This window comes from Ranitomeya imitator, chromosome 1 (assembly GCF_032444005.1).
Source record: "Ranitomeya imitator isolate aRanImi1 chromosome 1, aRanImi1.pri, whole genome shotgun sequence".
NCBI classification, from domain to species: Eukaryota; Metazoa; Chordata; class Amphibia; order Anura; family Dendrobatidae; genus Ranitomeya; species Ranitomeya imitator.
Window position 1 is genome coordinate 627,306,732 of NC_091282.1, and position 72,089 is coordinate 627,378,820.

General features: G+C 46.7%; 1 protein-coding gene across 1 annotated transcript; it reads right to left on the minus strand.

The window, feature by feature from the left end:
- Positions 1-2,169: 2,169 nt before the first annotated feature.
- On the minus strand, positions 2,170-42,466 carry LOC138637660 (olfactory receptor 10AG1-like). Its single transcript, XM_069726528.1, has 3 exons — positions 42,430-42,466; positions 39,830-39,933; positions 2,170-3,173 (listed from the first exon to the last, which is right to left on the minus strand). The coding sequence occupies exons 1-3, from the start codon at positions 42,464-42,466 to the stop codon at positions 2,184-2,186; spliced, it is 1,131 nt and encodes a 376-aa protein (XP_069582629.1). The 3' UTR covers positions 2,170-2,183.
- Between the last annotated feature and the right edge of the window lie 29,623 nt (positions 42,467-72,089).

Below are 72,089 nucleotides of genomic sequence, written 5' to 3' on the forward strand. Positions count from 1 at the left end.
TTACAGCCATTTTAAAGCACTGAAGTTCAGGTCCCCATTGACTTTTATTGGGTTTGGATCCAGGATTAAGTTCAAGATCAAGGTTGGACCAAAACCAAACTTTATAGTGTATGTTCGTTGAACCCGAACATTCATGTGTTCACTCACCTCTAGTCTTCAATATAATGTTTCTTTACTTTTTTAGCCATTCCGATATAATTTATTGTTGCGCTTGAGATAATTGTCTAATTATATTACCTAGTTTCAGTGAAGGTTTATCTTTTGAAGAAACAAAGTCATATTTGAGTCATTAATACTTTGGTATACCAAAAGTTCATGGTTGACCCATTGACTGCAAACTGTTCAGGTTCTGTTGCTGCAATACAAGCCCAAATCGTCACCTCTTCTCCATCATACTTGACAGTTAATTTGAGATGTATGTGCTGACATGCTATGTTCATTTTATCCTAAACATGGCACACAACATTTTAACCAAACATCTTCACTTTGTTCTCATTAATCCAAAGCAATTTTTCCAGAAGTCTTGTGATATATGCAAACTTTTACTGTTAGGCCATTTTCTTTCTTACATGAGAAGATATTTTTTTCCTGCAAGCCTTACAAGTAAGCCATACTTATTCTAATTATGCTTATAATTGTATTTTCATGAACTTGAATATTTAACATGCTAAATTATGCCTTTAGAGTCTGAGCAATAGTTCTTGAATTTTCCTATGCTTCTTTTAGTTTAGCCATATTGTCTCTTTCAGCATCTTTTCAGATACTAATGTCATCTCCTCCATTCATAGCTCCCAAATTGCCCTTTAGGGCTCATACTCACTTGCGTGAAATACGGCCGAGTCTCGCATGTTAAAACCCGGCTCTGCAGCCGGCATTCAGAGTGGAGCATGCAGCCGCATAGCAATATATGGGGCTGCACACTCTGCTCCCAAGTGCCGGTGGCAGAGCCGGATGTTACCATGTGAGACTCGGCTGTATTTCGTGCAAGTGAGTATGAGCCCTTAATGAAATTCTCTTTGTACGCCAAGTACCCTGGTAGCATAAGCGCTGCTAAGAGTAATTTGACCAAACCACTGTTCTCCTCCTTCCATCTATGTTTCTTGTCCATCTATTAATCCTTTCCTAAATTATTTTGCAACACTGGCATTATTGTCTAAGCTGAATAGGAAAAAATTATGGATACTGATCAACTGACATTGTCGGAAGGACCATTTATCAATGGATAAAAATCATAACATAATAATGCTTCACAGCGCATTTTATGCTCTACTTCACAGGATCTATGTTCCCCCATAATCTTTCTAACTTTGAAAGCAAAATGTACTTTCAAAAGATTCTTAAACTATGAAGTGATTTTCAAAAAGTAAAAAAAAAATAAGCTGATTTCTTCCAGGAACAGAACCACATTCATACATAGTCCATGTCTACATTAAAGTGAAAAGGTTTGCTCTTCTATACTATACAAAAACTGTGGATAGGTTTGACACTGTTTTTGGTAGAAAACAATGGCAGCTGTTGACCTTTGCTCTGTGTTCAGGCTTGCCACACTCACCATCAACTTTTTTCTTGCCTCACTCTGGCCACCAGCTCATTCGACATTTAGTTCCTATTCTGCCTCTTAGGATGCACATGATTTTAATCTTGGCCTCCTAACTATACAACATACAGTCAAGTTATTATGGTTTCAAGAAGTTTAACGACTCTTTCCCAATGAGGATCTTCACATACTAACAAAAAAGTTAAAGTAGTACTACAGCTTGCTAAGAATTGCGTCTTGAATTCTTGATCCTGATTGTTGTTTGCCTCATGCTCTGACCTTCTGTTATACTCACCATATTGAGTAATCTCTGCCTTCCTAAAATGAGTGGCTCAGGGTCAAGATTTGTGTAACTCTCTTTATACATAAAAAGGGTTTCATTATTCTATTTTTTATACAAGTTTTTTGAGAACCAGTAGCTGTTTTTTCAATTTGCAAACTATTAAAACTGGATTTTTGTTAAAAATACAATATATACAGAAATATGACATTTTACTTGAGCCTCTAATTATTTATTTACGGTACTTTTTCTAAATGTAATTGCTTTTGTGTTGGTTGACTGACTAACCCAGTGGCAAGAGTCAAAATTCAACTTTTGTACTATTTTATAATTTATTCGACATTTCCTCTTTGTTCATGCTTCCATTTATGAATATCTACAATGGTCTTGGTGATGGTCCCTATTCCTAATCTGACCAAGGACCCTTACTAGTCTTGTATTTTTTAGAGCTGTTTTGACATCCTTGTTCTTTAAGGTATAAATAAATGGATTTAAGAAAGGTATAATGACTGTGTATAAGAGGGCAAGGAATTTGTCATGTTGACTGCCCTTGGGCTTAACATATACTATACTGGTCGAGCCATAGAACAAGCAGGCTACAGTGAAGTGAGATGAGCAAGTGGAGAAGGCTTTCTTCTTGCCTCTAGTGCTTTTAATTTTTGAGATAAGGACAATGATGTGGATGTAAAATCCTAAAATACTCATGAATGGAACAGTGCTTCCAATTGCAGCTACTAAACTTGTGACAAGATTGCTGATCATAGGATTAGAACATGCTAGATTTTGCAATGGAGCAAAATCACATAAGAAATGGTTGATTTCATTTGGTCCACAAAAATCCAATTCAACAGTCATTATTGTAGGTATAGAGATGATGATGCATCCAATAATCCAAGGGACAATTGCAAGTTCAATACATAAAGCATTGTTCATTATCCTGCAATAATGCAAAGGTTTGTTAATGGCTAAATCCCGATCAAAAGCCATAACCACCAGAAGATAACATTCTGCTACTCCCAGAGAACCAAATGCATACAACTGGGTAAAGCATCCAATAAATGATATCTTCCGGTTTGCTTCTATTAAAGTAGCTAGAAGTTTAGGAATGATGACAGATACAAACATTATTTCCAAAAGAGCAAAGGTGCCAATAAAAAAATACATTGGAGTATGAAGTGAGCGCTCATATCTTACTAAGACAAGTATGACACTGTTCCCCACAACACAAGATAAAAATGTCAAAAGAACAAATACAAAAAGTAAAATCTGTAGATTGTGTAAATCGGCAAAGGCCAGAAGAATGAATTCTGTTACTTTCGTCGTATTGAAGTCATGGAGTTTGTAAAGTACAGAAAACTAGGAAAAAACAAGAAGTAAAAATAGTAAAACAAGGCAAAATATCGACAATATCTTTTAAATATGTCTCTAAATTAATGCTGAAACAATTACTGGCCAGGTGAATCAGAGCCTGGCTATGTATGCTCCAAAATGCCACAATGGCGGCTGCAATCACACAGTCAGTGTCTGATTTGTGCTGCCCGTGATTTAGGAAGCATGAATCTGGTGACAGATTCCCTTTAAAAAAACAGTTTAAACTAGAAAATTCATTGGAAAAGCAATGTAGATCCATTGATCCTCTGATGTCAATGAAGTTTTGGACGTTTATATTGTACTACTGAAAATGTGGAAGGTGTCACTGTTTTTTTCTACAGGAGTCATACATCTTGATAAAATTAGAATCATATAACAATTACCTCAAAAATTATATTAACCCCTTCATGACCCAGCCTATTTTAACCTTAATGACCTGGCTGTTTTTTGCAATTCTGACCAGTGTCCATTTATGAGGTAATAACTCGGGAACGCTTCAACGGATCTTAACGGTTCTGAGACAGTTTTTTCGTGACATATTGGGATTCATCTAAGTGGTAAATAAAGGTCAATAATTTTTGTGTTTTGTTTGTGAAAAAAATGGAAATTTGGCTAAAATTTTGAAAATTTTGCAATTTTCAAATTTTGAATTTTTATTCTGTTAAACCAGAGAGTTATGTGACACAAAATAGTTAATAAATCACATTTCCCACATGTCTACTTTACATCAGCACAATTTTTTAAACAAAATTTTTTTTTGCTAGGAATTTATAAGGGTTAAAATTTGACCAGCGATTTCTCATTTTTACCTCAAAATTTACAAAACCATTTTTTTTAGGGACCACCTCACATTTGAAGTCAGTTTGAAGGGGGTCTGTATGGCTGAAAATACCCCAAAGTGACACCATTCTAAAAACTGCACCTCTCAAGGTACTCAAAACCACATTCAAGAAGTTTATTAACCCTTCAGGTACTTCACAGCAGCAGAAGCAACATGAAAGGAAAAAATAAACATTTAACATTTTAGTCACAAAAATTATGTTTTAGCAACAATTTTTTTATTTTCCCAAGGGTAAAAAGAGAAACTAGACCCCAAACATTATTGTACAATTTGTCCTGAGTACGCAAATACCTCATATATGGGGGGGAACCACTGTCTGGGCGCACGACAGGGCTCTGAAGGGAAGGAGCGCCATTTGACTTTTTCAATGAAAAATTGGCTCCAATCTTTAGCGGACTCCATGTCGCGTTTGGAGAGCTCCTGTGTGCCTAAACATTGGAGCTTCCCCACAATTGACCCCATTTTGGAAACTAGACCCCCGAAGGAGCTTATCTAGATGCATAGTGAGCACCTTGAACCCCCAGGTGCTTCACAAATTGATCCGTAAAAATTAAAAAGTACTTTTTTTCACAAAAACTTTAATTTAGCCTCAATTTTTTCATTTTCACATGGGCAATAGGATAAAATGGATCCTAAAATTTATTGGGCAATTTCTCCTGAGTACACGGATACCTCACTTGTGGGGGTAAACCACTGTTTGGGCACGTGTCAGGGCTCGGAAGGGAAGAAGTGCCATTTGACTTTTTGAATGAAAAATTAGCTCTAATCGTTAGCAGACACCATGTCGCATTTGGAGAGCCCCTGAGTGCCTAAACATTAGAGCTCCCCCACATGTGACCCCATTTTGGAAACTAGACCTCCCATGGAACTAATCTAGATGTGTGGTGACCAATTTAAACCCCCAAGTGCTTCATAGAAGTTTATAACGCAGAGCCATGAAAATAAAAAAAAACATTTTTCTTTCCTCAAAAATTATTTTTTAGCCTGCAATTTTTTATTTTCACAAGAGTAACAGGAGAAATTGGACCCCAAAAGTCGTTGTCCAGTTTGTCCTGAGTACGCTGATGCCCCATATGTGGGGGTAAACCACTGTTTGGGCACACGTCGGGGCTCGGAAGGGAAGTAGTGACTTTGGAAATGCAGACTTTGATGGAATGGTCTGCGGGCATCACGTTGTGTTTGCAGAGCCCCTGATGTGCCTAAACAGTGGAAACTCCCCACATGTGACCCCGTTTTAGAAACTAGACCCCCCAAGGAACTTATCTAGATGTGTGGTGAGCACTTTCAACCCCCAAGTGCTTCACAGAAGTGTATAACGCAGAGCCATAAAAATAAAAAATATTTTTTCTTTCCTCAGAAATTATGTTTTAGCAAGCAATTTTTTATTTTTGTAAGGATAACAGGTGAAATTGGACCCCAATAGTTGTTGCCCAGTTTGTCCTGAGTACGCTGGTACCCCATATGTGGGGGTAAACCACTGTTTGGGTGCACATCGGGGCTCGGAAGGGAAGGAGCACCATTTGACTTTTTGAACTCAAGATTGGCTGGAATCAATGGTGGTGCCATGTTGCGTTTGGAGACCCCTGATGTGCCTAAACAGTGGAAACCTCTCAATTCTAACTTCAACACTAACCCCAACACATCCCTAATCCTTACCCCAACTGTAGCCATAACCCTAATCACAACCCTAACCGAAACACACCCCTAACCACAACCCTAACCCCAACACACCCGTAACTGTTGTGAATTCTGCTCTTGGGCTCCCTCCGGTGGTTGTAAGTGGCACTTTTGTGAGTTCTGCTCTTGGGCTCCCTCTTGTGATTTCTAGTGGTATGGCTGCTCCTTGGAGTTAGCTGTCATCAGCTGCCTCCACTTATCATCTCTTCTGCTCGGCTATTTATGTCTGGCTCTTTCTTCAGCCAGTGCCACTTGTAAATGGTTCCTGGTTGGATTCACATCTCTTTGGAGTTCCCTGTTATCCTGACCAGTTCAGCTAAGCTAAGTTTTTGCTTGCTCTTTTCTGTCCATAGATTGTGGACTTATCCATTCTGTGCTTTCTATGTTTGTCCAGCTTATCAGTGTGAATTTATTCTGTCTTGCTGGAAGCTCTGGGAGGCAGATTTGCAACTTTAGTCAGGTGTGGAGATTTTTTTGTAAACTCTGCGTGGATTTTTGTAGTGTTTTATACTGACCGCACAGTATTCCATCCTGTCCTATCTATTTAGCTAGACTGGCCTCCTGTGCACATCCTGGTTTCATTCTGTGTATGTCTTTTCCCTTTCCACTCACAGTCATTATTTGTGGGGGGCTAATCTATCCTTTGGGGATTTTCTCTGGGGCAAGATAGTTTTCCTGCTTCTTTCTTTAGGGGTAGTTAGCTCTTAGGCTGTAACGAGATGCCTAGGGAGAGTTAGGAGCATTCCACGGCTACTTCTAGTGTTGTGTTAAGCTTAGGGACTGCGGTCATTACAGTTACCACGTCCTTCAGAGCTCATTCCATGTTGCTCCTAGACCACCATATCATAACAGTACAAGTGGCCAAAAATGAATTAAATGCATCTCAAAAGAAGGAAAAGAAAGTTCTGAACCATTTTTTTTTCTGTGCTTTGGTTTGTCTTTTTTTTTCCCTCTTGATATCTGGGTGGTTCAGGATATATGCTTTGGCATGGATGTTCAGGGTTTGTTTTCTCGTGTGGATCAACTTGCTGCAAGAGTACAGAGTATGCAGGACTATGTTGTCCAGACTCCGGCTTTAGAGCCCAGAATTCCTACTCCTGATTTGTTTTTTGGGGACAGATCCAAGTTTTTGAACTTTAAAAATAACTGCAAATTGTTTTTTGCTTTGAAACCCCGTTCTTCTGGTGATCCCATTCAGCAAGGAAAAATCATCATATCCATGCTGCATGGTGACCCTCAAGACTGGGCTTTTTCTCTTGAAACAGGGGATCCGGCATTATTGAATGTAGATGCATTTTTTCAAGCGCTCGGATTATTGTATGACAAACCTAATTCTGTGGATCATGCAGAAAAAACCCTGTTGGCCTTGTGTCAAGGTCAGGAAGCAGCAGAGTTATACTGCCAGAAATTTAGAAAATGGTCTGTGCTCACTAAATGGAATGAAGTGGCTCTGGCTGCTATTTTCAGAAAAGGTCTTTCTGAAGCCCTTAAAGATGTTATGGTGGGCTTTCCTACGCCTGCCGGTTTGAGCAAATCTATGTCTCTAGCCATTCAGATTGATCGGCGTCTGCGCGAGCGCAAAGCTGTGCACCATATGGCAGTATCCTCTGAGCCAAGTCCTGAACCTATGCAATGTGATAGGATTTTGACTAGAATAGAACGGCAGGAATTCAGACGTCAGAATAGGCTGTGCTTTTACTGTGGTGATTCGGCTCATGTTATCTCTGATTGCCCTAAGTGTACTAAGAGAGTCGCTAGGTCTGTTACCATTAGTACTATACAGCCTAAATTTCTCTTATCTGTGACCTTGATTTGCTCATTGTCGTCCTTTTCTGTCATGGCATTTGTGGATTCAGGCGCTGCCCTGAACTTAATGGACTTAGAATTCGCCAGGCGCTGTGTTTTTCCCTTGCAGCCTTTGCAGAGCCCTATTCCTTTGAGGGGCATTGATGCTACACCCTTGGCCAAGGATAAACCTCAGTACTGGACACAGATGACTATGTACATGGCTCCTGCACATCAGGAAGATTGCCGTTTTCTGGTGTTGCATAACCTGCATGATGTTGTTGTGCTGGGATTTCCATGGTTGCAGGGACATAATCCGGTGCTGGATTGGAAAACTATGTCGGTGACTAGTTGGGGTTGTTGAGGAGTACATGGTGACGTTCCTTTGATGTCAATTTCCTCTTCCCCCTCTTCTGAGGTCCCTGAGTTTTTGTCGGATTTCCAGGATGTATTTGATGAGCCCAAGTCCAGTTCCCTTCCTCCACATAGGGACTGTGATTGTGCTATTGACTTGATTCCTGGTTGTAAGTTCCCTAAGGGCCGACTTTTCAATCTGTCTGTGCCAGAGCATGCCGCCATGCGGAGCTATGTTAAGGAATCTTTGGAGAAAGGGCATATTCGGTCTTCTTCGTCACCATTGGAAGCGGGGTTCTTTTTTGTTGCTAAGAAGGATGGCTCCTTGAGACCCTGTATTGATTATCGTCTTCTTAATAAGATCACGGTCAAATTCCAATACCCCTTGCCTTTGCTTACTGATTTGTTTGCTCAGATTAAGGGGGCTAGTTGGTTTACTAAGATTGACCTCCGAGGGGCATATAATCTTGTTCGTATTAAACAGGGTGACGAATGGAAAACTGCATTTAATACGCCCGAAGGCCATTTTGAATACCTTGTGATGCCATTTGGGCTCTCTAATGCTCCATCTGTGTTCCAGTCTTTCATGCATGATATTTTCCGCAATTATCTTGATAAATTCATGGTCGTATATTTGGATGATATTTTGATTTTTTCCGATGATTGGGAGTCTCATGTGAAGCAGGTCAGGATGGTGTTCCAGATCCTTCGTGATAATGCTTTATTTGTGAAGGGGTCTAAGTGCCTATTCGGAGTTCAGAAGGTCTCTTTTTTGGGTTTTATTTTTTCTCCCTAATCTATAGAAATGGATCCTGTTAAGGTCCAAGCTATTCATGACTGGATCCAACCCACATCTGTGAAGTGTCTTCAAAAATTTTTGGGCTTTGCTAATTTCTATCGCCGTTTCATTGCCAACTTTTCCAGTGTGGTTAAGCCCCTTACTGATTTGACAAAGAAAGGCGCTGATGTGACGAATTGGTCCTCTGCGGCTGTTGAGGCCTTTCAGGAGCTTAAACGCCGATTTACTTCTGCCCCTGTGTTGCGTCAACCGGATGTTTCTCTTCCTTTTCAGGTTGAGGTCGACGCTTCTGAGATTGGGGCAGGGGCCATTTTGTCTCAGAGGGAGTCTGATGGTTCTTTGATGAAACCGTGTGCTTTTTTTTCCAGAAAGTTTTTACCTGCAGAACGCAATTATGATGTCGGCAATCGGGAGTTGTTGGCTATGAAGTGGGCGTTTGAGGAGTGGCGACATTGGCTTGAGGGAGCTAAACACCGTGTTGTGGTCCTGACCGATCATAAGAATCTGATTTACCTCGAGTCGGCCAAGCGGCTGAATCCTAGACAGGCTCGATGGTCCCTGTTTTTCTCCCGTTTTGATTTTGTGGTCTCGTATCTTCCGGGATCTAAGAATGTTAAGGCTGACGCCCTCTCTAGGAGTTTTTCGCCTGATTCTCCTGGAGTCCTTGAGCCGGTTGGCATTCTTAAGGAGGGGGTGATTCTTTCTGCTATCTCCCCTGATTTGCGGCGGGTGCTTCAGGAATTTCAGGCTGATAGGCCTGACCGCTGTCCAGTGGGGAAGCTGTTTGTTCCTGATAGATGGACAAGTAAGGTGATTTCTGAGTTCATTGTTCAGTGTTGGCTGGTCATCCTGGGATTTTTGGTACCAGAGATTTGGTTGCTAGGTCCTTTTGGTGGCCTTCCTTGTCACGCGATGTCCGTGCTTTTGTGCAGTCCTGTGGGACTTGCGCCCGGGCCAAGCCTTGCTGTTCCCACGCTAGTGGGTTGCTTTTGCCTTTGCTGGTCCCTGAGAGGCCGTGGACGCATATTTCTATGGATTTTATTTCGGATCTTCCTATTTCCCAGAAGATGTCTGTTATCTGGGTTGTTTGTGACCGGTTCTCTAAAATGGTCCATCTGGTACCTTTGCCTAAGTTGCCTTCCTCCTCAGATCTGGTTCCATTATTTTTTCAGCATGTGGTTCGTTTGCATGGTATTCCGAAGAATATTGTGTCTAACAGAGGTTCTCAGTTTGTCTCTAGATTTTTTTGGGCCTTTTGTGCATCCTCAGACTAATGGCCAAACTGAGCGAACTAATCAGACCTTGGAGACCTATTTGAGATGCTTTGTGTCTGCTGATCAGGATGATTGGGTGTCTTTCTTGCCTTTGGCCGAGTTTGCCCTTAATAATTGGGCTAGTTCAGCTACTTTGGTTTCACCTTTCTTTTGTAATTTTGGTTTTCATCCTCGTTTTTCTTCTGGGCAGGTTGAGCCTTCTGATTGTCCTGGTGTTAATTCTGTGGTGGACAGGCTGCAGCAGATTTGGACTCATGTGGTGGACAATTTGACATTGTCTCAGGAAAGGGCTCAACGTTTTGCTAACCGCCGTCGGTGTGTTGGTCCCCGGCTTCGTGTGGGGGATTTAGTTTGGTTGTCTTCTCGTCATGTTCCTATGAAGGTTTCTTCTCCTAAGTTTAAGCCTTGGTTTATTGGTCCTTATAAAATTTCTGAAATTATTAATCCGGTGTCTTTTCGTTTGGCTCTTCCTGCCTCTTTTGCCATTCATAATGTTTTCCATAGATCTTTGTTGCAGAGATAAGTGGTGCCCGTTGTTCCCTCGGTTGACCCTCCTGCCCCGGTGTTGGTTGAGGGAGAGTTGGAATATGAGGTTGAGAAGATTTTGGATTCTCGTTTTTCGAGGCGGAGGCTTCAGTATCTTGTCAAGTGGAAGGGTTATGGCCAGGAGGATAATTCTTGGGTTGTTGCCTCCGATGTCCATGCCACCGATTTGGTTCGTGCTTTTCACTTGGCTCATCCTTATCGGCCTGGGGGCTCTGGTGAGGGTTCGGTGACCCCTCCTCAAGGGGGGGGGGTACTGTTGTGAATTCCGCTCTTGGGCTCCCTCCGGTGGTTGTAAGTGGCACTTTTGTGAGTTCTGCTCTTGGGCTCCCTCTTGTGGTTTCTAGTGGTATGGCTGCTCCTTGGAGTTAGCTGTCATCAGCTGCCTCCACTTATCGTCTCTTCTGCTTGGCTATTTAAGTCTGGCTCTTTCTTCAGCCAGTGCCACTTGTAAATGGTTCCTGGTTGGATTAACATCTCTTTGGAGTTCCCTGTTATCCTGACCAGTCCAGCTAAGCTAAGTTTTTGCTTGCTCTTTTCTGTCCATAGATTGTGGACTTATCCATTCTGTGCTTTCTATGTTTGTCCAGCTTATCAGTGTGAATTTATTCTGTCTTGTTGGAAGCTCTGGGAGGCAGATTTGCCCTCCACACCTTTAGTCAGGTGTGGAGATTTTTTTGTAAACTCTGCGTGGATTTTTGTAGTGTTTTATACTGACCGCACAGTATTCCATCCTGTCCTATCTATTTAGCTAGGCTGGCCTCCTGTGCTCATCCTGGTTTCATTCTGTGCATGTCTTTTCCCTCTCCACTCACAGTCATTATTTGTGGAGGGCTAATCTATCCTTTGGGGATTTTCTCTGGGGCAAGATAGTTTTCCTGCTTCTTTCTTTAGGGGTAGTTAGCTCTTAGGCTGTGATGAGATGCCTAGGGAGAGTTAGGAGCATTCCACGGCTACTTCTAGTGTTGTGTTAAGCTTAGGGACTGCGGTCAGTACAGTTACCATATCCTTCAGAGCTCGTTCCATGTTGCTCCTAGACCACCGCATCATAACACGTAACCCTAATCCCAACCCTAACCCTAATCCCAACCCTAACCCTAATCCCAACCCTAACCACAACTTTAACCCCAACACACCCCTAACCCTATCCATAACCCTAACCACAAGCCTTATCTTAACCCTATTTCCAACCCTAGCCCTAATTCCAACCCTAACTCTAAGGCTATGTGCCCACGTTGCGGATTCGTGTGAGATTTTTCCACACGATTTTTGAAAAATCCGCAGGTAAAAGGCACTGCGTTTTACCTGTGGATTTACAGCGAATTTCCATTGTTTTTTTGTGCAGATTTCACCTGCGGATTCCTATTGAGGAACAGGTGTAAAACTCTGCAGAATCCACACAAAATTGACATGCTGCGGAAAATACAACGCAGCATTTCCACATGGTATTTTCCGCACCATGGGCACAGCGGATTTTGTTTTCCATAGGTTTACATGGTGCTGTAAACCTGATGGAAAACTGCTACGAATTCGCAGCGGCCAATCCGCTGCGGATCTGCGGCCAATCCGCTGCAGATCCGCAGCCAAATCCGCACCGTGTGTACATACCCTAACCTTAGCCCTAACCCTAGTCTTAACCCTAACCCTAGACCTAACCCTAACCATAGTTCTAACCCTAACCCTAGTGGAAAAAGAAAAAAAAATATTTTCTTTATTTTATTATTGTAGCTACCTATGGGGGTGATAAAGGGGGGGGGGGTGTCATTTACTATTTTTCTTTTATTTTGATCAATAAAATCCCGCCATTTTGGAAGATGGCGGCGCCCATGAAGAAGACAGATGGACACCGGGAGGCCTGGTAAGTATAAGGGGGGAGATCTGAGCATGGGGGGGTGGATCGGAGGATTGCGGGTGGCCTCGGAGCATGGGGGGAGCGGGCAGGAGGACGGGGGAGCAGACAGGAGGACGGAGGGGAGCGGAGCACTGGACGGAGGACCAGGGAGGAGATCGGTAGCGGTGGGGGGTGGCACATCAGTGTTTCCAGCCATGGCCGATGATATTGCAGTATCGGCCATGGCTGGATTGTAATATTTCACCAGTTTTTTAGGTGAAATATTACAAATCGCTCTGATTGGCTGTTGAAAGTGAAACTACCAATCAGAGCGATCGTAGCCATGGGGGGGTGAAGCCACCCCTCCTGGGCTGAAGTACCACTCCCCCTGTCCCGGCAGATCAGGTGAAATTGGAGTTAACCCTTTCACCCGATCAGCAGGGACGCCACATAGGCGTCACAGGTTGGATTGGCACCGACTTTCATGACGCCTAAGTGGCATCAAAGGTCGGGAAGGGGTTTTAACAGTTGACCTTATTATAGAAACGCAGTTCACTGAAAAAAAAAGGAATAACTAAATGTTCAGAAGGTTTAAAGGATAACGAGAATGAAAAAATCAAGTTCATTGTTAAACTTGTAACTGTTTTGGTATTATATAATTTTGAGCAAAACATTATGGATCATTATGGAGATCTTGACTTAATTATAAAACTATAGGATCCTCCTACATGAAGAAAGATATACTGTTTAAGATATTCAGCTCACCAATGGACAAGGACATATGTAGGTGGTCAACGAGAGGCTTTTCCCATGGACAGCCGGCAGGTAGACTTTGTCCGGCCACCTTATGTGGCAGTCTAATATGTCTCCTTGGCTGCTACATTTCTCTGCCTCCGATAGTGTAGGCTGTTTTCAGGGCTGACTGTCAAGCAGACAGTGAGCGCAGAGATGGTGCAGTGCGCCGGTTCCCAATGATCAGTTGTACTTGTGTCTTTCAGGCGGTAGTTCTATTGAAGCCCAGCTCGCCGGCAGTTCTGAGTTAGGTTAGCAGCTTGATCAAGTCATGTGATCACACTGCTGTTGTCAATAGTCAGCAGATGTTTGGTGTGGTAAGTGCTCCCATGGAACAAAGAATATTTATTGTAGTTAGGAGAAGTAGGGAATAAACTTGAGTACACAGTATGGTGAGAGAGGGTGGGGGAATAGATACCAACGCAGTATGGGGAGTGAGGGGAGATGGGTGCAGGCACAGTATGGGGAGCCAGGGGGAAGTGTATGTGGATACATTATAGGGAGTCAACGGAGAGAGAAATTTGAAGACACTATGGGTAGTGAGGAGGATGGATGGGTGTAGACAATATGGGAAGCGAGGTTATTAAATTTGAGTACATAGTAGTGAAAGGGAATGGGTAAAGACACCATATGGGGAGAGAGGGGGAAGGTGTGGACACAGTATGGGGAGCAAGGGGTTGAGAAATTTGACGATAGTATGGGGAGCGAGGGGGTAAAATTTGAGGACACAGAATGAAGGGGCAGGACTGATATGGAAACAATATGATAAATGGGGAATGTATGCGGGCACAGCATGAGGAGTGAGGGGGATGAGAGAGGATACAGTATTGGGCAGCTAGGGGATGTGTCAGGAGACAATTGAGGGAAATAGTGTGAGGAGACAGTATGGAATGAGAAAAATGTTTGGGGGCATAAAATAGAGACTGGGTAGTGTTGAGGGGGCACAATGGAAAGGGAGCAGCATGTGAGGACAGTGTGAGGCAACAAGAAGGAGCAGTATGTTGAGGAGGTAAAGTATGATGAGGATGCACCGCATAGAGATTGGGCATAATATCAGGACATAGAGTGAGAGGACAGTGTGAAGAAGACACCAAATGTGGAAAGGAAAGGTCAGTGTGGAGGTCATGTACCATAAGAGGGACAGTATGTGGGATATATTTGGTGCAGGGAACACAGTGAGGATCAGTCTTTTATTCAGAAGCATAGAATAGGGCAGATATTTTTATTCAGGAACAATAATAAATGACACTGCTATTATTAGAGTTATCGTGTGGGGATGTGCTGCACAATACCGGAGACGTTTACAGAGATGGGCTGTGAAATATCAACATTGCATTTGAACAAGAAAAGAAAGAGAACGACTCTAATCAGAGACAACATTATCTATAATGTGCCTTGATGTAAATGTTTATTTGTGACACTGAATAATTCTCAAAAGTACTGTGATTCCTGTATGGTCTGCATTCCTTTGATGATTCTTAGCAACAACTCCCATTATCTCCTTATCATTGTAAAGGAAGTGTTAGGTGACTTTATTCTCCTGCAGGTCGGGATAGAAACCAAGCCTTATCTGCCTCTGCGGTCTCCCATTCTGGCTCAGCCGCTGCGCTTGAGGGCAGAGGATAGTACTGCAGTGCGCAGGCGCCGGAAAAGTCAGAGGCCCGGCGCCTGCGCACTGCAGTACTTTGTCTGCCCTCAACAGGGCAGAGCAAAGTACGCCTGCGCCGGAGCCGTGGCTGAAGATCAGAAGAGGACGTCTTGTAATGAAGATAGGAGGCGCCGCAGCGGACCGGAGACACCCATCTGACCTGACCAGCAGCGGGACCGCCCCTGGGTGAGTATAATATAACGTCTTTTTCTCCTTTTTCAGGTAACATCGGGGGCTTATCTACAGCATTACAGAATGCTGCAGATAAGCCCCTGATGCCGGTGGGCTTACCTCACCTGCGATTTTCGGGGTGACAGGTTCCCTTTAACATCTCTGCACAGTGGGCCCTTGGTTGCGATTGCACTTTATTTTTTTTTATTTTTTTTTGTGCAAACCGCCAACTTAACAGGACGTACTAAAAGTTACAGGTTCATGCAATGCAAATGTATTTGGGTCTGATCTGACATTACAATAGAAGTTCCATTTGCTGATGGTGGTTCTGGTGATATGTTCCTGTACTAATGTGGTCCTGGTAATGATTTCCTGTAGTGCTATTACTTTTTTGATATATTCCTGTATTGATGAGGGTTTTGGTGCTGTATTTCTGTACTGATGGGGGTTATATGGATGTATTTCTCTACTGCTGATTGCTCTGATGATGAACTTCTCTCCTACTGCTGGTTCTGATTATGTATTTCTGTACTTATGAGTAGTTTTGAATGATAGCTTCCGATATTTGAAAGTATCGGTATCGGATTGTATCGGCCGATATCCGAAAAATACCGATATCCAATACCAATACAAGTCAATGGGACACAAATATCGGAATGTATCCTGTATGGTTCCCATGGTCTGAAGGAGAGGAAACTCTCCTTCAGGCCCTGGGATACATATTCATGTGTAAAATAAAGAATAAAAATAAAAAATATGGCTATACTCACCCTCGGTCGCGCCCTGGTTGTAACCGCTTCAACCGCCATGCTTCCCTTCCTAAGAATGAGCGGGTTTAGGACCTTCGATGACGTCGCGGCTTGTGATTGGTCGCGTGACCGCTCATGTGACCGCTCACATGACCAATCACATGCCGCGACGTCATCGCAGGTCCTTCACACGCTCATTCTTAGGAAGGGAAGCATGGCGGTTGCAGCGGTTACAATCAGGGCGCGTCCGAGGGTGAGTATATCAATATTTTTTATTTTTATTCTTTATTTTATATGTGAATCTTCATCCCATTGCCAATTCCCGATATTGCAAAAAACTCGGTATCGGAATTCCGATACCGCAAATATCGGCCGATACCCGATACTTGCAGTATCGGAATGCTCAACACTACTTATGAGGGTTCTAGTTATGTATTTCTGGTGATTGATGCTTCTGCTTTCACAGATGAGTGAACTTTTCAAGGTTCAGTTCAGTTTGGAGAAAGTCCCGATGTTCGCCAACATTTCATCGAACATACCCGAATCCCAAAAAGGGGGACCAAACAACCTCCCAAACAGCTTAAATTAGGGGCAGACACTAGGAAAAGTGGCATCAATTGACCCAGAATACAAATTGTATAATAGTGCAGCATGGATGCATGTAACAGGGCCTGGACAGGGCTTTTCCTCCTCCTCATAAATATCAGCTTCGTAGACTACTACTGTTTAAAAAATATAAGTATGGTAACACAGGTCACTGACTGAAAGTAAGTGCAGACCTGCTGGTCTGTGAGTCCTACTGCTACAGGTAAAACACATGAAGGAAACCCAACTTAGAGTCCAAACATTTCCCAACATTAAGGGTGGATACCACTAAAGTGGCATCAATATCTCCAGAGTAGAGTTGAGCGACTTTTACTTTTTTCAGATTGAGTCAGATTTTGCGAAACCCGACTTGGTCAAAAGTCGGGTCGGGTGAAATCGGCCGATTATTGCGAAAAGTCGGGGGCCGAATGAAACTCAAAACCCAATGCAAGTCAATGGGGAATCAAAGTCGGCAGTGAGTGGAGGACAGGAAAACACCTACAGTGCCCATTTTAATGCCAAAAACATCAATTCTTATTACTTAAGCTTGTCAATCTTAATTTACTTTATAATAATAGTTAGGCATTGAAAACTGGGGCTCATTTGGCTAAAGTTGTGGGGGGTAGGGCTGGTTCAAGATTTTCATGGGCCCAGGAAACGCAGAATACGTCATGGCGGTGGAGCAGGGAGAGGTAAGTATTTCAACTTTGCAAGAGCTGTAATCCTGAGCAAGCAGGGGGGCCACTCGTTGGCACTGGCACAGGGCCCCTCATATTACGGCGGTGTGTTTGACGGCGGGTGGCGCCTCCCACTGGCAGAGACACTTTTGCGTACTATGAGGGGCCCTGTGCCAGTGATGTCGCCAACGAGTATTCCTCCCCCCACCTGATGAAGGAACCTGCACCTTCATCTGCACCTTCCTCTTTGTCCCTGTGTAATGTGGTATAGTATGCGGGAAGGGGAACCTGACTATCAGCAGGGTCAGATTCTGGCTGTGTAGAGTGCAAGGGGAATGTAGTGGTCTGGGTCAATGTACCAGCAGACTCATCTAGCAGTGGCTGGGCAATGGGCAAGATGAAGAGGAAACACAGATATAGGCCAAAATAATAAAGTAGGATAAATGCAGTTCAAAATTGGTAACAGGACTAAACAGGCGGCATTGCTTTGTTCAGTGGAGGAAAACTGTAGTGATTGGTGCAGACACAGTTAGTAGGCCCAAATAATAAAGTAGGCTAAATGCAGTTCAAAATTGGTAACAGGACTAAACAGGCGGCATTGCTTTGTTCAGTGGAGGAAAACTGTAGTGATTGGTGCAGACACAGTTAGTAGGCCCAAATAATAAAGTAGGCTAAATGCAGTTCAAAATTGGTAACAGGACTAAACAGGCGGCATTGCTTTGTTCAGTGGAGGAAAACTGTAATGAGTGGCAGACATAGTTAGTATGCCCAAATAATAAAGTGGGCTAAATATCTGCCAAAAAATTGTTCATAAATAGGGTTGAGCGACTTTTACTTTTTCAGGTTTGAGTCGAGTTTCGCTTTTGACTTTGTCAAAAGTCGGGTCGGGTGAAATCGGACGATTATTGCGAAAAGTCAGGGGCCGACTGAAACAGGAAACACAATGCAAGTCAATGGGGAATCAAAGTCGGCAGTGAGTGGAGGACAGGAAAACCCCTACACTGCCCATTTTAATGCCAAAAACATCAATTCTTATTTCTTAAGCTTGTCAATCTTAATTTACTTTACAATAATAGTTAGGCATTGAAAACAGGGGGTCATTTGTCTAAAGTTGTGTGGGGGTAGGGCTGGCTCAAGATTTTCGTGGGCCCAGGAAACGCGGAATACGTCATGGCGGTGAGGCAGGGAGAGGTAAGTATTTCAACTTTGCAAGTGCTGTGATCCTGAGCAAGCATGGGGGGCCCACTCGTTGGCACTTGGCACTGGCACAGGGCCCCTCATATTACGGTAGTGTGTTTGATGGCGGGTGGCGCCTCCCACTGGCAGAGACATTTTTTTGCGCACTATGAGGGGCCCTGTGCCAGTGACTTCGCCAATGAGTATGCCCCCTAACTGATGAAGGAACCTGCACTTTCATCTGCTCCTTCCTCTTTGTCCCGGTGTAAGGTCGTATAGTATGCGGGAAGAGGAACCTGACTTTCAGCAGGGTCAGATTCAGGCTGTGTAGAGTGCAAGGGGAATGTAGTGGTCTGGGTCAATGTACCAGCAAACTCATCTAGCAGTGGCTGGGCAATGGGCAGGATGAGGAGGAAACACAGATATAGGTCCAAATAATTAAGTAGGCTAAATGCAGTTCAAAATTGGTAACAGGACTAAACAGGCGGCATTGCTTTGTTCAGTGGAGGACAACTATAATGAGTGGTGCAGACAGGGTTAGTAGACCCAAATACAAATGTAGGAAGCAGTTCAAAATTGGTAACAGGACTAAACAGGCAACCTAGCTTTGTTCAGTGGAGGACAACTGTAATGAGTGGCGCAGACACGGTTAGCAGGCCCAAATACAAAAGTAGGCTAAAGGCATAGGTAGGTACAGGGGTGGGCTCCTCTGCTGAGTAGCAGACAGTGGTAGTAGGTGCAAAGTATTAACAGTTAAAATATACAGGGGCCCTGGCCTCCATTTTGATCAATCATTTATCATTTCAACAAATTTGTATTGGCAGTGCCATTGTAGGATTTAACAGCACAGATCACACAGTGGTGGAGCAGGAAGAGGTAAGTATTGCAAGTGGTAGAGCACTGTTCGAGCTGGGGGGAACACACTCTCGTGGGCGGCGGTACTGGCACAGGACCCCTCATATTACGACGGTGTGTCTGACATTGGTTGTGCACCACCACCATCAGAGACACTTCATTGTACTATGAGGGACCCTGTGCCAGTGCCGTCGCCCAAGAATGGGCGCACCCACTGTCCAGGCAAACGGCACTCGCATGGGTGCTTGCGCCAGGTGGTGACCATGGCCCTGTGGGGGGAGTCAGCCCATTTAGGGAGGTATAAAAATGGCCTATGGTGGACATTCAGCAGCTGCAAATGGAGGAATTGGAGAAGTCAGTATGAGGAGGCCAAAAGCAAGACAATTTTCAGGCAAGCTACGTGTCAGCAGGAAAAGGTAGGGCAAAATAATTTGAAATCCATGATTGGTTCATTTTAATGAAGGTTAGATCATCAACATTCTGGGTAGCTAGACGAGTCCTTTTTTCGGTCAGTATTGAACCAGCAGCACTGAAGACTCTTTCTGATAGCACACTAGAAGCAGGGCAAGCGAGCTCCTGTAATGCATATTCTGCCAATTCAGGCCAGGTGTCTATTTTAGATGCCCAGTAATCAAAGGGGAATGACCTGTGAGGGAGAACATCAATAAGGGAGAAGCAGTTCATAGCCATACTGGACAAATGCTGTCTCCTGTCACTTTGAATCGATGCAGCACTACCTGTTGTGTCAGCGGTCATTGCAAAATCACTCCACAACCTGGTCTTAAAACCCCTCTGTCCAATGCCACTTCGGATTTGTGCACCTCTAACACCTCTGCCATTTTGCCCCCTACGGCTCGTGTGAGAACCATCACCGCCGCTGTGTGCTGGGAATGCCTGAACCAAAACGGTCTACAAGAGTTGCTTGTTTGGTAGCCAATATTTGCTTAAGTTTCTCATGTGGCATGATATTTTGTAATTTTCCTTTATATTGTCGATCCAGGAGGCAGGCCAACCAGTAATCGTCATCGGTAGTGTTGAGCGATACCTTCCGATATTTGAAAGTATCGGTATCGGATGGTATCGGCCGATACCGGCAAAATATCGGATCTCGCCGATACCGATACCCGATACCAATACAAGTCAATGGGACACAAATATCGGAATGTATCCTGTATGGTTCCAAGGGTCTGGAGGAGAGGAAACTCTCCTTCAGGCCCTGGGATCCATATTAATGTAAAAAATAAAGAATAAAAATAAAAAACATGGCTATACTCACCCCTCCGACGAACCCTGGCTGTCAGGGCTGCAAGCGTCCGCCTCCGTTCCTGAGAATTGCAGAGAGTGAAGGACCTTAGATGACCGCTCACATGACCGCTCACCTGACCGCGACGTCATCGAAGGTCCTTCACTCACTACTTTCTCAGGAACGGAGGCGGACGCTTGCAGACCCATGGAACCATACGCACCGCACACTCCGATTCCAATTTCCGATATCACAAAAATATCAGGACTCGGTATCGGAATTCCGATACTGCAAGTATCGGGTATCGGCTGATATTTGCTGTATCGGAATGCTCAACACTAGTCATTGGTCATCATTTTGATAATGCGGGGTCCCTTTCTAGGATACGCAAGGCATACTCAGCCATGTGGGCCAATGTTCCAGGTGTCAATTCACTGCTTGTTCTGGGTTGAGGAGCACTTTCTTGCAAATCAACATCACTTGTGTCCCGCAAAAACCCTGTACCTGACCTTGCAACACCACCAGTTTCTATTGCCCCTTGAGAAGCATCCTCCTCCCATAAATATTCATCCCCATCATCCTCCTCCTCCTCGTCATCCGCCACCTCGTCCAGGAGAGTTCCCTGAGCAGACAATGACTGACTGTCATCAAGGCTTCCCTCTTTCTCGGCTGCAGACGCCAGCTCCTTAATCTGCGTCAAACTTTGCATCAGCAGATGCATTAGTGGGATGCTCATGCTTATGATGGCGTCATCTGCACTTAACAGCCGTGTGCATTCCTCAAAACACTGAAGAACTTGACAGAGGTCTTGTAGCTTCGACCACTGCACACCAGACAACTCCATGTCTGCCATCCAACTGCCTGCCCGTGTATATGTTTCCTCCCACAAATACATTACAGCATGTCTCTGTTCACACAGCCTCTAAACCATGTGCAGTGTGGAGTTCCACCTTGTTGCAACGTCGATCATTAGGCGGTGCTGGGGAAGATTCAGCGATCGCTGATGGTTCAGCATACCGCTGGAGTTTACGGGCGACCGGCGGATGTGCGAGCAAAGTCTTCGCACCTTCAGGAGCAGGGCTGGTAACTCTGAATAATTTTTGAGGAAGCTCTGCACCACCAGGTTCAAGGTGTGAGCCAGGCAAGGTATGTGTTTAAGTTCTGAAAGGCAGCGATAAAATTCCTTCCGTTATCACTGACTACTAGTGTTGAGCGATACCTTCCGATATCGGAAAGTATCGGTATCGGTTGGGATCGGCCGATATTCAAAAAATATCGGATATCGCCGATACCGATACCCGATCCCAATGCAAGTCAATGGGACCAAAATATCGGAATTAAAATAAACCCTTTCTTGCCTTGTAGGTTCATTCTACATGAAGGAAAACAACTAAGAATAATGTAGGATGTATTGTGGGAGGTGGCGGAGACATTAAAGGCAATGAGGTTTAGCCCAATCAAATAGAATAGCATGTTTTTTTTTTTTTTAAAGACGTTCGGAGTGAAAAAGATATTGAGTATGTAAATTTTTTTTTATTTTGTCAGATATTGATGTTTCACTATTCCACGCCCTTCCCCTTCTTTTTTTTCTTTTTTTTTTTTACTTTTCCCACACTTTCATCTTCATCATCATCAGCATCTTTGACATCAACCTCTTCTTCACCTTATTCATCTTCTTCTTCATCTTCTACCTATTTTTTTTTTATTACATTCTTCATATTCATTTTATTCAACTATTATTATTCTTCCTATTCTACATATTCTTTTTATTCCACTGTTATTATTCTTCCTATTCTACTTCTTCATCATATTCTCATTTGTGACAGGCATTCCCGTAGTTGTTATCTATAAAAGTTGGAAGATTACACCTTCCGTTCTGCCAGTCACAAAAGTTACATTTGTCCGCGTTCAGTTTGGCCTGCAGCATCAGGCTTTATCCAGGGGCACCACGAGGAGGAACGGACTCACCCCCATACACTGCTTAGTCTTCTTCTGCATATAATTTAGATAATATCTTTTGCTCTGATATTAAGTCTTATGCTTAATGTTCTTCTGCTCTTTGTTCTGCAGCCTCTTGTTCTTCTGCTTCTCGGTCTTCCATGTCGTCGTCTCCAGGGTCGTCGTCTCCAGTGTCGTCATCTCCGCCGTCGTCGTCTCAGCCGTCGTCGTCTCCGCCATCGTCGTCTCTGCCGTCGTCATCGGGGTGGTCTTCCGGGTCGTCGTCGTCGTCGTCATCGGGGTGGTCTTCCGGGTCGTCGTCATCGGGGTGGTCTTCCGGGTCGTCGACTTTAGGGTCTTAAACTTGGAAATGTAGCAGAAGGTACAAGAAGGCTGAGAAAATGCCAAGAACCAGCTGATGGAACTGGAACTCGGATGGCTACCCGAAGGTTCAAGAGCCTATGGAACTACCGAGGACCAGCTGACGTTACTGGAACCCGGTTACTAAGCAGGAGGTACCCGTGCCTGAAAGCACTACCAAGGACCACCTGACGTTGGTGGAACTTGGATACCCAGAAGGAGGCACCTAAGCCAAAGGCTCTGCCCGGAACCAGCTGACGGTACTGGAACCAGGATGGGGAGCAGAAGGTACAAGAGCAAAAGACACTGCCGAGAACCAACTGACGGTGCTGGAACCAGGTGGTGGACCCGAAGGCCCACAGGAGAGGAGAGAACAGCTAGGCCGCGAGGCAGCCGCAGTTACCGAACCCCAACAGTCCTACAGGGGGAGCTGGGCCTACTGGCACTACAGAACCAGCCTTGACTACCAGTTCACGCAGCCCACATAGGAAGCTCCTAAACTGGAGGCACCCTGGAGTTGGCTAACCCGACCGCACCACGACGGGGCAAGCATAGGCGTCTCAGTGAGCTTGACACAACCCGGAAACAGCTGACGGTGCTGAAACCAGGCTTGGCACGAGGGAGTACCTGTGACAAGAACACTGCCGAGAACCAGCTGGCGGTGCTGGAACCCAGATGCGTTGCCCCAGTGTGCAAGAGCCAATGGCACGACCGAGGACCAGCTGGCGGTGCTGGAACCCGGTTACTAAGCTGTAGGTGCCCGCGCTTAAAAGCACTACCAAGGACCGCCTGACGTTGGCGGAACTCGGATACCCAGGAGGAGGCATCTAAGCCAAAGGCTCGGCCCGGAACCAGCTGACGGTGCTGGAACCAGGTGGTGGACCCCAAGGCCCACAGGAGAGGAGAGAACAGCTAGGCCACGAGGCAGCCGCAGTTACCGAACCCCAACAGTCCTACAGGGGGAGCTGGGCCTACTGGCACTACAGAACCAGCCTTGACTACCAGTTCACGCAGCCCACATAGGAAGCTCCTAAACTGGAGGCACCCTGGAGTTGGCTAACCCGACCGCACCACGACGGGGCAAGCATAGGCGTCTCAGTGAGCTTGACACAACCCGGAAACAGCTGACGGTGCTGAAACCAGGCTTGGCACGAGGGAGTACCTGTGACAAGAACACTGCCGAGAACCAGCTGGCGGTGCTGGAACCCAGATGCGTTGCCCCAGTGTGCAAGAGCCAATGGCACGACCGAGGACCAGCTGGCGGTGCTGGAACCCGGTTACTAAGCTGTAGGTGCCCGCGCTTAAAAGCACTACCAAGGACCGCCTGACGTTGGCGGAACTCGGATACCCAGGAGGAGGCATCTAAGCCAAAGGCTCGGCCCGGAACCAGCTGACGGTGCTGGAACCAGGTGGTGGACCCCAAGGCCCACAGGAGAGGAGAGAACAGCTAGGCCGCGAGGCAGCCGCAGTTACCGAACCCCAACAGTCCTACAGGGGGAGCTGGGCCTACTGGCACTACAGAACCAGCCTTGACTACCAGTTCACGCAGCCCACATAGGAAGCTCCTAAACTGGAGGCACCCTGGAGTTGGCTAACCCGACCGCACCACGACGGGGCAAGCATAGGCGTCTCAGTGAGCTTGACACAACCCGGAAACAGCTGACGGTGCTGAAACCAGGCTTGGCACGAGGGAGTACCTGTGTCAAAAACACTGCCGAGAACCAGCTGGCGTTGCTGGAACCCAGATGCGTTGCCCCAGTGTGCAAGAGCCAATGGCACGACCGAGGACCAGCTGGCGGTGCTGGAACCCGGTTACTAAGCTGTAGGTGCCCGCGCTTAAAAGCACTACCAAGGACCGCCTGACGTTGGTGGAACTCGGATACCCAGGAGGAGGCACCTAAGCCAAAGGCTCGGCCTGGAACCAGCTGACGGTGCTGGAACCAGGTGGTGGACCCCAAGGCCCACAGGAGAGGAGAGAACAGCTAGGCCGCGAGGCAGCCGCAGTTACCGAACCCCAACAGTCCTACAGGGGGAGCTGGGCCTACTGGCACTACAGAACCAGCCTTGACTACCAGTTCACGCAGCCCACATAGGAAGCTCCTAAACTGGAGGCACCCTGGAGTTGGCTAACCCGACCGCACCACGACGGGGCAAGCATAGGCGTCTCAGTGAGCTTGACACAACCCGGAAACAGCTGACGGTGCTGAAACCAGGCTTGGCACGAGGGAGTACCTGTGACAAGAACACTGCCGAGAACCAGCTGGCGGTGCTGGAACCCAGATGCGTTGCCCCAGTGTGCAAGAGCCAATGGCACGACCGAGGACCAGCTGGCGGTGCTGGAACCCGGTTACTAAGCTGTAGGTGCCCGCGCTTAAAAGCACTACCAAGGACTACCTGACGTTGGCGGAACTCGGATACCCAGGAGGAGGCACCTAAGCCAAAGGCTCGGCCCGGAACCAGCTGACGGTGCTGGAACCAGGTGGTGGACCCCAAGGCCCACAGGAGAGGAGAGAACAGCTAGGCCGCGAGGCAGCCGCAGTTACCGAACCCCAACAGTCCTACAGGGGGAGCTGGGCCTACTGGCACTACAGAACCAGCCTTGACTACCAGTTCACGCAGCCCACATAGGAAGCTCCTAAACTGGAGGCACCCTGGAGTTGGCTAACCCGACCGCACCACAACGGGGCAAGTATAGGCGTCTCAGTGAGCTTGACACAACCCGGAAACAGCTGACGGTGCTGAAACCAGGCTTGGCACGAGGGAGTACCTGTGTCAAAAACACTGCCGAGAACCAGCTGGCGTTGCTGGAACCCAGATGCGTTGCCCCAGTGTGCAAGAGCCAATGGCACGACCGAGGACCAGCTGGCGGTGCTGGAACCCGGTTACTAAGCTGTAGGTGCCCGCGCTTAAAAGCACTACCAAGGACCGCCTGACGTTGGCGGAACTCGGATACCCAGGAGGAGGCACCTAAGCCAAAGGCTCGGCCCGGAACCAGCTGACGGTGCTGGAACCAGGTGGTGGACCCCAAGGCCCACAGGAGAGGAGAGAACAGCTAGGCCGCGAGGCAGCCGCAGTTACCGAACCCCAACAGTCCTACAGGGGGAGCTGGGCCTACTGGCACTACAGAACCAGCCTTGACTACCAGTTCACGCAGCCCACATAGGAAGCTCCTAAACTGGAGGCACCCTGGAGTTGGCTAACCCGACCGCACCACGACGGGGCAAGCATAGGCGTCTCAGTGAGCTTGACACAACCCGGAAACAGCTGACGGTGCTGAAACCAGGCTTGGCACGAGGGAGTACCTGTGACAAGAACACTGCCGAGAACCAGCTTGCGGTGCTGGAACCCAGATGCGTTGCCTATTAAAGATTGTCTTCCTAGAGCCCCAACTAGCGGTGTTGGAGCTAAGGGTAAGCAGGGGGAGCAGAGTGTAGGCCGAAGCCTGCACTGGAGGCAGCTTTGTGTCTGCGTTGCGTTTGCAGGACACTTTGCCGGCTACACAGTGGGGGAACAGCTGGCGTTGCTGAACCCCACTAACACAATGGCGTGTGTTTTTCTCTGTGCAGCTAGCACTTGCGGTCAAAAACTAGCGATGTTAGAGCCCGTGTTGAAGCAGGAGGAGGAGGAGAGGAGCAGAGTGTAGGCCGAAGCCTATTTGAACCAATTTCAAAGGAAACCTTTAACCCCCCCTCAGGTGTTACAAAGTACAAGAGACACACCTTGTGCAGTATTAATGCTGCACAAGTGAAAGGTTGCTCTATTAATTTGTCTACTTGCACACGCTGAATGAAAGACGTACACAATTTAGCCCATTCTCCAGTCAAACTGTAGTGGATGCGTGACTTGGCTTTTTAAGGAGACGCAGCACAGGTGTCCCAAATAACGCCTTGGTGCTTGGCGCAGCTTCCTGAGCGTTGTTATTTGCTGTACATGAGTCTGCGCTCTTGTGTTATCCCTTGGCAATGCCCTGTTAGAGCTGCCCGTCTTATGACCTCATTTCATGTTGGCCGGTGCGGTTAACGATGGCCATAAATCCCAGACCCACAGTGCCTTTTCATAAAGTCACACTGCGGTGCTGTGATTCGTGGCCTTGAGCAGTAAATATTTTGGCCGCTCACACACGTCCTTACACCTGCTTCAGACTGGGCGGCCTCTGCTGATCCCTTCTCGCATGCCGCGGCCATGAGGCTGCACAGTCTGAAGAAGGCGGAAGGAGATGAGTTAAGACAGGTGAAGATATGCACTGCTCGTGCCCATCAATCACACCCTCGCAGTCAAAATAAGACAACGAGGAGCATTGTTTCAGGCAGGGCGGACACACAGGCGCAACAAGCCAACCAATGATGTCAGAAGACGGGAAGCGCTACCAAGGGGGGTGCTGCGTATCATTAGAAAGGAAAGTCACACCTCAGGGACAGTGGAATGGTCTCAATGAGACACATTTTGTACGTTTTGAGTTCCACGTGGGCAAGGACAAAAAGTCAGCCACCTTGTACAAATGCAGCAGTACTGCTGTACAAGGTGGCTGTTATACATAGAAACACCTGGGGGTGGGGGGCAGGCTCTCTTCAATTTCAGTTCATGTGCCTGTGTGGCGTTTGCAGGACACGTTGCCAGCTACACAGCAGGGGAACAGCTGGCGGTGCTGAACCCCACTAACACATTGGCTGGTGTTTTTCTCTGTGCAGCTAGCATGTCCGGGCAGAAACTGGCGTTGTTTGAGCCCAGGGTCAGCAGGAGGAGGAGAGGAGCAAAGTGTAGGCCGAAGCCTGCACTGGTGGCAGCTTTTGGTCGGTTGTGCCAGCGTGGCTTGTGCTGGACACGTTGCCGACTACACAGCAGGGGAACAGCTGGCGTTGCTGAACCCCACTAACACATTGACTGGTGTTTTTCTCTGTGCAGCTAGCAGTTCCGGGCAAAAACTAGCGGTGTTTGAGCCCAGGGTCAGCAGGAGGAGGAGAGGAGCAGAGTGTAGGCCGAAGCCTAGTTGAACCAATTTCAAAGGTTACCTTTAACCCCTCCCCTCAGGTGTTGCAAGGTACAAGAGCCACACCTTGAACAGCATTAATGATGCACAAGTCAAAGGTTGCTCTATTTAATTTTGCTCCTTGCACACGCTGAATTAAACACGTACACTATTTAGCCCATTATACTGTCAAACAGTAGTGGAGGCGTGACTACTAGTCTTTTTAAGGAGACGCAGCACAGGTGTACAAATTTACACCTAGGTGCTGGGCGCAGATTCCTTACCGTTATTATTTGCAGTACAGGAAACTGCGCTCTTGTGTTATCACTTGGCAATACCCTGTTAGTGCAGGCCGTCTCATGACCTCATTTCATGTTGGCCGGTGCGGTTAACGATGGCCATAAATCCCAGACCCACAGTGGCTTTTCCTAAAGTCACACTGCGGTGCTGGGATTCGTGGCCTTGTGCAGTAAATATGTTCGCCGCTCACACATGTCCTTACACCTGCTTCAGACTGGGCGGCCTCAGCTGATCCCTATCGCATGCCGCAGCCATGAGGCCGCACAGTCAGAAGAAGGCGGAAGGAGGGGAGTGAAGACAGGGGAACATATGCACTGCTCGTGCCCATCAATCACACCCTCGCAGTCAAAATATATGAGACAACGGGGGGCGTTGTGTCGGGCAGGGGGGACGCACAGGCACAGCCAGCCAACCAATGATGTCAGGAGACCGGCAGCGCTAACAATGGGGGTGCTGCGTGTCATTAAAAAGGAAAGTCACACCTCAGGGACATTGTAATGGTCTGTAATGAGACACATTTTGTACTTGTTGAGTTCCACGTGTGCAAGGAGAAAAAGTCAGCCACCTTGTACAAATGCAGCAGTACTGCTGTACAAGGTGGCTGTTATACATAGAAACACCTGGGGGGTGGGGGGCAGGCTCCCTTCAATTTCAGTTCATGTGCCTGCGTGGCGTTTGCAGGACACGTTGCCAGCTACACAGCAGGGGAACAGCTGGCGGTGCTGAACCCCACTAACACATTGGCTGGTGTTTTTCTCTGTGCAGCTAGCATGTCCGGGCAGAAACTGGCGTTGTTTGAGCCCAGGGTCAGCAGGAGGAGGAGAGGAGCAAAGTGTAGGCCGAAGCCTGCACTGGTGGCAGCTTTTGTTCTGTTGTGCCAGCGTGGCTTGTGCTGGACACGTTGCCGACTACACAGCAGGGGAACAGCTGGCGTTGCTGAACCCCACTAACACATTGGCTGGTGTTTTTCTCTGTGCAGCTAGCATGTCCGGGCAGAAACTGGCGTTGTTTGAGCCCAGGGTCAGCAGGAGGAGGAGAGGAGCAAAGTGTAGGCCGAAGCCTGCACTGGTGGCAGCTTTTGTTCTGTTGTGCCAGCGTGGCTTGTGCTGGACACGTTGCCGACTACACAGCAGGGGAACAGCTGGCGTTGCTGAACCCCACTAACACATTGACTGGTGTTTTTCTCTGTGCAGCTAGCAGTTCCGGGCAAAAACTAGCGGTGTTTGAGCCCAGGGTCAGCAGGAGGAGGAGAGGAGCAGAGTGTAGGCCGAAGCCTAGTTGAACCAATTTCAAAGGTTACCTTTAACCCCCCCCTCAGGTGTTGCAAGGTACAAGAGCCACACCTTGAACAGCATTAATGATGCACAAGTCAAAGGTTGCTCTATTTAATTTTGCTCCTTGCACACGCTGAATAAAACACGTACACTATTTAGCCCATTATACTGTCAAACAGTAGTGGAGGCGTGACTTGTCTTTTTAAGGAGATGCAGCACAGGTGTCAAAATTTACACCTAGCTGCTGTGCGCAGATTCCTGAGCGTTGTTATTTGCTGTACAGGAGTCTGCGCTATTGTGATCCCTTGGCCATGCGCTGTGAGCGCTTCCTGTCTTCTGACCTCATTTAATGTCGGCCGTAACGGTTAGCGATGGACATGAATCCCAGACCCACAGTGTGTTTTCAAAAAATCACACTGCGTGGCTGGGATTCGTGGCCTTGTTCAGTAAATATGTTTGACGCTCACACATGTCCTTACACCTGCTTCAGACTGGGCGGCCTCATCTGATCCCTTATCGCCTGCCGCGGCCATGAGGACACCCAGTCTGAAGAAGGCGGAAGGAGATGAGTGAACACAGGCAAACATATGCACTGCACATGCCCATCAATCACACCCTCGCTGTTCAAAAAAATAAGACACCGAGGGGCGTTGTTTCGAGCAGGGCAGACGCACAGGCGCAGCCAGCTAACCAATGATGTCAAAAGACGGGCAGCGCTAACAAGGGTGGTGCTGCGTATCATTAGAAAGGAAAGTCACACCTCAGGGACAGTGGAATGGTCTCAATGAGACACATTTTGTACGTGTTGAGTTCCACGTGGGCAAGGAGAAAAAGTCAGCCACCTTGTACAAATGCAGCAGTACTGCTGTACAAGGTGGCTGTTTTACATAGAAACACCTGGGGGTGGGGGGCAGGCTCCCTTCAATTTCAGTTCATGTGCCTGCGTGGCGTTTGCAGGTCACGTTGCAAGCTACACAGCAGGGGAACAGCTGACGTTGCTGAACCCCACTGACACATTGACTGGTGTTTTTCTCTGTGCTGCTCGCATGTCCGGGCAAAAACTGGCGGTGTTAGAGCCCAGGGTCAGCAGGAGGAGGAGAGGAACAATGTGTAGGCTGAAGCCTGCACTGGTGGCAGCTTTTGGTCAGTTGTGCCAGCGTGGCTTGTGCTGGACACGATGCCGGCTACACAGCGGGGGAACAGCTGGCGGTGCTGAACCCCACTAACACATTGGCTGGTGTTTTTCTCTGTGCAGCTAGCACTTCCGGGCAGAAACTGGCGGTGTTTGAGCCCAGGGTCAGCAGGAGGAGGAGAGGAGCAGAGTGTAGGCCGAAGCCTAGTTGAACCAATTTCAAAGGTTACCTTTAACCCCCCTCAGGTGTTGCAAGGTACAAGAGCCACACCTTGTGCAGCATTAATGCTGCACAAGTAAAAGGTTGCTCTATTTGGTTTGCTCCTTGCACACGCTGAATAAAACACGTACACTATTTAGCCCATTATACTGTCAAACAGTTGTGGAGGCGTGACTTGTCTTTTTAAGGAGACGCAGCACAGGTGTCAAAATTTGCACCTAGGTACTGGGCGCAGATTCCTGAGCGTTGTTATTTGCTGTACAGGAGTCTGCGCTATTGTGATCCCTTGGCCATGCGCTGTGAGCGCTTCCTGTCTTCTGACCTCATTTCATGTCGGCCGTTGCGGTTAGCGATGGACATGAATCCCAGACCCACAGTGTGTCTTCAAAAAATCACACTGCGTGGCTGGGATTCGTGGCCTTGTGCAGTAAATAGGTTTGCCGCTTACACATGTCCTTACACCTGCTCCAGACTGGGCGGCCTCAGCTGATCCCTTATCGCCTACCACGGCCAGGAGGCCGCACAGTCTGAAGAAGGCGGAAGGAGATGAGTTAAGACAGGCGAACATATGCACTGCTCGTGCCCATAAACCACACCCTCGCTGACAAAATAAATATGACAACGAGGGGCGTTGTTTCTAGCAGGGCGGATGCACAGGCGCAGCCAGCTAACCATGATGACAAAAGACGGGAAACGCTACCAAGGGGGGTGCTGCGTATCATTAGAAAGTAAAGTCACACCTCAGGGACAGTGGAATGGTCTCAATGAGACACATTTTGTACGTGTTGAGTTCCACGTGGGCAAGGAGAAAAAGTCAGCCACCTTGTACAAATGCAGCAGTACTGCTGTACTAGGTGGCTGTTATACATAGAAACACCTGGGGGGGTGGGGCCAGGTTCCCTTTAATTTCAGTTCATGTGCCTGCGTGGCGTTTGCAGGTCACGTTGCCGGCTACACAGCAGGGGAACAGCTGGCGTTGCTGATCCCCACTATCACATTGGCTGGTGTTTTTCTCTGTGCAGCTAGCACTTCCGGGCAAAAACTAGCGGTGTTTGAGCCCAGGGTCAGCAGGAGGAGGAGAGGAGCAGAGTGTAGGCCGAAGCCTGCACTGGTGGCAGCTTTTGTTCTGTTGTGCCAGCGTGGCTTGTGCTGGACACGTTGCCGACTACACAGCAGGGGAACAGCTGGCGGTGCTGAACCCCACTGACACATCACCTAGTGTTTTTTCTGTGTAGACAACACTTCCAGGTGGCAACTGACAGTGTTGAAACCCAGGGAATCAAAGAGGAGCAGAGTGTAGGCCGAAGCCTGCAGTGGAGCAAGTTGAAAGGGAACCTTTAACCCCCCCCCCCAGGCATTTTTTGCTGAAAGAGCCATCTTGTACAGCAGTAATACTGCACATGGAAAATGGTGGCTCCGAAAATTATGCTCCTTGCAAACGCTGAAGTACACACTCATATAATGTGTCCCCTCACACCGTCAAACCATCCCGGAAGTGGGACTTTCCTTTGTAATGTGACACAGCACAGCCGTCATTCCAACCCCCTTGGTGCCGGGCGCCACCTCCTCAACGTTGTTTGGTTCTGTCACGGAGCCCGCGCTGTAATGTTATCCCTTGGCCATGCACAGTTAGCGGTGCCCGTCTTCTGACATCATGTAGGTGTCAGGCTGGCAGTGCCTGTGCGTCCAAGCTGCCCGAGATCCAACCTTGCAGTGTCATCTAATGTAGTCCCACTGCGGGCCAGGGATCCATGGGCATGCGCAGTGCATATCATCGCCTCTCACTCACCTCCTTCCTGCTTCTTCAGACTGTGCGGCGTCACGGCCGTGGCATGCTATTAGGGATCAGCTGACGCCGCCTAGTCTGAAGAAGCGTGAAGAAGGGGAGTGAGAGGCTAGTATATGCACTGCGCATGGCCATGGATACCAGGCCCACTGTGGGATCACATTAGACGACACTGCGAGGTGTGATTTCGGGCAGCGTGGACGCACAGGCGCAGCCAGGATGACAACAAATGATGTCAGAGGACGGGCAGCGCAAACTGTGCATGGCCAAGGGATAACATAACAGCGCAGGGTCCATGACGGAATCAAACAACGCTAAGGAGGCAGCGCACGGTGCCAAGGGGGTAGCAATGACGGCTGTGCTGCGTCACATTACAAAGGAAAGTCCCACCTCCGGGACGGTTGGACGGTGTGAGGGGACACATTACATGAGTGTGTAGTTCAGCGTTTGCAAGGAGCAAAATTTCAAGAGCGACCTTTCCCTTGTGCAGTATTAGTGCTGCACATGGTGGCTCTTTCAGTAACAAACGCCTAGGGGGGGGGGGACAGGTCCCCTTACATTTTAGTTGTGCCAGCGTGGCGGTCGCATGACACGTTGCCGGATACACAGCTGGGGATCAGCTGACGTTACTGAACCCCAATAACAGAGGAGCGACTGTTGACTGTGCACACAGCACTTCCAGGCACCAACTGGCGGTGTTAGAGCCCAGGGACAGCAGGAGGAGCAGATTGGAGGTATTGCCGCACACACAGCTGGGGATCAGCTGACGTTACTGAACCCCAATAACAGAGGAGCGACTGTTGACTGTGCACACAGCACTTCCAGGCACCAACTGGCGGTGTTAGAGCCCAGGGACAGCAGGAGGAGCAGAGGAACAGAGTGTAGGCCGAAGCCTGATTGGAGCAAGTTGAAAGGGAACCTTTAACCCCTCCCCCCCCCAAGACGTTTGTAGCTGAAAGAGCCATCTTGTGCAGCACTAACGATGCAAAAGAAAAAGGTGGTTCTTTTAATTATGCTCCTTGCAAACACCGAAGTAAACACTAAAAATGTGTCCCCTTATACCGTTAAACCGTCCCGGAGGTGCGAATTTCCTTCGTAAAGGGACACAGCACAGCTGTCATTCCTATCCCCTTGGTGCCGTGCGCTGCCTCCTCAGCGTTGTTTTAAGCTGTCACGGAGCCTGCGCTGTTCTGTTAGCCTTTGGCCATGCCCAATTAGCGCTGCCTGTCTTCTGACATAATTTGGTGTCAGGCTGTCACTGCCTGTGCGTCCACGCTGCTCCAGATCCCACCTCGCAGTCTCGTCCAACGTAATCCCACTGCGGGCCTTGGAACCATGGACATGCACAGTGCATATCCTCGACTCTCACTCCCCTCCTTCCCTCTTCTTCAGACTGTGCGGTGTCACGGCCGTGGCATGCTATTAGGGATCAGCTGACGGCGCACAGTCTAAAGAAGGTGGAGGGAAATGAGCGAGAGCCCGAGGGGAAGATATGCACTGCGCATGCCCATGGATCCCAGGCCCGCAGTGTGACTCAATCAGAAGACACAGCGAGGCGGGATCTCGGGCAGCGCGGCCGCACAGGCGCAGCCAGCCTGACACCAAATTATGTCAGAAGACAGGCAGCGCAAATAGGGCATGCCCAAGGGATAACAGAACAGCGCAGGCTCCGTGACAGCTTAAAACAACGCTGAGGAGGCAGCGCATGGCACCAAGGGGGTAGGAATGACGGCTGTGCTGCGTCACATTGCGAAGGAAAGTCCCAGCTCCGGGACAGTATAACGGTATCAGTGAACACATTTTATAAGTGTTAAGTTCTGCGTGTGCAAGGAGCTAAAAAAAAAGAGCTACCTTTTCCTTGTGCAGCATTACTGCTGCACAAGATGGCTCTTTCAGTAACAAACGACGGGGGGGGGGGGGACAGGTTCCCTTACATTTAGGTTGTTGTGCCAGCGTGGCGGTCGCAGGACACATTGCCGGATACACAGCTGTGGATCAGCTGACGTTACTGAAACCCAATAACACTGGGTCGTATGTTTTTACTGTGCAGCCTGCACTTCTGAGCCGCAACTGGCGGTGTTGGAGCCCAGGAATAGCAGTTCAGGTGGTAGAAAGATGAACACAGCAGGAGACCTGGATGACACCCAATTACTTAATCAGGCAGAGGAGTGGCAAATTCCCGCGAGATCCAGGCCTGGTTCATTTTCAGGAAAGTAAGCCGGTCAACGTTATCGGAGGACAGTCGCATGCGACGGTCTGTTAGTACACCACCTGCGGCACTAAAGACACGTTCCGATAAGACACTAGCCGCAGGGCAAGCCAGCACCTCCAATGCATAATGGCTTAGCTCTGGCCATGTATCCAGCTTAGAGACCCAAAACTTGAACGGGGAAGAGCCGTCTGGGAGTACAGTAAGAGGGCAAGCCATGTAGTCTGTCACCATCTGACGGAACCGTTGCCTCCTGCTGACTGGAGCCGCCGGTGATGGTGTAGACATTTGGGGCGGGCACACAAAAGTGTGCCAGAGTTGTGCCATACTGGGCTTGCCTTGGGCAGAGGCACTGCTTCTGCTCCCTCTTTGGGCAGAGCCTCCCCCACTGCCTCGACGCACTGAGCTGCTTTGTAAAGCACTAGCAGCACTCCTCTGTTGGACAGGAGAAGATGATGGAATTCACCAGTGTGTCGTGGTACTCCCGCAATTTACTCTCCCGGGTCAACGCAGGGATAAGGTTTTGGACGTTGTCCCGGTAGCGAGGATCGAGGAGGGTGAACACCCAATAATCAGGCATGTTGAGAATGTGGTCGATGCGGCGGTCGTTTCTCAGGCACTGCAGCATGAAATCCACCATGTGCTGCAGAGTGCCAACTGGCCCAGAAACGCTGTCCCCTGCTTGAGGCATGATCTCTGCCCGCTCGTCATCACCCCACTCTCGCTGTACACACTGACCACTGGACAATTGTGTCGCTCCCTCCTCTGGACGGAGTTCTTCCTCCTCCATTGACTCCTCCTCATCCTCCTCACAAATTGGCCCCTGAGTACCCCTTTGTGAGGAACCACGTGGCGCTGACTCTCCAGAAGCTGATGGAAAAGGTGACTCCTCATCCTCCACCTCTTCCACCACATCATCCCTTAACCCTTGCAAAGTTTGCTGAAGCAGGCAGATAAGGGGGACAGTCATGCTGACTAGTGCATCATCTGCACTTGCCATCCGCGTGGAATAATCAAAAGGACGCAAAACCTGGCAGACGTCCTTCATAGTGGCCCACTCTGTGGTTGTGAAGTCTGATCGGCGCTGACTGCGACTTCTTTGCGCCTGATGCAGCTGGTACTCCATAACTGCTTGCTGCTGCTCACACAACCGCTCCAACATATGTAACGTGGAATTCCACCGGGTAGGTAGGTCACATATGATGCGGTGTTCCGGAAGGCGGAATCGGCGCTGCAGAGCAGCAATGCGGGATCTGGCCAAGCTGGAACGCCGCAAGTGAGCACACTCTAGGCGGACCTTGTGCAGCAGGGCATCAAGATCCGGATAGTCCCTCAGAAAATTCTGCACAACCAAATTGAGCACATGTGCCAGACATGGGATGTGAGTGAGGTTGCCAAGGGCCAAAGCTGCCACCAGATTTCGGCCATTGTCACACACTACCATGCCTGGCTGGAGATTCGCTGGCAGTAACCACACATCGCTCTCCTGCTTGATGGCATTCCAGAGCTCCTGCGCTGTGTGGCTTCGATGCCCCAATGAAACTAGTTTCAAGACGGCCTGCTGACGTTTGGCCACGGCTGTGCTCATGTCGGTCATAGGTAAACGTTCACGGGTCCATGTGGAGGTGGACTGTGACGGATCCTGCAGAGAGGAATCAGAGGAACTGGTGTAAGAGGAGGAGTCGATGCGTACAGACTGGATTCCTGCAATCCTTGGAGTGGGCAGGACACGTCCTGCGCCACTCGCACGATCTGTACCTGGCTCAACAACATTAACCCAATGGGCAGTGAGGGAAACATATCGCCCCTGTCCATGCTGACTGGTCCACGCATCGGTGGTGAGGTGGACCTTGCTACTGACGGCGTTCAGTAGCGCATGTTTTATGTTTGCCTCAACATGCCTGTGCAGGGCAGGGACAGCCTGCCTGCTGAAGTAAAAGCGGCTGGGCACCTTGTACTGTGGGACTGCCAATGCCATCAAGTCACGGAAGCTGTCAGTCTCCACCAGCCTGAACGAGAGCATTTCCAGGGACAACAGTTTGGCAATGCCTGCATTCAGAGCCTGTGCTCGGGGGTGGTTGGCCGAGAATGCCCGCCTTTTCTCCCATGCCTGGACTACCGATGGCTGTAGAGTAGACTGGGAGTGTGAGGATGACTGGGAAGGTGGTGCTGTGGGTGGAATTACACTAGGTCTCTGGACAACAGTGGAGGAAGAGGCAACACGAGATGAAGAGGTGGTAGCTGCCGCTGTTGGTTGGCCTACGTCTTCACTGTGTTTCTGTAACTCCACCGCGTGCCTGTTCCGCACATGTTTCCACATATTTGTGGTATTGAGGTTGCTGACACTTTTACCTCTTTTAACTTTGATGACACAGCTTGCATTTTACAAAACAAATGTCATCTGCAACTGTGTCAAAAAAGGACCAGGCACTGCAAGTCTTGGGAGCGCCCTTTTTGGCTTTGGAAAGAGACAGGCTCCTAACGGGTGCCAAAGTGGAGGCTACAGGCTCCGCAGTCTTCCCCCTCCCTCTCCCTCTTTGGCCCGTAAGGGGAAGCTCTTCCTCAGAGCTGCTCCCACCACCTTCCTGTTCCTCACGCCACGATGGGTCAAGGACCTCATCATCTCCACTACCCTCTGCCACCAACTGCTCCTCCTGGGTAGTCTCGGCAGCACAGTACGCATCAGAAAGCGGCACCTGAGTTTCATCATCAGATGCGTACTGCGCTGTGGTCACCGGAGGCACTGGCCCACCTGCCTCTTCAGAGTCAGAGAGATAAAGCTTTTGGGCATCACTGGACACTGCCTCTTCTTCCATTTCTCCAATGCTGCTTGGCTGGCCCCCTGTTTCCAAGCCAAGAGATTCAGAGAAAAGAAGTAGAGACGGCTCCTGTCCTGGGCTCTCTGACTGCCTGGCCAATTTGGCAGGTGGTGAAGAGACAGATGGCTGCTCTCCAGTGCTCTGTGCCTGAGAGGATGTGGCACTAACTGAAGTCGATGCCGAGGCGTTAGCTGCCATCCACCCGACAACGGCTTCAATTTGGTCTTCACGTAGCAGCGGTGCACGGCGCTCTCCGACAAAGCTGCGCATGAAGGACTGTTCCCTGCTGAAACTGAGTGACGACGAGTCACCGGCGCCCGCAGCAGGCACAGAATCACCACGTCCTCTCCCTGCTCCTCTCCCTGCTCCGCGCCCACGCCCACGTGCCTTACTCCCTGCCCTCTTCATCTTGGTTGACAGATAAAGATAAGCAGAAAAGTACTAAGGCCTTAGTGTGCTTATTCCTGAAATGCTCCTCCTAACAGGTGTAAGAAACACTAATGTTGTAAATTGTGGACTAAACTTTATTATTTTTCAAATGTGGCCTACACAAGTGTTAACTTGTGTTTGGTGAACTTAACTTTTTTTTTGGTGCAGATCGGGCTACAGAGCTAGTTTAAATCACACGGAGACCGTGCAGACAGCCGTAAACGGCGCTGCAAGGCCAAAAAACCCTCCTCTCGGTTATCCTATATAGTGTTTTTCCACTATTTAGCTGGATACGAGTGGAAAGACACTAATAGGAATTTTTTTTTTCAAATTTTAAACTGGCTGCACTATTTGAAAAAAAGGAAATTGTTTTTCAAGGTATGAGGCAGTAACGCACCCTGAGCTGAATCCAACCGGCTATGGCTGCACACAGACTACAGGGCGAGCTGCGCTCACACAGAGACCGTGCAGACAGCCGTAAACGGCGCTGCAAGGCCAAAAAACCCTCCTCTAGGTTATCCTATATAGTGTTTTTCCACTATTTAGCTGGATACGAGTGGAAAGACACTAATAGGAATTTTTGTTTTTCAAATTTTAAACAGGCTGCACTATTTGAAAAAAAGTAAAATTTTTCTCTAGGTATGAGCCAGTAACGCACCCTGAGCTGAATCCAACCGGCTATGGCTGCACACAGACTACAGGGCGAGCTGGGCTCACACGGAGACCGTGCAGACAGCCGTAAACGGTGCTGCAAGGCCAAAAAACCCTCCTCTAGGTTATCCTATATAGTGTTTTTCCACTATTTAGCTGGATACGAGTGGAAAGACACTAATAGGAATTTTTTTTTTTCAAATTTTAAACAGGCTGCACTATTTGAAAAAAAGTAAAATTTTTCTCAAGGTATGAGGCAGTAACGAACCCTGAGCTGAATCCAACCGGCTATGGCTGCACACAGACTACAGGGCGAGCTTGGCTCACACGGAGACCGTGCAGACAGCCGTAAACGGCGCTGCAAGGCCCAAAAACCCCCCTCTAGGTTATCCTATGTAGTGTTTTTCCACAATAGAGCTGGAGATTGGTGGAAAAACACTAATAGGAAATTTGAGAAAAAATGTGCAGCAGGCTGCACTAAGAGCAAAAAAGGACAACTATGTGAGGCAGTGTGAACCCCCCCTGAGCTGAATACAACCGGGTATATGGCTGCACACAGACTACAGAGTGAGCTGCACACACACACACACACAGAGACCTTGCAGAACGCTGTTAAAACAGCGCTGCAAGGCAAGAGCAAGGTGAACAGTGAAGAACACACAGCGTTTTGCTAAATTAGCCTTTGGAAAGGAAAATAAAGCAATTAGCTAGCTCGACTGGCCCTCAGTTAGAACACAGCGTCCTGTCCCTAACTGAAATCACAGCAGAGTGAGCGCAAAATGGCGGCAGCGTTTTTTATAGTGCAGAGTGACATCATTTCAGCAGCCAATCCAAGCCTTGCCAGTACTTACATGCCCACCATGCTAAACAGGATGTGCCCACACTTCCAATCATTCCTCATTGGCTGCTGCGTTCAGTTTGAATTCTGGGAACTTCCGATTCCGGTATCCGATACGCGGGAAGTATCGGAATTCGGTATCGGAATTCCGATACCGCAAATATCGGCCGATACCCGATACTTGCGGTATCGGAATGCTCAACACTACTGACTACCTTGCCTGCCTCAAGATGTAAAAAAACCAAATTGCAATAGCTGAGATCTAATATTCCAAAGAGCAAAACCAAAAAGCAAACAAGAGACGTAAAAAAAATATATATATTTTTTTGAATGTAATAATTAAAATAGAATAATAATAATATAAAAAAAGACCAGCAGTAGGGAGCCTGCGGAAAAGAAGGGTCTCTGGTATATGTAAAAATGCCAGACAAAAATATATGAATACAAATATACAGGAAAGGGCTAGGGAAGATGCCTATCCCTAAAGGATTCCCTTCCTGGCAGCAGAGGTTGGCACCCTGGGATACGATATGGCGCCCCCGCTCAACGTGGACTGACCCTTAAATCCCTAACAGGAATCCCTACAAAAAAGCCACCACCAAAAATAAACACCACACAAAAGCAAAAAGACAGAAAAAGTGTAAAATATAAAATAACAGTACTGCTAGATACTGGCTTATGGTGCAAAGATAGCACTATTCAACTAATATGCAATTTACTCTGGCGTACATCGTGTGAGCTAAAGATGAACAAACAGTAATAAGAAAGATGTTGTTTAGGATATTTTGCACACAGTACTCTCTTACAGTCTGTAGTGATAATGCTACGAAGAAAAGAGGCGTCAAAAAATACCAAAAAAGGACTCAAATGTAGGGTTGAGCGAAACGGGTCGTTCATTTTCAAAAGTCGCCGACTTTTGGCAAAGTCGGGTTTCATGAAACCCGATCCGACCCCTGTGTGGGGTCGGCCATGCGGTACGCGACTTTCGCTCCAAAGTCGCGTTTCGTATGATGCGCTTGGCGCCATTTTTTCAGCCAATGAAGGAGTGTGGGCAGAGTGATGACATAGGTCTTAGTGGCGTGGACGCTTATCGTCATCTTGAGAGAGAGAGAGAGAGAGAGAGAGAGAGAGAGAGAGAGAGAGAGAAAAATATATATATATATAATACCCATTGACTTTGCATTGGGTTTCGTGTTTCGGTCGATCCCCGACTTAACGACATAATCGGCCGATTTCACTCGACTCGACTTTAGAGATAGTCGGGTTTCGCAAAACCTGGCTCGACCCTAAAAAAGTAAAAGTCGCTCAACCCTACTCAAATGTATTAGCTATAATATTCAAGTCCCAGTTCCTACTAAATGGTATTACCCTTGAAAAGTTATATACTCAGATGTATAACCTAATGGCATCACCGCCAGAAAAAAATATATAAAAAGAAGGGCATCCTCGCCAGAAAAAATAAAGCATACTTAAAGGCATCAACGCCAGATATCTATGAGTGAAATATCAGTCACCTGCTCATGTGAGTTATAGGTACACATATGAGGGCATCCCCGCCAGAAAAAAATAAAACTGTTTTATCATATCAATACTTGCATGGCATCACCACCAGAAAAAAAGGGAGGGAACGGGAATGTCAAAATAATGACTTAGTCACAGACCCAATGGCATCTCGCCAGAAAAAACAGTGTTTCCTGCAAATAGAGGCACCCTTATAGGAAATATCATTGATCAGGGCACATAACCTCCCAACCAGGCCAATATAGACTCCACAGAATGATAGATTGATACTCAGTCACCTGGTCATGTGAGTTATAGATACGAATATGAGGGCATCCCTGCCAGATAAGAAAATAAAGCTGTTTATCATATCAATACTTGTATGGCATCACCGCCTGAAAAAAAGAAAAGGGAATGTCCAGATAGTGTCTTAGTCACAGACCCAACGGCATCTCGCTAGAAAAAACATTGTTTCCTGCAAATAGAGGCGCCCTTATAGGAAATGTCATTGATCAGGGCACATAACCTCCCAGCCAGGACCAATATATACTCCACAGAATGACTGATTGATACTCAGGTGCTGTTTGAGTTGTGCCTAATAGCCCGCATCATGTTCATATAACATAAAAGGCAGGCGCCAGTCCAGCAGCACAGATGTGTCCATATAATGCACTTATCTCAAAGAGACAGATGTCTCATCCAAACGCGTTTCGCCCCATCAGGAAGTCGAGAGGGGCTCATCAGGGGATTGCCAGTGATGGGCAAAAAGCAGCGGGCGATGTGAGCACTGCACGCGGTCCGGAGAAAGCTTCTTTTCTGCAGGCTCCCTACTGCTGGTCTTTTTTGATATTATTATTATTCCTGCCTCAAGATGTACACTGCCCAGCCATTAATGAGTTTGTTGCTGCAAATACTCAGCCAGTACTTCCACTGTGTGTCTGTTGTCGCCCAAACGCTATTTCTAACACAGCCTGCTGACGCTTACCACTAGCTGTTCGATAATGGGACACCTCGTGTGCAACAATTGGCAGCTGCGGATGGAGTGGTCGTGTGACTGTAGCCTGTGGATGAGCTTTCTCTTCTAGAGGAGAAGGAGGAGGGGTGGCAAACGCCTGCAGCCAACAGTTTCCTAGACTGTGGGCTAGGCAGAACTGTCCCACTATGGCTGTCCCCTGTGGACCCTGCATCCACCACATTAACCCAGTGTGCCGTGATGGATGCGTAACGTCCCTGGCCATGCCTACTGGTCCATGCATCTGTTGTGAGGTGCACCTTTCTACTGACTGATTGCCTCAGTGCATGGACAATGCGGTCTTTGACATGCTGGTGGAGGGCTGGGATGGCTTTTCTCGCAAAGAAGTGTTGACTGGGTAGGTCATAGCGTGGTACTTCGTAGGCCATCAGGGCTTTGAAAGCTTCGCTTTCAACCAACCGGTAGGGCATCATCTCTAACGAGATTAGTCTAGCAATGTGGGCATTCAAACCCTGTGTACGCAGATGAGAGGATGAGTACTTTCTTTTCCTAACGAGAGTCTCTTGTAGGGTGAGCTGGACTGGAGAGCTGCATATGGTGGAACTAGCAGGGGTCGTGGTGGACATGCAGATTGAGAGAGGGTTGGTGATGGTATTCTTAATGTTGGCCTACATACAGTGTTTCCTACCAATAAACCTGTGATTCCCTGACTGCTTTGGCCTTGCGATGATACCTCCACATTTGCTGCTGGTGGTGTCCTAACCAGTGGGCTTACAGTGAGGGAATCAATGTAGCGTTGCTGACTACCTTGATTCTGAGCAGGTGCACCAACGGTACCCGACGTACCGGCTTGCAAGTGCATGCTGGTTAAATGTCTAAGCATGCACGTTGTATTTAAATTTTGAAGATTATTCCCTCTGCTAAAGGTCTTTGAGCATTTCTTACAGATAACTTTAGACTGACCATTGGGATCTTGGTTAAAAATTTGTCACACTGCACTCTTCCTTCTATGGGCAGCGGCACCCTCTTCCCCCAATGGCTGAAAATCTGGGTCAACAACTGGGTCATTCACACAATTAAAATGCCTGATTGATACGGGGGCGAGTCGTACTGTTATAAGAAAATGAATATGCCACAACGATTCATGACAGGGAAAACCGTCCAGGGTGTAGGGACAGATGGGGCAGTCTATCCCTTGCATGAAACAGAACCAAAGAATGTGTGAATAGCACGGACCACAGACTTGTGTGCCCAATTGCTAATCTCAGATAAATGTCCTAAGCTTGATAGGTGCTGATAACCTGAGTGCAATGAATGCAGTTATTAATTGTTTGGAAGAAAAGTATTACTGTTACAGGCCCATTGTCGGGAGCAACCCTCTCCACTATGATGTCGCTAATTCAGCTAGATGATGAAAAACTGCTAATTGACAAATATGAGGACATTCAGCAAATTATCGAGCAAATATCAGCTGCAGTATGGGTAAAGGATAAGAGAGATGTTGGTTTGTTTAAGATAACACAAGTATCCATCAAATTGAAGCCAGGTACTGTACCGGTGTGTAATTTGCTAATCTTTTTGTACCATGAAGGATGTAAGGTTTCAAGAGATAAACAGCGAAATAAAATAAAATAAAAAAGAGGAAAAAGTTGTTTTCTTAGGTCGCTTCATTTCACTTCAGCTGAAGCATAACACCAGAAATGGTAAAAGGCCATAAGCTATGCAATTGTGCCCACTTCCATAAGTACACTGAGAACATCCCTAGGGTTGATCAGCTACTGTAGAGAATGGATTCCCTCTGCATCACAAATCATGCACCCTCTATTTGATGTGTTGTCAATGTGAAACAAGGGTTAGCCATACCAACTGACCACAGAAGCCAAAGTGGGGTTTAGGGACCGGAAGGAAGCCATTCTCTCAGCCCCAGCACTAGGAATCCCAAGTTATGACCTCCCTTTCCGTTTGTACTGTCATAAATCCGGAGGAACATGTTAAGGGTGCACTGTTTTAACACAAATACTAGCCAATATGCAAGAGACACCAATCTCTAATGAAAATCTAGAGCTTTATGTAAATGGGTCAAAGTTTTTACAACCTCATAGAGGTTGTGCAATAGTTAATCAACATGAGGTGGTAAAAAGTGAAGCTTTACCTTCTAGAATGTCTGCTTGGAAAGCTGAATTGAAAGCACTCGCTAAGGCATGTATAATGGCTGAGCCATTACCGATAGTGCCACGCATTCGGAATTTTCCATGATTGCGGTCTCATGTGGAAGAGTAGAAAGTTTATTGGTTCTTCTGGTAAACCCGTTAAAAATGTAGACTTGGTGGCTAAACTTCAAGTTGCTATAGTCAAGGTGCAAGCTCACAATAAAGAGCGCACTAGAGAAGCTGAAGGTAATAACCAATCTGACATTGCAGCAAAAGCTGCTGCTTTGCTTCCTCTACCCGCAGAGATATACACGGTGCAGGTGTCCAGGGGGATGGACCTACAGCTACTCCAGAGCCTGCAAGACCAGGCCTCTGCAGCGGAAAAAGAAGGATGGCAAAGGCACTCATGTGCGAAGGAAGAAGATGGACTGAGGAGAGCGGACAGTAAGTACTGCCTTCCTAGGGCAATGTTCCTCATGATGTGCGCTTTCTCTCATGGTCTATCCCATCAGTCCAAAGATGCAATGGTAAGTTAGGTAAAAGCTAATTGGGTGACCCCATAATTCCATTGTGCTGCTGCTATATTCGTATGGGGATGCATAGTCTGTGTATGCCTGAATGTGGAAAGAGAGCACCGCCTGACCATTGTACCTGCTCCAGCTACCTCAAATTAATTTCATACAGCTTCTAGAGGTAGGCATCTATGAATATGTGTTGGTATGTATCGAATACGTGACATTTTTGATAGTATAACTGATTATTTATTTGATGCTCTAAATGTTAAATCAGCCTACATGAAACAGCTTATAGTTATTATTAATCATCATTCTATAGTACATAATTATCTCACAGCCTCTCAAGGAATTTCTGTCAGGTGGTAGGACTTGCCTGTTGCCGCTATATAGATCCTACTGGACTAATGAGAGCTACTCCTGATATAGAATAACTTGAAATGATAAAGGGAAGGGGTTTAAAGGAATAGGTGGATAGATATCGGGTGCAATTCATGTCCTAATTCAAGCAGTTTCAGTGATACTAATCATTGCAGTGATGATAAATGTATTTGTTATGCAATAAAGACAAAGAAAATTCTAAGTTCTAATTGCAAATGTTTTCCAGGTAAACGTAAAGCTAAAATCGATACTGACTCTGAGATAAGGCAAACTCAAGTGATCACTACCATGATAAGAAAGCAAACCCAAGTGATGACTACCTCAATAACTGCCCTCCAACCTGAATGCATATTCTGCAACAAGCAAACTGCAGTAGACTTGGCGGATTGTATTTCAGAAGACCAAAGGTCTGATGAAAGACAAGGAGCCCACAGAGACTTACAAAGATTCATTGACAATATGGACTCTATGAATTATACTAACAAACAAAAACTATATTCTATTTTCTAACACATATCTATAATATAATGCTGGGAGCGTCACTCTGTCCGAAGCCTTTATAGACTGCGCAGGCGCAAGCGCCGGCGCAGTCTGGCCCCCACAGAGTGACGCTCCCAGGAGATCGCGGTATGCGTAAGCACTGAACGCATACCGCGATCTCCACCGGAGAGTCAGGGACCGTGGACGCGCCAGGAGGGAGGGTAAGTATATTCACCTGTCCTCCGTTCCAGCGCTGCGTGCGGCTCCCTCTTCCGGCTCCTCTGCTGTGACAGAGTCCAGTCACAGGCAGAGGAGCCAGAGTGTGTGTTCAAGAAAATGGCGCCGGAAAGCGCGGACTGCGCAGGCGCCGATTCCTGCTGCCGGAATCGGCGCCTGCGCAGTCCACGCTTTCTGGCGCCATTTTCTTCTAGACACACTCCGGCTCCACTGCAGGTGTGTCTTCAAGAAAATGGCGCCAGAGAGCGCGGACTGCGCAGGCGCCGATTCCTGCTGCCGGAATCGGCGCCTGCGCAGTCCGCGCTTTCCGGCGCCATTTTCTTGAAGACACACCTGCAGTGGAGCCGGACGATAGGGGAGTATGGTATTTTTTTTTTTTTATATGGCAGCAGCATACGGGGGCATATAATACAATAGTGGCGCAGGATGGGAGCAGCACATGACAGAACGGGCGCAGGATGGCAGCAGCACATGACAGAACGGGCGCAGGATGGCAGCAGCGCATGACAGAACGGGCGCAGGATGGCAGCAGCACATGACAGAACGGGCGCAGGATGGCAGCAGCCCATGACATAACGGGCGCAGGATGGCAGCAGGATGGGAGCAGCACATGACAGAACGGGCGCAGGATGGCAGCAGCACATGGCAGAACGAGCGCAGAATGGCAGCAGCACATGGCAGAACGGGCGCAGGATGGCAGCAGCACATGACAGAACGGGCGCAGGATGGCAGCAGCGCATGACATAGCGGGCACAGGATGGCAACAGGATGGGAGCAGCACATGACAGAACGGACGCAGGATGGCAGCAGTGCATGACAGAACGGGCGCAGGATGGCAGCAGCACATGACAGAACGGGCGCAGGATGGCAGCAGCACATGACAGAACGGGCGCAGGATGGCAGCAGCACATGACAGAACGGGCGCAGGATGGCAGCAGCACATGACAGAACGGGCGCAGGATGGCAGCAGCGCATGACAGAACGGGCGCAGGATGGCAGCAGGATGGGAGCAGCACATGACAGAATGGGCGCAGGATGGCAGCAGCGCATGACAGAACGGGGGCACAGGATGGGAGCAGCACATGACAGAACGGGCGCAGGATGGGAGCAGCACATGACAGAACGGGCGCAGGATGGCAGCAGCGCATGACATAGCGGGCGCAGGATGGCAGCAGGATGGGAGCAGCACATGACAGAACGGACGCAGGATGGCAGCAGCGCATGACAGAACGGGTGCAGGATGGCAGCAGCACATGACAGAACGGGCGCTGGATGGCAGCAGCACATGACAGAACGGGCACAGGATGGCAGCAGCACATGACAGAACGGGCGCAGGATGGCAGCAGCACATGACAGAACGGGCGCAGGATGGCAGCAGTGCATGACATAACAGGCGCAGGATGGCAGCAGGATGGCAGCAGCGCATGACAGAACGGGGGCACAGGATGGGAGCAGCACATGACAGAACGGGCGCAGGATGGGAGCAGCACATGACAGAACGGGCGCAGGATGGCAGCAGCGCATGACAGAACGGGCGCAGGATGGCAGCAGCACATGACAGAACGGGCGCAGGATGGCAGCAGCGCATGACAGAACGGGCGCAGGATGGCAGTAGCACATGACAGAACGGGCGCAGGATGGCAGCAGCGCATGACAGAACGGGCGCAGGATGGCAGCAGCGCATGACAGAAAGGGCGCAGGATGGCAGCAGCACAAGACAGAACGGGCGCAGGATGGCAGCAGCACATGACAGAACGGGCGCAGGATGGCAGCAGCGCATGACAGAACGGGCGCAGGATGGCAGCAGGATGGGAGCAGCACATGACAGAACGGGCGCAGGATGGCAGCAGCGCATGACATAGCGGGCGCAGGATGGCAGCAGGATGGGAGCAGCACATGACAGAACGGGCGCAGGATGGCAGCAGCGCATGACAGAACGGGCGCAGGATGGCAGCAGCGCATGACAGAACGGGCGCAGGATGGCAGCAGGATGGGAGCAGCACATGACAGAACGGGCACAGGATGGCAGCAGCGCATGACATAGCGGGCGCAGGATGGCAGCAGGATGGGAGCAGCACATGACAGAACGGGCGCAGGATGGCAGCAGCGCATGACAGAACGGGCGCAGGATGGCAGCAGCACATGACAGAACGGGCGCAGGATGGCAGCAGCGCATGACATAGCGGGCGCAGGATGGCAGCAGGATGGCAGCAGCACATGACAGAACGGGCGCAGGATGGCAGCAGCACATGACAGAACGGGCGCAGGATGGCAGCAGCACATGACAGAACGGGCGCAGGATGGCAGCAGCACATGACAGAACGGGCGCAGGATGGCAGCAGCACATGACAGAACGGGCGCAGGATGGCAGCAGCGCATGACATAACGGGCGCAGGATGGCAGCAGGATGGGAGCAGCACATGACAGAACGGGCGCAGGATGGCAGCAGCGCATGACAGAACGGGGGCGCAGGATGGGAGCAGCACATGACAGAACGGGCGCAGGATGGGAGCAGCACATGACAGAACGGGCGCAGGATGGCAGCAGCGCATGACAGAACGGGCGCAGGATGGCAGCAGCACATGACAGAACGGGCGCAGGATGGCAGCAGCACATGACAGAACGGGCGCAGGATGGCAGCAGCGCATGACAGAACGGGCGCAGGATGGCAGCAGCACATGACAGAACGGGCGCAGGATGGCAGCAGCGCATGACATAACGGGCGCAGGATGGCAGCAGGATGGGAGCAGCACATGACAGAACGGGCGCAGGATGGCAGCAGCACATGGCAGAACGAGCGCAGGATGGCAGCAGCACATGACAGAACGGGCGCAGGATGGCAGCAGCACATGACAGAACGGGCGCAGGATGGCAGCAGCGCATGACATAGCGGGCGCAGGATGGCAGCAGGATGGGAGCAGCACATGACAGAACGGACGCAGGATGGCAGCAGCGCATGACAGAACGGGCGCAGGATGGCAGCAGCACATGACAGAACGGGCGCAGGATGGCAGCAGCACATGACAGAACGGGCGCAGGATGGCAGCAGCACATGACAGAACGGGCGCAGGATGGGAGCAGCACATGACAGAACGGGCGCAGGATGGCAGCAGCGCATGACAGAACGGGGGCGCAGGATGGGAGCAGCACATGACAGAACGGGCGCAGGATGGGAGCAGCACATGACAGAACGGGCGCAGGATGGCAGCAGTGCATGACAGAACGGGCACAGGATGGCAGCAGCACCTGACAGAACGGGCGCAGGATGGCAGCAGCACATGATGGAGACCATATACCAATATAAATGCTCGCCACCCGGGCGTAGAACGGGTTCAATAGCTAGTTTTAATATATTAATATAAATGTCTATATTTCTATGTCATAAAAATGTATCTATATCATACCCTTATAATAATCCCTTGATAGAAATAGGGTTAGAAGGAACAGAAGGTCCAACCCACAAGTATAATTTGAATGGATACACAGCATGTTTGTATCCCATGATATACACTGGATAAGCCATGTATTTCGTGAATTAGGGTTATCTTGCAGACCTGAGTAACAGGAAGGGATCAGCTAGAGCAAGGTAGATCAGATGATAAAAAGAGGGGAATTGTTAAATAAATGGTTAATCTTCATCTTTTTAATATCAGAAAAATAACAGAAAAACAAGTATTGTGCAATGTTATCATCTGAGTCTCTTTTAGCACGATTTCCTGGACATTCCACAAAGCAGTGGTCAATGATTCCCAGAAATTGCCAAGGACATCTTGTTGTTTTTGTCTAGATTGACGAGATGTGTCTGTTTTTATCCGAGTCCACCCAAAAATCCTGAATGTTCAGCCAAAATCTCAGAACCAGAGCACGCTGACATTTTCTTATACAAGATAAATTACATACTAGGATGTGTCTGACAACCCATTGCCAATTTATTATGTAACTCTAAGAGTATGTGCATACGTCAGGATTTCTTGCAGAAATTTTCCTGACAAAAACCGGACATTTCTGCCAGAAATCCGCATGCGTTTTTACCGCGATTTTACCGCGATTTTGACGCGTTTTTTGTGCGTTTTTTCCCAAATGCATAGAATTGCGGGAAAAACGCAGAAAATCCGCAAAAATAATGAACGTGCTCATTTTTTTTACCGCGATGCGTTTTTTTCGCGGAAAAAAACGCATCCATGTGCACATAACATGCAGAATGCATTCTAAATGATAGAATACATAATGCATGCGTTTTTAATGTGTTTTTATAGCGTTTTTACTGCGAAAAACCGCGAAAAAACCACGAAAAAACCTGAACGTGTGCACATAGCCTAAATTTCCTTTTGATCTTGGGGCTTTAAAAGCCCAGCCCTGAAAATAAAGAGCATGAGACTACTTGGACAGACAACGAGCGTGTGTCTCTCTGATTATTGCTTCATTGCTTAAGTACCTAAAAGACAGAACACCTGAGTAGGTTGGAAATCCCTTCTCTAAGGCCGGGATCACACATGCGAGAAACACGTCCGTGTCTCGCATGTGAAATCCAAGCTCTGGCACCGGCACTGTGGAGCGGAGCGTGCGGCCGCATAGCAACACATGGAGCCGCACGCTCCGCTCCGAAGTGCCGGCGCCAGAGCTTGGATTTCACATGCGAGACACGGACATGTTTCTCGCATGTGTGATCCCGGCCTAACAGTTACTCTGGACTCTGGTCTCTGTTCAGCAGTGTCCTTCTTTTCAGAAGTGCACAAAACTGTGATCAACTATTCTTTCATGCATGCCTAAAAAGAAGGACACTGCTGGATTACAGGCCAGACAGCATCCACTGTGCCTTCAGCAGCCTCATTTTAAGAAATCTTCCGCCAGGGATTCCATCTGAATCACATACTTCAGCATTATACTCGGAAACCCCGGTGAAAGCATTCAGTGCAAAGCACAAGATAAATGTGTGCAAGCCATACTGCAATCTTTGTGAGGCAGAAGGAACAAAGCAACGGCAAGTGAAGAATTGGTTTTATTTATTTTTACGCTGTTCCTTGTCCGATAAAAGTGATTAGGCGACTTTATTCTTCGGATCAGTGCAATTACAGCGATACCAGATTTATATCGGGTTTTTATGTTTGGCTGCTAAAAGACATTTTTTTTGCAAAAACAAGTTTTAAGATTACCATATTTTGAGAACTATAATTTTGCTATATCTCTGCTGACAGAGTCAAGTGAGACCTGCTTTTTTGCTGGACTAGTTGACGTTTTTATTTTTACCATATTTGGGTGCATGACTTTTCTTTATCACATTCTATTCCAATTTTGGGGAATTAAAATAAACAAAAAACAGCAATTCAGGAATTTTTTATTCCATTTTGCATGTGGCAAAATTGCTAAGACAGCTTTATTCTTTGTCAGTACAATTAAAGCAATACCCCATTTATATAATTTTTTTATGTTTTGTCACTTTTACATAATAAAAACTACTTTATTGAAAAAAGTATTATTTTTGCATCACTATATTCTGAGAGCTATAACTTTTTTACTTTTCCTTTGATGGAGTAGTATGGTGGCTAGTGTTGAGCATTCCGATACCACGGGTATCGGGTATCGGACAATATTTGCGGTATTGGAATTCCGATACCGAGTTCCGATATTTTTGTGATATCGGGAATCAGTATCGGGATCCATATTCATGTGTAAAATAAAGCATAAAAATAAAAAATATTGATATACTCACCCTCGGACGCGCCCTGGTTGAAACCGCTGTAACCGGCAGTCTCCCCTCCTAAGAATGAGCGAGTGAAGGACCTGCGATGACGTCGCGGCTTGTGATTGGTCTCGTGAGCGGTCACATGAGCGGTCACGCGACCAATCACAAGCCGCGACGTCATCGAAGGTCCTTTACCCGCTCATTCTTAGGAACGGAGCCTGCCGGTTACACCGCTTATAGCCAGGGGCCGTCGGAGGGGTGAGTATATCGATATTTTTTTATTTTTATTCTTTATTTTTTACATGAATATGGATCCCAGGGCCTGAAGGAGAGTTTCCTCTCCTTCAGACCCTGGGAACCATTACAGGATACCTTCCGATATTTGCGTCCCATTGACTTGTATTGGTATCGGATATCGGTATCGGCGATATCCGATATTTTTCGGATATCAGCCGATACAATCCGATACCGATACTTTCAAAGGAAGGTATCTCTCAACACTAATGGCGGCATATATGTTATGCGGGATAAGATAACGTTTTCAGCAATACATTACTTAAATATTTCTTTTTGATTGCATTTTATTCCACTTTTTCCAGAGGTTTGCTATGCATTTTTGTTTTTTTTATAGCATTCACTAATGGAGTTAACTAATGTGGAAGTTTTATAAATCGGGTCTAGATGCAGCAATGCCAAGTGGTTTTACTCACTCAGCTGCGGTTGAGGTAGGCACAGAAAGAAGTTTTCGTAAAAATGTCCAGTCAGGTTTATTAGTGCCATAAATCTGCTTAAGCAAACAAAAGAAGACAGCCTTCTCAGGCACAGAGTGAAAACATACAGAAAATAGTCCATAAATTGCAGCGGGTCCACCTACTCAGGTCAATGTCTTTCAGAAAACACATTGGAGACCTTCACTCCTCCAGTCATAGACCGTGAATGATACATTTATCCTCCATTTTATCTGCCCAATCACACCCTGGGGTGGGGATATGTGAGCACTCATTCCCACCCATCTTTTATGACTGCTTGTCACTGCCCTGGAATGCCCAAATAATTCTCTCCGCACCATATGTGCTAGAGCATGCTTTCTCTAGCTTACATCACCAAAGCTACCATCCTCGATGATGCATATCTCCCCCTCAAGGACCTTTCCGGTGGCCATCTTACATTACATAAAATGTGCATTTTTTGGTAGAATTTTTTTATTATTATTTATTTATTTTTTTTTATATTTTTACATTTTTTTGCAATTTTTATTTTTTTTACTTAGAAAAGTGAAAGTCCATTTGAGCGACTAACTTTGATCTGCAGTGTAAAGCATTGCAATGCTTTGCACCTGTCAGAGCTGACAGACGCTTCATAGACCATGCTCTGAGCATCGTATAAGAAGATTTCCGTAGCATGGTGATCCGGGGGTCGTCATGATGACCTCAAGTCACCAAAGTAATGATTGAGCCTTCTCCCTCTCCCTGCCTTCTAAATGTTGTGATCGCAACGTTTAGGGTGTTAACCCCTTAACGACTGCCGATATGCCTTTTAACGGCGGTAGTTAAGGGTACTTAAAGTGTATAGCACTTCCAAAAATTTCTTCAGGGTCTCAGCTGCCGGGGATAGCCGAGACCCCAGAGAACATGATTCGGGTCCGACCCCGGGGTTGTGATCGTCGTTACTAACTGTTTAACGGTGACCGAAAAAAAAAGAAAGCTATTTACTATTTAATGCCTCTGTCCTCTGATGTGATCGCGCATCAAAGGACAGAGAAATAGGGTCCCCAATCCCCCCTGCAATACTTACCAGTGTCTCCCGGTGTCCCTGGGTCCTCCTGCTTCCCTCCACGGTCGCTTGCATCTTCTTCCAGTAAGAAAATGTCAGGCGCATTCGCAGTGTGCATGCCGAGATCAGCTGGCCAGCACCCGGCAACAATAGGAAGATTTTTCCCATTGATTCATTTTGGTCACTGTGATAGACCCTATCACAGTGATCAAAATGAAAACAATAGTAAATAAACTCCCCATTTATCACCCCTTTAGGGAAAAATAATAAAATAAGGAAAATATATTTATTTCCATTTTCCCATTAGGGTTAGAGTTGGGCTAAAGTTAGGGTTAGGCTTAGGGTTGGGGCTAAAGTTAGGGTTAGGGTTGGGAATAGGGTTAGGGTTGGGATTAGTTTTTGGATTAGGGTTAGGGTTGGGATTAGGGTTAGAGTTGGGATTAGGGTTACGGTTAGGGTTGGGATTAGGGTTAGGGCGTGTTGGGGTTTGGGTTGGAGTTAGAATTGGGGGGTTTCCACTGTTTAGGTAAATTGGGGATCTCCAAACATGACAAGGCACCACCATTGATTCCAGCCAATTTTGCGTTCAAAAAGTCCAATGATGCTCCCTACTTTCTGATCTCTGCCTTGCACCCAAGCAGTGGTTTACCCCCACATATGGGGCATCAGCATACTCAGGACAAATTGGACAACAACTTTTGGGAAAATAAGAAATTAAGGGCTAAAAATTATTTTTTTGTGGAAAAAAAAATATTTTTTATTTTCACGGCTCTGCATTATAAATGTTATTGAAACACTTGGGCGTTCAAAGCTCACACAACACATCTAGATAAATTCCTTGGAGTCTAGTTTCCAAAATGGGGTCACTTGTGGGGCATTTCTATTGTTTAGGTACATTAGGGGCTCTGCAAACGCAACATGACACCCGCAGACCATTCTATTAAAGTCTGCCTTCCAAAACGGCGCTCCTTCCTTTCCGAGCTATGCCATGCTCCCAAACAGTGGTCCCCCTCACATATGGGGTATGAGCGTACTCAGGACAAATTGCACAACAACTTTTATGGTCCAATTTCTCCTGTTACCCTTGTGAAAGTTTACAAAATGGGGTCACGTGGGCAGTTTCTACTGTTTAGGCACATCAGGAGCTCTGCAATCACAACATGATGCCCGCAGACCATTTCATCAGTCTGAATTTTAAAACATCACTACTTCCCTTCTGAGCTCCAATGTGTGCCCAAACAGTGGTGTGGGGTACCAACACACTCCGGACAAACTGGACAACAACTTTTAAGGTCCAATTTCTCCTGTTACCCTTGTGAAAATAAAAAACTCTGGGCTAAAAAAATCATTTTTGAGGAAAAAATTATTTTTTTTTTCTGCGGCTCTACGTTATAAACTTGTGTGAAGCATTTTGGGGTTCAAAGAGCTCACCACACATCTAGATCAGCTCCTTACATGGTTTAGTTTCCAAATTGGTGTCACTTGTTTGGGGTTTCCACTGTTAAGGCACATCAGGGGCTCTCCAAACGAGACAAGGCACCTGATCTCAATTTCAGCCAATTCTGCATTAAAAAAGTCAAACGGCGCTCCTTCTCTTCCAAGCTCTGCGGTGCGCCCAAAAAGTGGTTTACCTCAACATATTGGGTATTGTCGTATTCAGGAGAAATTGCAAAACCAATTTTTTGTTGTTAATTTTCTCTTTTTACACTTGTGAAAATAAAACAAAAATTGTTCTGAAGTAAAATGTTTGTAAAAAAAAAAAAGTTAAATGTTCATTTTTTCCTTCCACATTGCTTCAGTTCTTGTGAAGCACCTGCAGGGTTAATAAGCTTCTTCAATGTGGTTTTGAGAACCCTGAGGGGTTCAGTTTTTAGAATGGTGTCACTTTTGGGTATTTTCTACCATATAGACCCCTCAGAGTGACTTCAAATACAAGGTGGTCCCTAAAAATAATGGTTTTGTAAATTTTGTTGTAAAATGAGAAATTGCTGGTCGAATTTTAACCCTTATAGCTTCCTAACAAAAAAATTGTTTCAAAAATTGTGCTGATGTAAAGTAGACATGTGGAAAATGTTATGTAACACAAAATAGTCAATAAATATCTCAATGATTTAAGAGCATAACAATTCAAAGTTTGAAAATTGCAAAATTTTATTTTTTTTGCCATATGTTTTTTTCATAAACAAATGCAAGTAATATTGACTAAATTTTACAACTAATAAGAAGTACAGTATGTCACGAAAAAACTTTCTCAGAATCAGCGGGATCCATTAAAGCGTTCCAGAGTTATAACCTCATAAAATGACAGTGGTCAGAATTGTAAAAATTGGCCTGGTCATTAAGCTGCAAATTGCCTCTGTCACTAAGGAGTTAAACCTCTAGGGGCAGGGCAGGCACTGTCCCTGACTGTTACTGCAGAGCTGAGCTCCTGCTGTGATATTTCAGCACCTCCTGGGTGATCATGCTGTGATCTGTCAGTCAGATTGATTGACTGATCACAGTACTCAGAGTGTGGGGACTGACAACATTGGTTCCTGCTCCTCTTTCCGAGCCGCTCAGTTGTCAGTGACAGCTGTCGGCACTGAATTGTCACTGCATGTTTACACACAGTGACAGTTCTAATCCATGATGGACGTAGAACGTCATGATGCGGGACCTGATACCTGCTCATGATGTGCTGTGATCAGACATGTTAGTTTTTAATATGCCTTGTTCATTGACATATTTGGCAGTGTCTCTTCTTAAAAAAAAATCTTGCCCCATTGGCGCATGCATGAAACAGGTAAGTAAAATCTATTTTTTCCTTCTAGCAGATATTTTGAAAAGTTACATGAAATTTAGAAACATTTCTGCCCCCATGAACACTCTATTATTTTTCATTTTTCAACTTTGTGTCTGCCAGGACAAGAGCAATCGATTTTAAGTTTGTTGCGAAATTTGGTGATGACTTCAAAGTGCAGTATAATGTAAGAGAGCGGAGAAAACAGAAAATACTGACACATTTTTCAGACCTTCAAATCTTGGAATTTCAGAGAATAAAATCCATTGCCAAATTTATGATAAAATCTACAAATCACATGTTACAAACTATCAAGTGCTGAACCCTGCTCCACATATTGCAAATATTAGTGGAGAAAAGGGTCAAGTGAACACAACTGTGGATGTACACTTCAACCGTGAAGCATAGTGGGGGAAAGATCATATTTTGGGGTGGTTCACTGCAAAGGGGACATGATGACTGCACTTTATTGAAGGGAGGATAGACGGGGTCATGTGGCATGAGATTTTGGTCAACAATCCCTTCCCTCAATAAGATGGGTCCTGGCTAGGTCTTCCAGTGACAATGACCCAAAACACACTGTCAGGGCAACTAAGGAGTGGCTCCGTAAGAAGCATTTCAAGGTCCTGGAGTGGCCTAGCCCGCCTCCAGACCCAAACCCAATAGAAAATTTTTGGAGGGAGCTGAAACTCAATGTTGCACAAATAACCACCCCAAAAACCAGAAAGATCTTGAGAAGATCTGTATGGAGGAGGGGGCCAAAATCCCTGCTGCAGATTGTGCAAACTTGGCCAAGAAGTACAGGAAACATCTGACCTCTGTAATTGCAAACAAATGTTTCTGTACCAAATATTAATTTATCTTTTTTATTGTATCAAATACTTATTTCATGCAATAAAATGCTAATTAATTATGGAAAAAATCTTACAATGTGATTTTCTGGAGTTTATTTTTAGATTCTGTCTCTCATAGTTAAAGTGTACCTATGATAAAAATTACAGACCCCTCTATTCTTTGTAGGTGGGAAAACTTGCAAAATTGGCAGTGTATCAAATACTTATTTTTCCCTCTGTATATTCAGGAGTGAGGATTACTTATGGAAATCCAGAAACATTTCGGCTCCTGGGAACACTCCATTATTTTTAAAAATCTCTCAATCTGTCATGTCTGGAAGCGGTGGATTTTCTGAGCAAATGCTAAAAGTTGTAAAAAGTTAAGCACGGTGCAAGTGTATAGAGGATGTGGGAAATACAATTTTTTCATTTAAATCCATGGCCCAATATATGCTGAAATCTATACATCACATGCTACAAAAATATTATGCCAGAAATAATTATATTTACCTCTGATTTATTCCCCATATTTACATGTAGGTAATACTGTTTGTTGACAGCACATTATCTTCTTGTATTTCACTGATGTATAAAAATAACGGTGATCCGCTCTATTTATAATGAGCTGAATTGGAAAGGGAGTGGCAGGAAATAATCCTGAGGGGAAGATTTTCCACTTGAGACTTCACAACAAGACTTTTTAATAGAGGAGGTAAAAATAGGGGCAACTTTCTTGGCATAATCTGAACAATTTACAGCACATAGAAAAAACCCTATGCCTAACTCGTTATAAGATGAAAGGCCCAGTATTGGCCTAAAGTAGACAATGGGCTAAATATTTCAAATCAATGTAATAAGGATATGCTTTAAGGGAAATTTGACAAAATATTGCATCTCACTTGGACCAACGTTTTGATATTGGGTCATACACTTTGCCAATTTTTTTTCCTTGGACTGAACTGGTCCAGGGAAAACAATTGCAGCCAGCCTATTTTGATGCAAAATTCCAATAACAATAATAATAAGTCAATTAGTGTGTGGAAAACATCAGGCGGCACTCGGATGACAACCGAGAGCAGTCCGATTGCCACAAACTGACACAAAAGAGAAGTGGAGATTACCTGCAGTACTTGATGGACATTGATCCCCACTGCATTTTAGGGCGCACTTTTTGAATTGAGTGTGACCCCCATCCTCCTGATTCATTACTCAGATAAGTCTTTTCAAAAATAATAATAAGTATGTCTCCTGATGAACCGATCTCGGGGAAATGCATTGAGAATTACATACTTTATGTTTAATCTAACTAGGACATATTTTGTATTATGAGAGGGAATTGTCACTGATGTGATTTAGTTTTTTCTGTGCACTGTTAATCTGGTGATGCCGATGTGTGATATATTTATATCTCTGTTTCTCTGATAAAGGGGACATTTAATCTTTAATATTCTCCCCTTTGCAAGTAGTTGAGTGTGTGTCAGGGCTAGACGACGCTGAGCGGGGGCACCAATTGCGCAGGATTATAGGGTGCCAACCCCCGCTGACAAGCAGGGAGAATCCAGGTACAGTGTATCTGTTTCCAGTACCTATTGATATTTTAATCTCTGGGAATAAGTGCAATAAGAGAAAGTGTGCAATATATCTGACCACACAATAGTGCACCAGGGTATGTGCACATGTTAATAATCACTGTGACTATTTTGTGTACTTATTTGTCTGGATTGAATGGTCTGTTGTTTGATTTAGTGTTTTTTTCCTGCACGACAGGGCCCATTAGGGTGATTGAGGGAGAGCCTGCATTGAGCGGGGGCGTCACTGCGCAGGTTATAGGGTGCCAACCTCCGCAGCAAGGTAGAATACAGATAGTTGATGAGTCAGGAATATTGTGCACCCTGTATCTGGCAGCCCTATCTTCTTAGTCTATCACTGCCATGTTGCTATCCGGTCTCTCCTGATGAACCCAGTTATGTTTGGGGGAAACGCGTCGAGAGGTATTTTGGAGATATTGCCTGCAAGTTTATCGCTATTCCTGCCACTACATCTGGATTGATCCCTAGCTGTGGACGTTCGAATACAGTAGATGAGTATATCATAATTATTTTTACTGTGTTTTACATTGGCTGCATTGTCTACATGGCTGATGGTATCTGGGTGATATATACCTAGATGTTTGTGGCGGCACGGCTTTATTTATCAATATGGTATATGTGTATTATTTCTAATCAGTCCTGAGTATTTACTATATATCTTGTACTATGGCTTTTGCCATACATTTGTAATTATAGTACTGGTATATTCATTTTGTTTGCAATATATATAGGTCTATCCCTTGGTCTTACATCACATCTGAGGGGAGGGCCTGTGCTGCTGTGTTATTGGGATCACATATCTCCACAAGTTATTTACAGCCATCTGGCCTTCTTTTTCTGTACCTATCTCTTATAGGGAGTTGATAGGAGACCAGGGATAGTCGTCGAACGAGCGGGGGCGCCATTCTCGATATTTCTTAGGGTGCCAACCTCCGCACCTAGGTAGGATCAGCTTGTAAGTTTCAATATTAATCTGTAGGGTTATTTTCACTTATATCAACTCACCCTTGCAGTTGCTTTTTGATATCACGAATTGCTGTTCCACATATCAATTGGGTTATCTGTATTTATTTATTTAGGACATTCTACCAATATGTACTAAGGCTTTCTGTAGAGGATTATAGTCCTCTCCTTTTTCAGGACTGTACGTATTAGATAGGGGTTATTTGTAGGTTTTTTATACTTACTTTTTCTATTTTTTGTGATTTAATAAAGTATATATCTTTTTATGGGGTTTTTTTTCTAGTTGTAAAACATTGCTATTTTCCCTTAAGTTTATTTTTCAGTGTAATAAGTCACCCTGTATCTTTTAGTCAAACAACTTACATTAATTTAAGGTCGTATGTGTTAACATTTAATAAATCATTCATAAAAATGCATAAGTTTTATTGTGTATATTAGGTTTATTTTCTATGTATGGTGCTTTTTGATGGTGAATAGAGTCTGGCTTGCTCTACACACCTTGATCTCCTCAGCTGCTGTCTACAGTCTCCGGGACATCTTCTGCTTGCCTACCTGCAGTCTCTCGGATGTCTCCTGCCTGATTGCCTGTCTTATCCTGGACGTCTCCCATCTGCCAACAGTTTCCAGCATCCCACTTGCTTGCCTGTGGTCCTGGACATCTCCCACCTTCCAGTGGTTTCCAGCATCCTGACTGTTTCCCTGTAATCTTATGGACATTTTCCATTTGTCTGTGGCTTCTGTTATCTCACCTGCCTGCGGCTTCCTGAAAGTCTTCCACCTGCCTGTGGATTCCTGCATTTTGCCTACTTTCTTATGATATTCTCCTCGGTTGTACGTGTCCTACGTGCCCCACATATCCCATATCCCACCTTGACCTTGGGCTTGAAGATTCCACTTCACCTATCCCATATCCCACCTTGACCTTGGGCTTGAAGATTCCACTTCACCTAGTGAGTCTAACAGGAAGTCATTGATATGAAGATCTTGCCTAATTGAAAAATTAATAGATTCTTCAGAAAATGCTGAACTGACAATTTACCGATGGTAGTAAATCAGAACATGCTAAAGCTGCACAAATCATTTTATGCAGCACTGCATCTCTTTTTTTGTTCCTATCCAAATTTTCAAGCAAGAATAACTTTTCCAAATTTGAATTGGGATAGAGTAAGCTTAAAGGTACCTTCACACATAACAATATCGTTAACGATATCATTGCAACGTCACGCTTTTTGTGACGTAGCAACGATCTCGCTAACGATCTCCTTATGTGTGACAGCGACCAACGATCAGGCCCCTGCTGGGAGATCGTTGGTCGTGGGGAATGATCAGGACCTTTTTTTGGTCGCTGAACACCCGAGGTCATCGCTGGATCGGCGTGTGTGACGCTGATCCAGCGATGTGTTCACTTGTAACCAGGGTAAACATCGGGTTACTAAGTGCAGCGCCGCTGACACAGTCAGTGCGGGAAGCTGACAGCAGGGGACGTGACAGACATCAGAATGTGAGTATGTAGTGTTTTTTTTTTTTTTACTTTTACAATGGTAACCAGGGTAAAGTAACCCGATGTTTACCCTGGTTACCCGGGTGCTGCAGGGGGACTTCGGCATCGTTGAAGACAGTTTCAACGATGCCGAAGTCTTTCCCCTGATCGTTGGTCGCTGGAGAGAGCGGTCTGTGTGACAGCTCCCCAGCGACCACACAACGACTTACCAACGATCACGGCCAGGTCGTATCGCTGGTAAGATGTTTAGTGTAACGGTACCTTAAGAATAGATTTGAGGGAACAAACAGCACAGTAAATATCTGAGATAAGTTGGTTAAATGTGTTATGTGTGGCGCCCTGTGTCTGTGTCACCACAAAATGGTCAAATATGTACTATTTTATACATGTATTGTAAATGATGAGAGTTATGCTTTCTCTGCTGGGGACATCTGCACACACAATTTACCCCACTCCCTTACTCTGAAGTTTAGAGCTTTGCAGAGATACCCTAACTGGGATTGGAGGGGCATTTTTAGTCTGTGAGGAGACAGTGTGTGAAAAGAAAATGGAGAATGTTCATGGAGGAGAGACATGTGCTCTTTCCAGGGACAGTGCTGAGAAAGATCAGGGCTTCAGTCCTTCAGTGTTTTTCCCAGGAACTCCATATCAGTGAATCAGTGAGGGATTGTGCAAGAACAAACACGTGCTTCACAAAGGATTCAAGCTGCAGTCTGCCAGGGGAGAAAACACAGTGAGTACCTGGCTGTACTGGAAGTTTCAGACTCTAGTAAACAGTTGTCCCAGAAGGGATTAGAGCAGCAGGGAATTACCGTATATACTCGAATATAAGCCGACCCGAATATAAGCCGACCCCCCTAATTTTGCCACAAAAAACTGGGAAAACTTATTGACTCGAGTATAAGCCTAGGGTGGAAATGCAGCATTTACCGGTGAATTTCAAAAATAAAAATAGATCATTATTTCCCCATAGCTGTGCCATATAGTGCTCTGCACCGTTCATATTGCCCCATAGATGCTGCACAGATGCCCCACAGTGCTCTGCACCATTCATATTGCCCCATAGATGCTGCACAGATGCCCCATATAGTGCTGTGTGCCGTTCATATTGCCCCATAGATGCTGCACAGATGCCCCATATAGTGCTGTGTGCCGTTCATATTGCCCCATAGATGCTGCACAGATGCCCCATATAGTGCTGTGTGCCGTTCATATTGCCCCATAGATGCTGCATAGATGCCCCATATAGTGCTGTGTGCCGTTCATACTGCCCCATAGATGCTGCACATAAATCTGTGCCATGGCCGCTGCTGCAATAAAAAAACAAAAAAACACATACTCACCTCTCTTGATTGCAGCTCCCGGCGTCTCGTTCCGGCGTCCGGTCCCGGCGTCTCTCCGCTCTGACTGATCAGGCAGAGGGCGCCGCGCACACTATATCCGTCATCGAGCCCTCTGACCTGAACAGTCAGAGTGCAGACGCCGGGAAGATGGAGCGACGCCCGGCGGCTGGAACGTGGACAGGTAAATATAACATACTTACCTAGTCCCAGCGATCCTGACGCTCCCCGCCTTCCTCCCCGTCTTCTGTGCTGCAGCCTCTTCCTGTCAGCGGTCACCGGCACCGCTGATTAGAGAAATGAATAAGCGGCTCCACCCCTATGGGAGGTGGAGCCGCCTAATCATTTCTGTAATGAGCGGTCCCACGTGACCGCTGAAGAGGGGAAGAAGCTGCAGCACCGAAGACCATGGGACGGCAGGGACAGCGCGAGGATCGCTGGGACTAGGTAAGTATGCCTCAGCGCCCTCACCCCCTCACCCGCCGACCCCACCGCTACCGTGACTCGAGTATAAGCCAAGAGGGGCACTTTCAGCCCAAAAATTTGGGCTGAAAATCTCGGCTTATACTCGAGTATATACGGGTACATACTGAATCACAGCAGAGAAATAGATAATTCCCATCGTGCAGAGAAGACTGCATACCTGGTCAGAGTTGTATTCCACCCTCTGAAACTGCATCTGGACTTCAGTAAATGGTAAAGTGACTTTTCCTGTCTCCTGCTTTATTACTCTGCACCATCTACTTCCATCACTATCCCTGGGGGCCAGCCCTAGTAGGAGGGGGTTAAACACCTGCACTGCCATCATCACCTACCCCCAAGGGATCATCTTCAGTGCCAGCCATCTTACAGCTGAACACTCCAACTGGTGTCACGAACTCTTCTTTTTAATTTTTGTTTTCCTTTTTATATTTTATTTTTAATCCCCATTTCACTGTCCCCGGAGCACAGGCACTGGCACGGCTGCCATCCCCGTGACCCTTTGAATCCAATGCCGCCTGGCAACCTGAGTACCCTGCTCTGGGCGATACACATGCATGTAACTTATACATGGGAAATGGTAATAATAAAGCCTGCAACAAAGAGAAGCCACATCCACACCCTTCTGGTCCCTGTACCGGCGCCAGACAATCTCTAGCCACAGCTAATCAGCAGAGGTATACGAGGACCCAGGGTGAGAATACTTAAAACACATGCATGAAGGGGAAATAAGGAAAACTAAGGAGAATACTAAATGAAGCAAGAATAAACTCCATAACCTAACTGAGGAAAGAACCTCGGAAGACTGACAAAAACACAGCAAAAACACACAGGGTGGGCTGAAACTCCTTAGCACTAATGTACTTACAAGTATAGCCAGCAAAAGAAGTGCAGTGAAGGGTGAATATATAGCCCAACCCAAAATGTGACAGGGCAACCAAAATGGGGCAATGGGAAATACCTGAAAATGAGCAAAATAAGACAAAAATAATCACAATAGGAAGCATCAGCATAAGGATAGCTGAAGAAAAAGTGCAAAAGCTCAGCACACAGGAGAACTGACCGTGGAGCAAGTGGTCACGGGATCGAATTCCCAATCCATGACAAAATGATACCTCATAAGAAGAGTTGAAGATGGAGACAGTGGCAAGAGTTGCTGGAACAAGGTATCTATCTGGTACCTTGAAAGCAGAGGTAAAGGCAAGGATAACACCAAGAACAGTTATTTATCTGATACCTCGAGAGCAGAAGTGATGGTGCTGACAGCACCAGAGATAAAGGACTGAGGTTGGTAGTAGAATCTGTTTTCTGGCTAGTAATCAGGAGCAGCTGAGTAGACACCTGCCTGGAATAGACCCAAGTGGAAGTATGACTTGACTTATGGAAAGCCTGTTTTAGCAGTGAGCATTACTATCTAAACATTCCAGCAGTATGTAGGCACCCGTTCAAGTCATAGAAAGCCTCAGTTGATAACCTCAGAAATGTTCGCTGTGTCATAGGCACAGACTAGCACAGAAAGAGCCAGGAAAGCAGATGACCCGATAGTCTAGTAACATGGGAACAAATAGAAAGTGCTAGAAAAAAAATAAGCAACTTTGCGACTTACATTTTATTAGAAATGATCTTTGCTCTCTAAAGGGATATGTAAATCAATAGCTCCCTGCTTGCTTACAAAATTAACCTAAAGGCTATTTCTAGACAAGGGGTGCAGCGCTTACAAACTGTTTGTTACAGCTTAAAAGCACTACTGAAGAGATTCCAAGCTGCCTGAATCTGGCTAACTTTAGTGGCCCTGTGCTCCACCAATGGTGATGAAGTATAAAAGTGTATTGCATCTTGCAGTACTGCAGAAGGCACAGTTCAGGCAAGTAGTGCAACCATGGTACTGTTCTATGCTGTCAGTCCTCAGGACTGAGCCAGGAAGCTGGGGAGCAAGCTACCCTTCAAAATGCATATTGAGAAGAGATTATCGAAATGATTGACTGCAAATCAAATTTTAGTCAAATTTTGTGAAATTAGCAGTCTTCCTAAAAAAAATGTAATTAACTTGCTATGCAATTTATTCAGATCACTAAAAAATGTCTGGCGCCATTTCACACATTGCCAAATATAGCAACAACCAAAGAGCATACTCACATGACGTCAAGTGAGACAGTGCAGGCATCCCCATAATATCACATAACAAGATCTATCACAGCCAATCAGGGAGGACGGTCACAGGAACTATCAAAAATAAGGGCAGAGAAAGCAGTGGCGATCTTAGAGTTTTACAGCCAAGGGATAATAGATTATAGTGCACAGAATCTTATTATAGATAGAAATAGAAAGGTTTAAATTAGAGTGTGGTGTACTATTGCAGCACTGAAGAACGTTGAACATGGGATTGATAGTCACTGTCTGTGAATAATAATACAAAGATTTAAGGCGACACAAAGGTGCAGGACCTGCAGAGTCAGTTTGTTAGCTATAAATGATTTATCACTAATACACTCCAGTGCAGCACTTTAATAACACTCCTTATTTTCATTCTTGATACACTACAGACAAGAAGGGCAGCTCAGTCCTTTCAGTCCTAATTTTCATTTTGAAGAAAACTGCTGAAATTAAGGTTAGTCTATCTGATAAAGTGTTCTTCATTGCATGTGAGATGGACTAGGCATAGTTGATATCTAGTGATGATCGAGCACTAAAATGCCTGAGTGCTCAGTACTCAAATTGAGCAGGTCAGACGCTTGGACGTGCTCAACTTCAGTAATAATCATAAAGGACATCAATAGGAAACAAGCATTTTTCCAGAAGACCTTAACATGATTGCTGGAGGAGCAGAAAATCGCTGAAATTAATGGAAACAGAGCTCAAATGGAATGTGAAAAACATGGGGAAGAAGCGTAGATGATTTTCTCTGACTCCCAGGTCACTGCTGGGAACAATGTAGTCAGGGTATTACTCTACTTTTAAGGACTGAAAATAAAACATGCATAAAAAGAAGATAAAATGCATCCTCACTAGTGATGTGAGAACTTGTTCAGTGATACTCGGATATCACTCCAGTATCTGGGTGCTCAGAAGTGCTCGGCACTCGTCGAGCTTTGGCTGGTGTTCAAATTGAATGCTGGAATCCCCGCCCTGCATATTTGGCACCTATTGCACAGCCAATAAACATGGGGATTGCCTGCCAGTCACTGTAATGCCATAGCCATTTTGGTGGTGGCATTACTCATCAGAGGTTATAAAAGGACTGGTGCCGCATTGCTTGGCTCACTGACACCAATACACAGCTCAGGGACAGATGTGATTGGAAGGAGAGAGTACTTGTCTAGGCCAGTGTGTGCACACTTTCAATAATCAGAGTCCTCAAGTAGTGCTACTGGGGCTGATCCTGAACCATCATCCTAAAAGTTCTTCTAAGGGCTAATCATGTTAATTTTCTGCTTATATGTGATACATTCTGCTTTTAGCCTACAGACAACTGCTGGAGCAAAGAGAGAGGTTGAATACAGTACAGCCTCTAGGCAGGTCTTAGGGCTTTGCAGTCGGCTTCTAAATAATGTAGTTTCTGCAAGTGACCACTTTTTTGGGAGGGTGAAAAAATGGACTATATGGTATCTATACAGTTTAGCGTGCTTTGTGTAATATTACGGTGATGTAAAATATTTAAAAACCCTTGGCCTACTACAGTTCACAAAATGTTTTCGCTCCAAAATTGATTATTTTTATCCATACAATTTAATGTGTTTGTGTAAAATTACAGTAGTTTAACATTTTTAAAAAGCTCTTGGCCTGCTATAGTTCACAACATTTCAAATTCCGAAAAATTGAGAATTGTCATTTAACTTGCTTTGTGTGATTATACAGTGGTATGACATTTAAAAAAAACGCCTAGACAGCTACAGGTCAAATTTTTTTTTTTATTAAAAAAAAAATTGTTTCAATTAATAAAGGAAACTTGGCTTCCAGAGACCTAGCAATTACAAAATACGTAAGGCGTGCAGTAAAGGACAGGGAAGTGAAAGTTCTGATGATGGCGCACAGATGGTAAAAATGTGGGGCAGGTGCGACTGTGCCTGTTGCTGGAGCACAAAAAACACGCCCATCCATGGCACATAGTTTTCTGTCCCACTTTGCAGGAATCACGGGTCACTACTTTTGAAGCCACACCAGTGCAAACAGGTGATCAGATGCATAGCAGATAACGCATGCATGCCAGCATCATCCAGTGTTAGGAGTCGAGTTTCCTCTGCTGCACAGGGGGAATCTCGATCCGTCTCCGCTGCGGTCTCCCATTCTCCTCCAGCCGCAGTGGAGTCTGCTCAGCAGGGACGTCGATCCCAGCGTCTCGCTCAGTATGACTCTGTGCGAAGAGTTACTGCTGCTTTTCCTGCTTCTGCCATTGAAGCCAGTGCTGGGCAGCGGCGAGTTGACGTTTCTGGATCTAAGTCCTTATTTGCACACACTGAGCATGCCCAGGGCAAGATCTCCTGTTGGAGATCGAGGGTCACATGCTCAGGTACTGCAGCACATCCCATTGGTCCTTTTGGCAGGTCCTGAAAGGGCAAAACTTCTGTAGCGGTTTCCTGTGCTGCAGCTATATAAACTGCGCATGACCGCATGGCCATGCGCTACTATTGTCTTGTAAATATGTGTGTGTGATGTGAGTGAAAGTCGCTCTTTAAATACCCTCCCTATTGAATGTCTGTTCGCGGAAGGTGTATGTTTGCTATCTAGCGCCCGACTTATCCAACAGCACGTAACACACATTACAGCTACCAGTTGCTGTGTCCGCCTGTACGGCGCCGTGCGCTTGCTCTGCGCTTTCCTGACCCAAGCCTGGGTGGTTAGTGGCGTCCGTCTGTGCGGCACTGCACGCACTCTTGTGCCTTTATATTATTATTTAGTTTCCTTACACACCCAGTTGCGGTGTTGTGCCAGCAAGTGTCTAATCGGACTTCAATCCTAGTTGGGGTTGAGTTCGCTGACTTATTGCTCGCGCTCTATGTGCGGTACCGCGGTCCTGTGACACAACAGGATCGCTTCCTTCACGCATGGTGCAGTTAACCCGTGCGTGTATACTTGTAGTACCGCCATATAGTCCGTCTTACTAGCAGCAGGGTTTTTACCTGCACGGTGGACCTCGGACTGCGAACGCACCTAGTTCCATTTCATCTTGTACTTGGTGCGTTCCGCCAGTCCTAACATCCAGTCTTCCACATTGTCCAGTTTCATCTCCCAAAAGTCTGGATCACTTCATTCTCACCCTGATCCTCCCTCCCCCCATGTTGAGTCCCAAGACACTAGTGATCCCACACTAGGACACTCCGAGAAGCTCTTTACATCATCATTTCTTGATTGTTGGCTCTCATCTTGCATGTTCCAAGATGGAAAGTAGGACATGCTGTTTAGGGATGTACAAAACTTAGAGCAGCCACAGTCACAAGAAGATGATGGTGGGGAACGGCAAATTTTGTTTAAGGAGGTGATGATACAAAGTTGACTATAAGTCATGGTGGTTTTAAGTTAAGAAGACCAGGGTGCAGCTGTGGAAGACGAGGTGGTGGATGACAAAATCATTTACCCAATCTGAGAAGCTGGCATGCAGAGTGGGACCAGCAGCACTGAAACATGCAGGAAGAGGTGATTGGTGACCAGAAGGAGAAGGCTTATAACTGTTCCACAGAAAACCAACTCTCATGAATTTATCAGTCGGAGTTTGTTGTTCCCCTGTCTGGGACTTTTTAAAAGAGGTTCCAAACAGAAAAAATAGTCATTTGCAACCTGTTACATGCCAAGATTATCAGGGGCCTGTCCACTAACAACCTAACCACCACCAGCATGATCAGGCGTATGTCCACAAAGCACCTGACTCAGTGGCCCGAATGTCTTGGTCCACATCTGGTGTCATCGGGTGACACCACTCCCTCTTCCTCTGTGATAGGTGCTTGCCAATCCCTTGTCCATGACACTGGCGAAGATGCCTCATCTACTGCACCTGCTCTTCCAAATTCTGAGGCACCATCATCAGGCACTTCCAAATCCTTTACCCAGCACATCGTACTGCTGTCCCGACCTCAGACTTTCTAATGAAAAAGAAGGTTCACAGCCACCCACCCACATGCCCAAATGCTAAACAGGAACATTTCCAGGCTTCTTGGTTTGGAAATGTTGCCTTTTAGGCTTGTAGACAGCAAGGATTTCTTCCAACTTATGGTGGTAGCCATACCTCAGTACTTATTCCTATTGCGACATCCTCACCTTGTACCAGCACGTGTCAAAGAACATCACCCATGCCCTTACCAGTGCAGTTAGTGGGATTGCCCACTTAGCGACCGACAGGTGGCCAAGTGCTAGTGGCTATAGATGCTACATTGCCTTGACGGTGCACTTGGTGAACATTGTGGAGTCCCACCCTGGCACAACACATGTGCTACTGATGCCAAGGATTGCTGGTCCTACTTCTTTCAGTGTTTCCTCCAACTCCTACACCAATTCCTGCAACCCCTCCTGCTCTTTCTCATCTTCCATCTCTGATGTGTTATCTCAGAGCACATCGCCTTCATGAACTGTAAACTCGAAGCTCTGCAGCACTACCTCAGCGAAGCGGCAACATGATCTGCTGAAGCGCATTTGTCTAGGAGACAAACTGCATACCATGGCAGAGTTACCAAAAGGAATAACAAAACAGACAGATCTGTGGCTCTCGCTGCTGAACTTACAACCAGGGACAGTTGTGTGTGATAATGGCCGTAAGTTCCATGATTTGCCCACATGCTAAGCTTGGCAGTTCAGCAGGTTCTGAAAACCTACCCAGATTACTCAGAGCTTCTTAGAAAGGTGCCCCATATCAACACCCATTTTCGCAATTCAGCTACAGCTGCCACTGCTCTGACGGTGCTGCAGCAGCACATGCAAGTGTCAGCACTAGTGTTGAGCGATACCGTCCGATACTTGAAAGTATCGGTATCGGATAGTATCGGCCGATACCCGAAAAGTATCGGATATCGCCGATACCGATATCCGATACCAATACAAGTCAATGGGACACCAAGTATCGGAAGGTATCCTGATGGTTCCCAGGGTCTGAAGGAGAGGAAACTCTCCTTCAGGCCCTGGGATCCATATTAATGTGTAAAATAAAGAATTAAAATAAAAAATATTGATATATTCACCTCTCCGGCGGCCCCTGGACATCACCGCGGGTAACCGGCAGGCTTCTTTGTTTAAAATGAGCGCGTTTAGGACCTGAGAATGACGTCGCGGCTTCTGATTGGTCGCGTGCTGCTCATGTGACCGCTACGCGACCAATCAGAAGCCGCGACGTCATTCGCAGGTCCTAAATTCCTAGAATGAGGAGTTTAGTGCCTGAGAATGACGTCGCGGCTTGTGATTGGTCGCGTGGCGGTCACATGAGCGGCACGCGACCAATCAGAAGCCGCGACATCATTCTCAGGTCCTAAACGCGCTCATTTTAAACAAAGACGCCTGCCGGTTACCAGCGGTGATGTCCAGGGGCCGCCGGAGAGGTGAATATATCAATATTTTTTATTTTAATTCTTTATTTTACACATCACTATGGATCCGATACCGATTCCCGATACCACAAAAGTATCGGAACTCGGTATCGGAATTCCGATACCACAAGTATCGGCCGATACCCGATACTTGCGGTATCGGAATGCTCAACACTAGTCAGCACACCAACTGGTGTGTGATGTCAGCATATGCTGAACTCCACAATGCACATGCTGGCAGTGCTTTGTGAGCAGCAGAGACCAGTCGTCTGTATTCTTGGCAGCCTCCGCACATAATGATTTAAGAGTGGGCATGGGTGTCAGACATTTGTGCAGTTCGCCAAGACTTTGAGGACTCCACAATATGGCAATGACACTACAATCAGCACAATAATTCTAGACTTCTGTGCCTACTTTAACAGTCGCTGCAGACAATTAAAAAAGGAAGCTTTGCATGCGCACCAGGTAAAGAAGGAGGAACACACGAGACAAGGGAGGCCCTCCAATTTGTGCCTTTAAAGGAGTATTAATGACTTGTAGGAGTATTGACTTATTGGCAAGATATATAGACAATATTTTTGTTTTGTGGAGGGGCACGAGAGATACCTTCCATAGGTTACATTGCATTCCTGAATCTTAATGATGTTGGGCTGAGATTTACCTCTGAAATAGAAGAAGACAAGTTACCATTTCTGGATGTGGTGAATGCGAAGTCAAGTAGAGGGGATTGTCTGGAGAAGACCATTTATAGAAAACCCACGTCCACCAACTCGCTGTTGAGATGGGACAGCGATCACCCCTATCGCCTGAAAAGGGGTATTCCGAAGGGCCAGTATCTTCAACTTAGATGGAACTATTCTAATGAATTGGACGTTAAGGTAAAAACGGATGATCTCAGACACAGGTTTCTATCTAGGGGTTTTCCTGACCAGATGCTGAGGGAAGCCTTTCACCATGCCAAGGGACAGGTGAGAGGTACGCTATTAACACGGCGGGATAGGGAAATGAGGACATCAAGAAAAATTAGGCTGATCTGTGCCTTTGACAATGGTGCTCCATTTGTTAGAAAAATTCTGAGGAGGCACTGGAGCATTCTTGGGATGGATGAGGACCTTAAGGATGTCATAGGGGAAGAGCCACAAATCACCTATAGAAGATGTAAGACCTTGGGTGATCGGCTGGTGCATAGCCATTTCAACCCACCAAAAGGGGAAACCTAGTTGCCAAAGAGACCGGTGAGATGCTACAAATGCGGTACCTGTGTAGCATGTGAATCGGTTCAGGTTGGAAAGGAATTTTTTAATGCAAACACACAGAAAATGTTTAAACTCAAGGAGTTTATTAACTGTAAAACCAAAGGCATCATTTATAGAGCTGTGTGTGAATGTGGCATCACCCACATTAGAAAGACTATCAGAGAGTTTAGGAGGCGGGTGGGGGAACACCTGGTGGATATTAGGAACCAGAGGGATACTCCTATTGCCAAGCAGGTCAATGGATTACATGGGGGTGATGTTAAAGCTATGCAATTCATGGGCATTGACAGAGTCAAATCACACATTGTGATTTGGATAAAATGCTACTGCAGAGGGAGGCAAAGTGGATATTTACCTTGGACACGTGCCATCCCCGAGGACTTAATGATCAATTGAATCATGGGTGTTTTTTTGTGAATTCCTCTCTCCTTATAGGGGTGTGTCCTCGCCACCTCCCATCTGCAGGTTTTTGATGGCTGCCCCCTCCCCCAGTTTGCATTTATTGGGATCAATTAATTCCCAAACTTCTCGTATGATATGGTCCCTCTCTCCTCCACTCTCCTTTCCTCCCCCCCTTCCTGCTCCATATACAGTCTTCTCCTCCCATCTCCCTCTTTGGTCCCCTTCCCCCTCACTTTTGTTTTCCTTCCCCTCCCTCACTTACCACTCCCCCTTCTCTAATACCCCATTAAATATCTTCTCCCCTTTCCTTGTGGGGGTCTCTAATAGAGAATTATATCTGATAAGTTGTCCTATGTGGGTCTGAATTTGTGCTTTGTCCCTGCTGCTAGGTGACCGCCGATTAAAACAAAATAGTTTCTCTGTGGTCTATTAGGACATTTTGTTAATAGGAACACTATCCTTCCTTTGCATAGCTATCCCCCCTCTTGTTTTGAATAGACATTGGTTTCCATATCATTGGGTAATTGACCAACTCTATCAATTGTCTATTTCTATTTTATTGGACATCTGTTTTTTGTCTAAGCCCTGGTGTATCCACAGTCCCTGTGATTTTTCCATACATATTGATATATGGGGTGCATG

Excerpts from the sequence above, each read along its gene's own strand:
- LOC138637660 (XM_069726528.1), bottom strand. The coding sequence starts at position 42,466 with ATGCTTAGACATTTAACCAGCATGCACTTGCAAGCCG. Across the intron at positions 39,934-42,429 it reads CAGCATGCACTTGCAAGCCG|CATTATCACTACAGACTGTA; the intron begins GTACGTCGGGTA and ends TTTTCTTCGTAG. Across the intron at positions 3,174-39,829 it reads CTCACACGATGTACGCCAGA|TTTTCTGTACTTTACAAACT; the intron begins GTAAATTGCATA and ends GTTTTTTCCTAG.